This window comes from Lampris incognitus, chromosome 2 (assembly GCF_029633865.1).
Source record: "Lampris incognitus isolate fLamInc1 chromosome 2, fLamInc1.hap2, whole genome shotgun sequence".
NCBI lineage: Eukaryota > Metazoa > Chordata > Actinopteri > Lampriformes > Lampridae > Lampris > Lampris incognitus.
This window is the reverse complement of record NC_079212.1, coordinates 57,116,939-57,189,027: the sequence shown is the minus strand read 5'-3', so window position 1 is coordinate 57,189,027 and position 72,089 is coordinate 57,116,939.

The window sequence follows — 72,089 nt, the reverse complement described above, 5'->3', positions numbered from 1 at the left end:
GATGATGTGGACTCAGTGATGAGCGTGACAGATGATGTGGACTCGGTGATGAGTGTGACAGATCATGTGGACTCGGTGATGAGTGTGAGAGATGATGTGGACTCAGTGATGAGTGTGAGAGATGTGGACTCAGTGATGAGTGTGATAGATGATGTGGACTTGGTGATGAGTGTGACAAATGATGTGGACTCGGTGATGAGTGTGACAGATGATGTGGACTCGGTGATGAGCGGGACAGATGATGTGGACTCAGTGATGAGTGTGAGAGATGATGTGGACTCAGTGATGAGTGTGACAGATGATGTGGACTCAGTGATGAGCGTGACAGAATATGTGGACTCGGTGATGAGTGTGACAGATGATGTGGACTCAGTGATGAGTGTGAGAGGGGATGTGGACTCGGTGATGAGTGTGACAGATGATGTGGACTCAGTGATGTGTGTGATAGGGGATGTGGACTCGGTGATGAGTGTGACAGATGATGTGGACTCGGTGATGAGTGTGACAAATGATGTGGACTCGGTGATGAGTGTGACAGATGATGTGGACTCGGTGAGGAGCGTGACAGATGATGTGGACTCAGTGATGAGCGTGACAGATGATGGGGACTTGGTGATGAGTGTGACAGATGATATGGACTCAGTGATGAGTGTGAGAGGGGATGTGGACTCGGTGATGAGTGTGACAGATGATGTGGACTCGGTGATGAGTGTGACAGATGATGTGGACTCGGTGATGAGTGTGACAGATGATGTGGACTCGGTGATGAGTGTGACAGATGATGTGGACACAGTCATGAGTGTGAGAGATGATGGGGACTCAGTGATGAGTGTGATAGGGGATGTGGACTCGGTGATGAGCGTGACATGATGTGGAGTCAGTGATGAGTGTGGTAGATGATGTGGACTTGGTGATGAGTGTGAGAGATGATGTGGACTCAATGATGAGTGTGACAGATGATGTGGAATCGGTGATGAGTGTGACAGATGATGTGGACGCGGTGATGAGTGTGACAGATGATGTGGACCCGGTGATGAGTGTGAGAGATGATGTGAACCCAGTGATGAGTGTGAGAGATGTGGACTCAGTGATGCGTGTGATAGATGATGTGGACTTGGTGATGAGTGTGACAGATGGTTTGGACTCGGTGATGAAAGTGACATGATGTGGACTCGGTGATGAGTGTGATAGGGGATGTGGACTCGGTGATGAGCGTGACATGATGTGGACTCAGTGATGAGTGTGATAGATGATGTGGACTCAGTGATGTGTGTGAGAGATGATGCGGACTCAGTGATGAGTGTGAGAGATGATGTGGACTCAGTGATGAGCCTGATAGATGATGTGGACTCAGTGATGAGTGTGACAGATGATGTGGACTCGTTGATGAGTGTGACAGATTATGTGGACTCAGTGATGAGTGTGAGAGATGATGTGGACACATCACTGTGATAGGGGATGTGGACTCGGTGATGAGTGTGACAGATGATGTGGATACGGTGATGAGTGTGACAGATGATGTGGACTCAGTGATGAGTGTGAGAGGGGATGTGGACTCGGTGATGAGTGTGACAGATGATGTGGACTCATAGATGAGCGTGAAAGATGATGTGGACTCGGTGATGAGTGTGACAGATAATGTGGACTCGGTGATGAGTGTGACAGATTATGTGGACTCGGTGATGAGTGTGAGAGATGATGTGGACTCAGCGATGAGTGTGAGAGATGATGTGGACTCACTGATGAGTGTGAGAGATGATGTGGACTCGGTGATGAGTGTGATAGGGGATGTGGACTCGGTGATTAGTGTGACAGATGATGTGGACTCGGTGTTGAGCGTGACATGATGTGGACTCAGTGATGAGTGTGATAGATGATGTGGACTCGGTGATGAGTGTGACAGATGATGTGGACTCGGTGATGAGTGTGACAGATGATGTGGACACATTCATGAGTGTGAGAGATGATGGGGACTCAGTGATGAGTGTGATAGGGGATGTGGACTCGGTGATGAGCGTGACATGATGTGGAGTCAGTGATGAGTGTGGTAGATGATGTGGACTTGGTGATGAGTGTGAGAGATGATGTGTACACAATGATGAGTGTGACAGATGATGTGGACTCGGTGATGAGTGTGACAGATGATGTGGACTCGGTGATGAGTGTGACAGATGATGTGGACTCGGTGATGAGTGTGAGAGATGATGTGGACTTGGTGATGAGTGTGACAAATGATGTGGACTCGGAGATGAGTGTGACAGATGATGTGGACTCGGTGATGAGCGTGACAGATGATGTGGACTTGGTGATGAGTGTGACAGATGGTTTGGACTCGGTGATGAAAGTGACATGATGTGGACTCGGTGATGAGTGTGATAGGGGATGTGGACTCGGTGATGAGCGTGACATGATGTGGACTCAGTGATGAGTGTGATAGATGATGTGGACTCAGTGATGTGTGTGAGAGATGATGCGGACTCAGTGATGAGTGTGAGAGATGATGTGGACTCAGTGATGAGCCTGATAGATGATGTGGACTCAGTGATGAGTGTGACAGATGATGTGGACTCGTTGATGAGTGTGACAGATTATGTGGACTCAGTGATGAGTGTGAGAGATGATGTGGACACATCACTGTGATAGGGGATGTGGACTCGGTGATGAGTGTGACAGATGATGTGGATACGGTGATGAGTGTGACAGATGATGTGGACTCAGTGATGAGTGTGAGAGGGGATGTGGACTCGGTGATGAGTGTGACAGATGATGTGGACTCATAGATGAGCGTGAAAGATGATGTGGACTCGGTGATGAGTGTGACAGATAATGTGGACTCGGTGATGAGTGTGACAGATTATGTGGACTCGGTGATGAGTGTGAGAGATGATGTGGACTCAGCGATGAGTGTGAGAGATGATGTGGACTCACTGATGAGTGTGAGAGATGATGTGGACTCGGTGATGAGTGTGATAGGGGATGTGGACTCGGTGATTAGTGTGACAGATGATGTGGACTCGGTGTTGAGCGTGACATGATGTGGACTCAGTGATGAGTGTGATAGATGATGTGGACTCGGTGATGAGTGTGACAGATGATGTGGACTCGGTGATGAGTGTGACAGATGATGTGGACACATTCATGAGTGTGAGAGATGATGGGGACTCAGTGATGAGTGTGATAGGGGATGTGGACTCGGTGATGAGCGTGACATGATGTGGAGTCAGTGATGAGTGTGGTAGATGATGTGGACTTGGTGATGAGTGTGAGAGATGATGTGTACACAATGATGAGTGTGACAGATGATGTGGACTCGGTGATGAGTGTGACAGATGATGTGGACTCGGTGATGAGTGTGACAGATGATGTGGACTCGGTGATGAGTGTGAGAGATGATGTGGACTTGGTGATGAGTGTGACAAATGATGTGGACTCGGAGATGAGTGTGACAGATGATGTGGACTCGGTGATGAGCGTGACAGATGATGTGGACTCAGTGATGAGTGTGAGAGATGATATGGACTCAGTGATGAGTGTGACAGATGATGTGGACTCAGTGATGAGCGTGACAGATGATGTGGACTCGGTGATGAGTGTGACAGATGATGTGGACTCAGTGATGAGTGTGAGAGGGGATGTGGACTCGGTGATGAGTGTGACAGATGATGTGGACACAGTGATGTGTGTGATAGGGGATGTGGACTCGGTGATGAGTGTGACAGATGATGTGGACTCGGTGATGAGTGTGACAAATGATGTGGACTCGGTGATGAGTGTGACAGATGATGTGGACTCGGTGATGAGCGTGACAGATGATGTGGACTCAGTGATGAGTGTGAGAGATGATGTGGACTCATTGATGAGTGTGACAGATGATGTGGACTCAGTGATGAGCGTGACAGATGATGGGGACTCGGTGATGAGTGTGACAGATGATATGGACTCAGTGATGAGTTTGAGAGGGGATGTGGACTCGGTGATGAGTGTGACAGATGATGTGGACTCAGTGATGAGCGTGACAGATGATGTGGACTCGGTGATGAGTGTGACAGATGATGTGGACTCGGTGATGAGTGTGACAGATGATGTGGACTCGGTGATGAGTGTGAGAGATGATGTGGACTCAGTGATGAGTGTGAGAGATGATGTGGACTCGGTGATGAGTGTGATAGGGGATGTGGACTCGGTGATTAGTGTGACAGATGATGTGGACTCGGTGATGAGCGTGACATGATGTGGACTCAGTGATGTGTGTGATAGATGATGTGGACTCGGTGATGAGTGTGACAGATGATGTGGACTCGGTGATGAGTGTGACAGATGATGTGGACACAGTCATGAGTGTGAGAGATGATGGGGACTCAGTGATGAGTGTGATAGGGGATGTGGACTCGATGATGAGCGTGACATGATGTGGAGTCAGTGATGAGTGTGGTAGATGATGTGGACTTGGTGATGAGTGTGAGAGATGATGTGGACTCAATGATGAGTGTGACAGATGATGTGGACTTGGTGATGAGTGTGACAGATGATGTGGACTCGGTGATGAGTGTGACAGATGATGTGGACTCGGTGATGAGTGTGAGAGATGATGTGGACTCAGTGATGAGTGTGAGAGATGTGGACTCAGTGATGCGTGTGATAGATGATGTGGACTTGGTGATGAGTGTGACAGATGATGTGGACTCGGTGATGAGCGTGACATGATATGGACTCGGTGATGAGTGTGACAGGGGATGTGGATTCGGTGATGAGCGTGACATGATGTGGACTCAGTGATGAGTGTGATAGATGATGTGGACTCAGTGATGAGTGTGAGAGATGATGCGGACTCAGTGATGAGTGTGAGAGATTATGTGGACTCAGTGATGAGCCTGATAGATGATGTGGACTAAGTGATGACTGTGACAGATGATGTGTACTCGGTGATGAGTGTGAGAGATGATGTGGACTCATTGATGAGTGTGAGAGATGATGTGGACTCAGTGATGAGTGTGACAGATGATGTGGACTTGGTGATGAGTGTGACAGATGATGTGGAATCGGTGATGAACGTGACAGATGATGTGGACTCAGTGATGAGCGTGACAGATGATGTGGACGTGGTGATGAGTGTGATAGGGGATGTGGACTCGGTGATGAGTGTGAGAGATGATGTGGACTCGGTGATAAGTGTGATAGGGGATGTGGACTAAGTGATGAGTGTGAGAGATGTGGACTCGGTGATGAGTGTGATAGGGGATGTGGACTCGGTGATGAGTGTGACAGATGATGTGGACTTGGTGATGAGTGTGATAGGGAATGTGGACTCGGTGATGAGTGTGACAGATGATGTGGACTCAGTGATGAGTGTGACAGATGACGTGGACTCGTTGATGAGTGTGACAGATTATGTGGACTCAGTGATGAGTGTGAGAGATGATGTGGACTCATCACTGTGATAGGGGATGTGGACTAGGTGATGAGTGTGAAAGATGATGTGGATACGGTGATGAGTGTGACAGATCATGTGGACTCGGTGATGAGTGTGAGAGATGATGTGGACTCAGTGATGAGTGTGACAGATGATGTGGACTCAGTGATGTGTGTGATAGGGGATGTGGACTCGGTGATGAGTGTGACAGATGATGTGGACTCGGTGATGAGTGTGACAAATGATGTGGACTCGGTGATGAGTGTGACAGATGATGTGGACTCGGTGAGGAGCGTGACAGATGATGTGGACTCAGTGATGAGCGTGACAGATGATGTGGACTCAGTGATGAGTGTGAGAGGGGATGTGGACTCGGTGATGAGTGTGACAGATGATGTGGACACAGTGATGTGTGTGATAGGGGATGTGGACTCGGTGATGAGTGTGACAGATGATGTGGACTCGGTGATGAGTGTGACAAATGATGTGGACTCGGTGATGAGTGTGACAGATGATGTGGACTCGGTGATGAGCGTGACAGATGATGTGGACTCAGTGATGAGTGTGAGAGATGATGTGGACTCGGTGATGAGTGTGACAGATGATGTGGACTCAGTGATGAGTGTGAGAGGGGATGTGGACTCGGTGATGAGTGTGACAGATGATGTGGACACAGTGATGTGTGTGATAGGGGATGTGGACTCGGTGATGAGTGTGACAGATGATGTGGACTCGGTGATGAGTGTGACAAATGATGTGGACTCGGTGATGAGTGTGACAGATGATGTGGACTCGGTGATGAGCGTGACAGATGATGTGGACTCAGTGATGAGTGTGAGAGATGATGTGGACTCATTGATGAGTGTGACAGATGATGTGGACTCAGTGATGAGCGTGACAGATGATGGGGACTCGGTGATGAGTGTGACAGATGATATGGACTCAGTGATGAGTTTGAGAGGGGATGTGGACTCGGTGATGAGTGTGACAGATGATGTGGACTCAGTGATGAGCGTGACAGATGATGTGGACTCGGTGATGAGTGTGACAGATGATGTGGACTCGGTGATGAGTGTGACAGATGATGTGGACTCGGTGATGAGTGTGAGAGATGATGTGGACTCAGTGATGAGTGTGAGAGATGATGTGGACTCGGTGATGAGTGTGATAGGGGATGTGGACTCGGTGATTAGTGTGACAGATGATGTGGACTCGGTGATGAGCGTGACATGATGTGGACTCAGTGATGTGTGTGATAGATGATGTGGACTCGGTGATGAGTGTGACAGATGATGTGGACACAGTCATGAGTGTGAGAGATGATGGGGACTCAGTGATGAGTGTGATAGGGGATGTGGACTCGATGATGAGCGTGACATGATGTGGAGTCAGTGATGAGTGTGGTAGATGATGTGGACTTGGTGATGAGTGTTAGAGATGATGTGGACTCAATGATGAGTGTGACAGATGATGTGGACTTGGTGATGAGTGTGACAGATGATGTGGACTCGGTGATGAGTGTGACAGATGATGTGGACTCGGTGATGAGTGTGAGAGATGATGTGGACTCAGTGATGAGTGTGAGAGATGTGGACTCAGTGATGCGTGTGATAGATGATGTGGACTTGGTGATGAGTGTGACAGATGATGTGGACTCGGTGATGAGCGTGACATGATATGGACTCGGTGATGAGTGTGACAGGGGATGTGGATTCGGTGATGAGCGTGACATGATGTGGACTCAGTGATGAGTGTGATAGATGATGTGGACTCAGTGATGAGTGTGAGAGATGATGCGGACTCAGTGATGAGTGTGAGAGATTATGAGGACTCAGTGATGAGCCTGATAGATGATGTGGACTAAGTGATGACTGTGACAGATGATGTGTACTCGGTGATGAGTGTGAGAGATGATGTGGACTCATTGATGAGTGTGAGAGATGATGTGGACTCAGTGATGAGTGTGACAGATGATGTGGACTTGGTGATGAGTGTGACAGATGATGTGGAATCGGTGATGAACGTGACAGATGATTTGGACTCAGTGATGAGCGTGACAGATGATGTGGACGTGGTGATGAGTGTGATAGGGGATGTGGACTCGGTGATGAGTGTGAGAGATGATGTGGACTCGGTGATAAGTGTGATAGGGGATGTGGACTAAGTGATGAGTGTGAGAGATGTGGACTCGGTGATGAGTGTGATAGGGGATGTGGACTCGGTGATGAGCGTGACAGATGATGTGGATACGGTGATGAGTGTGACAGATGATGTGGACTCGTTGATGAGTGTGACAGATTATGTGGACTCAGTGATGAGTGTGAGAGATGATATGGACACATCACTGTGATAGGGGATGTGGACTCGGTGATGAGTGTGACAGATGATGTGGATACGGTGATGAGTGTGACAGATGATGTGGACTCAGTGATGAGTGTGAGAGGGGATGTGGACTCGGTGATGAGTGTGACAGATGATGTGGACTTGGTGATGAGTGTGATAGGGAATGTGGACTCGGTGATGAGTGTGACAGATGATGTGGACTCAGTGATGAGTGTGACAGATGACGTGGACTCGTTGATGAGTGTGACAGATTATGTGGACTCAGTGATGAGTGTGAGAGATGATGTGGACTCATCACTGTGATAGGGGATGTGGACTAGGTGATGAGTGTGACAGATGATGTGGACACAGTGATGTGTGTGATAGGGGATGTGGACTCGGTGATGAGTGTGACAGATGATGTGGACTCGGTGATGAGTGTGACAAATGATGTGGACTCGGTGATGAGTGTGACAGATGATGTGGACGTGGTGATGAGTGTGATAGGGGATGTGGACTCGGTGATGAGTGTGAGAGATGATGTGGACTCGGTGATAAGTGTGATAGGGGATGTGGACTAAGTGATGAGTGTGAGAGATGTGGACTCGGTGATGAGTGTGATAGGGGATGTGGACTCGGTGATGAGCGTGACAGATGATGTGGATACGGTGATGAGTGTGACAGATGATGTGGACTCGTTGATGAGTGTGACAGATTATGTGGACTCAGTGATGAGTGTGAGAGATGATGTGGACACATCACTGTGATAGGGGATGTGGACTCGGTGATGAGTGTGACAGATGATGTGGATACGGTGATGAGTGTGACAGATAATGTGGACTCGGTGATGAGTGTGACAGATTATGTGGACTCGGTGATGAGTGTGAGAGATGATGTGGACTCAGCGATGAGTGTGAGAGATGATGTGGACTCACTGATGAGTGTGAGAGATGATGTGGACTCGGTGATGAGTGTGATAGGGGATGTGGACTCGGTGATTAGTGTGACAGATGATGTGGACTCGGTGTTGAGCGTGACATGATGTGGACTCAGTGATGAGTGTGATAGATGATGTGGACTCGGTGATGAGTGTGACAGATGATGTGGACTCGGTGATGAGTGTGACAGATGATGTGGACACATTCATGAGTGTGAGAGATGATGGGGACTCAGTGATGAGTGTGATAGGGGATGTGGACTCGGTGATGAGCGTGACATGATGTGGAGTCAGTGATGAGTGTGGTAGATGATGTGGACTTGGTGATGAGTGTGAGAGATGATGTGTACACAATGATGAGTGTGACAGATGATGTGGACTCGGTGATGAGTGTGACAGATGATGTGGACTCGGTGATGAGTGTGACAGATGATGTGGACTCGGTGATGAGTGTGAGAGATGATGTGGACTTGGTGATGAGTGTGACAAATGATGTGGACTCGGAGATGAGTGTGACAGATGATGTGGACTCGGTGATGAGCGTGACAGATGATGTGGACTCAGTGATGAGTGTGAGAGATGATATGGACTCAGTGATGAGTGTGACAGATGATGTGGACTCAGTGATGAGCGTGACAGATGAAGTGGACTCGGTGATGAGTGTGACAGATGATGTGGACTCAGTGATGAGTGTGAGAGGGGATGTGGACTCGGTGATGAGTGTGACAGATGATGTGGACACAGTGATGTGTGTGATAGGGGATGTGGACTCGGTGATGAGTGTGACAGATGATGTGGACTCGGTGATGAGTGTGACAAATGATGTGGACTCGGTGATGAGTGTGACAGATGATGTGGACTCGGTGATGAGCGTGACAGATGATGTGGACTCAGTGATGAGTGTGAGAGATGATGTGGACTCATTGATGAGTGTGACAGATGATGTGGACTCAGTGATGAGCGTGACAGATGATGGGGACTCGGTGATGAGTGTGACAGATGATATGGACTCAGTGATGAGTTTGAGAGGGGATGTGGACTCGGTGATGAGTGTGACAGATGATGTGGACTCAGTGATGAGCGTGACAGATGATGTGGACTCGGTGATGAGTGTGACAGATGATGTGGACTCGGTGATGAGTGTGACAGATGATGTGGACTCGGTGATGAGTGTGAGAGATGATGTGGACTCAGTGATGAGTGTGAGAGATGATGTGGACTCGGTGATGAGTGTGATAGGGGATGTGGACTCGGTGATTAGTGTGACAGATGATGTGGACTCGGTGATGAGCGTGACATGATGTGGACTCAGTGATGTGTGTGATAGATGATGTGGACTCGGTGATGAGTGTGACAGATGATGTGGACTCGGTGATGAGTGTGACAGATGATGTGGACACAGTCATGAGTGTGAGAGATGATGGGGACTCAGTGATGAGTGTGATAGGGGATGTGGACTCGATGATGAGCGTGACATGATGTGGAGTCAGTGATGAGTGTGGTAGATGATGTGGACTTGGTGATGAGTGTGAGAGATGATGTGGACTCAATGATGAGTGTGACAGATGATGTGGACTTGGTGATGAGTGTGACAGATGATGTGGACTCGGTGATGAGTGTGACAGATGATGTGGACTCGGTGATGAGTGTGAGAGATGATGTGGACTCAGTGATGAGTGTGAGAGATGTGGACTCAGTGATGCGTGTGATAGATGATGTGGACTTGGTGATGAGTGTGACAGATGATGTGGACTCGGTGATGAGCGTGACATGATATGGACTCGGTGATGAGTGTGACAGGGGATGTGGATTCGGTGATGAGCGTGACATGATGTGGACTCAGTGATGAGTGTGATAGATGATGTGGACTCAGTGATGAGTGTGAGAGATGATGCGGACTCAGTGATGAGTGTGAGAGATTATGTGGACTCAGTGATGAGCCTGATAGATGATGTGGACTAAGTGATGACTGTGACAGATGATGTGTACTCGGTGATGAGTGTGAGAGATGATGTGGACTCATTGATGAGTGTGAGAGATGATGTGGACTCAGTGATGAGTGTGACAGATGATGTGGACTTGGTGATGAGTGTGACAGATGATGTGGAATCGGTGATGAACGTGACAGATGATGTGGACTCAGTGATGAGCGTGACAGATGATGTGGACGTGGTGATGAGTGTGATAGGGGATGTGGACTCGGTGATGAGTGTGAGAGATGATGTGAACTCGGTGATAAGTGTGATAGGGGATGTGGACTAAGTGATGAGTGTGAGAGATGTGGACTCGGTGATGAGTGTGATAGGGGATGTGGACTCGGTGATGAGCGTGACAGATGATGTGGATACGGTGATGAGTGTGACAGATGATGTGGACTCGTTGATGAGTGTGACAGATTATGTGGACTCAGTGATGAGTGTGAGAGATGATGTGGACACATCACTGTGATAGGGGATGTGGACTCGGTGATGAGTGTGACAGATGATGTGGATACGGTGATGAGTGTGACAGATGATGTGGACTCAGTGATGAGTGTGAGAGGGGATGTGGACTAGGTGATGAGTGTGACAGATGATGTGGACTTGGTGATGAGTGTGATAGGGAATGTGGACTCGGTGATGAGTGTGACAGATGATGTGGACTCAGTGATGAGTGTGACAGATGACGTGGACTCGTTGATGAGTGTGACAGATTATGTGGACTCAGTGATGAGTGTGAGAGATGATGTGGACTCATCACTGTGATAGGGGATGTGGACTAGGTGATGAGTGTGAAAGATGATGTGGATACGGTGATGAGTGTGACAGATCATGTGGACTCGGTGATGAGTGTGAGAGATGATGTGGACTCAGTGATGAGTGTGACAGATGATGTGGACTCAGTGATGTGTGTGATAGGGGATGTGGACTCGGTGATGAGTGTGACAGATGATGTGGACTCGGTGATGAGTGTGACAAATGATGTGGACTCGGTGATGAGTGTGACAGATGATGTGGACTCGGTGAGGAGCGTGACAGATGATGTGGACTCAGTGATGAGCGTGACAGATGATGTGGACTCAGTGATGAGTGTGAGAGGGGATGTGGACTCGGTGATGAGTGTGACAGATGATGTGGACACAGTGATGTGTGTGATAGGGGATGTGGACTCGGTGATGAGTGTGACAGATGATGTGGACTCGGTGATGAGTGTGACAAATGATGTGGACTCGGTGATGAGTGTGACAGATGATGTGGACTCGGTGATGAGCGTGACAGATGATGTGGACTCAGTGATGAGTGTGAGAGATGATGTGGACTCGGTGATGAGTGTGACAGATGATGTGGACTCAGTGATGAGTGTGAGAGGGGATGTGGACTCGGTGATGAGTGTGACAGATGATGTGGACACAGTGATGTGTGTGATAGGGGATGTGGACTCGGTGATGAGTGTGACAGATGATGTGGACTCGGTGATGAGTGTGACAAATGATGTGGACTCGGTGATGAGTGTGACAGATGATGTGGACTCGGTGATGAGCGTGACAGATGATGTGGACTCAGTGATGAGTGTGAGAGATGATGTGGACTCATTGATGAGTGTGACAGATGATGTGGACTCAGTGATGAGCGTGACAGATGATGGGGACTCGGTGATGAGTGTGACAGATGATATGGACTCAGTGATGAGTTTGAGAGGGGATGTGGACTCGGTGATGAGTGTGACAGATGATGTGGACTCAGTGATGAGCGTGACAGATGATGTGGACTCGGTGATGAGTGTGACAGATGATGTGGACTCGGTGATGAGTGTGACAGATGATGTGGACTCGGTGATGAGTGTGAGAGATGATGTGGACTCAGTGATGAGTGTGAGAGATGATGTGGACTCGGTGATGAGTGTGATAGGGGATGTGGACTCGGTGATTAGTGTGACAGATGATGTGGACTCGGTGATGAGCGTGACATGATGTGGACTCAGTGATGTGTGTGATAGATGATGTGGACTCGGTGATGAGTGTGACAGATGATGTGGACACAGTCATGAGTGTGAGAGATGATGGGGACTCAGTGATGAGTGTGATAGGGGATGTGGACTCGATGATGAGCGTGACATGATGTGGAGTCAGTGATGAGTGTGGTAGATGATGTGGACTTGGTGATGAGTGTTAGAGATGATGTGGACTCAATGATGAGTGTGACAGATGATGTGGACTTGGTGATGAGTGTGACAGATGATGTGGACTCGGTGATGAGTGTGACAGATGATGTGGACTCGGTGATGAGTGTGAGAGATGATGTGGACTCAGTGATGAGTGTGAGAGATGTGGACTCAGTGATGCGTGTGATAGATGATGTGGACTTGGTGATGAGTGTGACAGATGATGTGGACTCGGTGATGAGCGTGACATGATATGGACTCGGTGATGAGTGTGACAGGGGATGTGGATTCGGTGATGAGCGTGACATGATGTGGACTCAGTGATGAGTGTGATAGATGATGTGGACTCAGTGATGAGTGTGAGAGATGATGCGGACTCAGTGATGAGTGTGAGAGATTATGAGGACTCAGTGATGAGCCTGATAGATGATGTGGACTAAGTGATGACTGTGACAGATGATGTGTACTCGGTGATGAGTGTGAGAGATGATGTGGACTCATTGATGAGTGTGAGAGATGATGTGGACTCAGTGATGAGTGTGACAGATGATGTGGACTTGGTGATGAGTGTGACAGATGATGTGGAATCGGTGATGAACGTGACAGATGATTTGGACTCAGTGATGAGCGTGACAGATGATGTGGACGTGGTGATGAGTGTGATAGGGGATGTGGACTCGGTGATGAGTGTGAGAGATGATGTGGACTCGGTGATAAGTGTGATAGGGGATGTGGACTAAGTGATGAGTGTGAGAGATGTGGACTCGGTGATGAGTGTGATAGGGGATGTGGACTCGGTGATGAGCGTGACAGATGATGTGGATACGGTGATGAGTGTGACAGATGATGTGGACTCGTTGATGAGTGTGACAGATTATGTGGACTCAGTGATGAGTGTGAGAGATGATGTGGACACATCACTGTGATAGGGGATGTGGACTCGGTGATGAGTGTGACAGATGATGTGGATACGGTGATGAGTGTGACAGATGATGTGGACTCAGTGATGAGTGTGAGAGGGGATGTGGACTCGGTGATGAGTGTGACAGATGATGTGGACTTGCTGATGAGTGTGATAGGGAATGTGGACTCGGTGATGAGTGTGACAGATGATGTGGACTCAGTGATGAGTGTGACAGATGACGTGGACTCGTTGATGAGTGTGACAGATTATGTGGACTCAGTGATGAGTGTGAGAGATGATGTGGACTCATCACTGTGATAGGGGATGTGGACTAGGTGATGAGTGTGACAGATGATGTGGACACAGTGATGTGTGTGATAGGGGATGTGGACTCGGTGATGAGTGTGACAGATGATGTGGACTCGGTGATGAGTGTGACAAATGATGTGGACTCGGTGATGAGTGTGACAGATGATGTGGACGTGGTGATGAGTGTGATAGGGGATGTGGACTCGGTGATGAGTGTGAGAGATGATGTGGACTCGGTGATAAGTGTGATAGGGGATGTGGACTAAGTGATGAGTGTGAGAGATGTGGACTCGGTGATGAGTGTGATAGGGGATGTGGACTCGGTGATGAGCGTGACAGATGATGTGGATACGGTGATGAGTGTGACAGATGATGTGGACTCGTTGATGAGTGTGACAGATTATGTGGACTCAGTGATGAGTGTGAGAGATGATGTGGACACATCACTGTGATAGGGGATGTGGACTCGGTGATGAGTGTGACAGATGATGTGGATACGGTGATGAGTGTGACAGATGATGTGGACTCAGTGATGAGTGTGAGAGGGGATGTGGACTCGGTGATGAGTGTGACAGATGATGTGGACTTGGTGATGAGTGTGATAGGGAATGTGGACTCGGTGATGAGTGTGACAGATGATGTGGACTCAGTGATGAGTGTGACAGATGACGTGGACTCGTTGATGAGTGTGACAGATTATGTGGACTCAGTGATGAGTGTGAGAGATGATGTGGACTCATCACTGTGATAGGGGATGTGGACTAGGTGATGAGTGTGAAAGATGATGTGGATACGGTGATGAGTGTGACAGATCATGTGGACTCGGTGATGAGTGTGAGAGATGATGTGGACTCAGTGATGAGTGTGACAGATGATGTGGACTCAGTGATGTGTGTGATAGGGGATGTGGACTCGGTGATGAGTGTGACAGATGATGTGGACTCGGTGATGAGTGTGACAAATGATGTGGACTCGGTGATGAGTGTGACAGATGATGTGGACTCGGTGAGGAGCGTGACAGATGATGTGGACTCAGTGATGAGCGTGACAGATGATGGGGACTCGGTGATGAGTGTGACAGATGATATGGACTCAGTGATGAGTGTGAGAGGGGATGTGGACTCGGTGATGAGTGTGACAGATGATGTGGACTCGGTGATGAGTGTGACAGATGATGTGGACTCGGTGATGAGTGTGACAGATGATGTAGACTCGGTGATGAGTGTGACAGATGATGTGGACACAGTCATGAGTGTGAGAGATGATGGGGACTCAGTGATGAGTGTGATAGGGGATGTGGACTCGGTGATGAGCGTGACATGATGTGGAGTCAGTGATGAGTGTGGTAGATGATGTGGACTTGGTGATGAGTGTGAGAGATGATGTGGACTCAATGATGAGTGTGACAGATGATGTGGAATCGGTGATGAGTGTGACAGATGATGTGGACGCGGTGATGAGTGTGACAGATGATGTGGACCCGGTGATGAGTGTGAGAGATGATGTGAACCCAGTGATGAGTGTGAGAGATGTGGACTCAGTGATGCGTGTGATAGATGATGTGGACTTGGTGATGAGTGTGACAGATGATGTGGACTCGGTGATGAAAGTGACATGATGTGGACTCGGTGATGAGTGTGATAGGGGATGTGGACTCGGTGATGAGCGTGACATGATGTGGACTCAGTGATGAGTGTGATAGATGATGTGGACTCAGCGATGAGCCTGATAGATGATGTGGACTCAGTGATGAGTGTGACAGATGATGTGGACTCGTTGATGAGTGTGACAGATTATGTGGACTCAGTGATGAGTGTGAGAGATGATGTGGACACATCACTGTGATAGGGGATGTGGACTCGGTGATGAGTGTGACAGATGATGTGGATACGGTGATGAGTGTGACAGATGATGTGGACTCAGTGATGAGTGTGAGAGGGGATGTGGACTCGGTGATGAGTGTGACAGATGATGTGGACTCATAGATGAGCGTGACAGATGATGTGGACTCGGTGATGAGTGTGACAGATAATGTGGACTCGGTGATGAGTGTGACAGATTATGTGGACTCGGTGATGAGTGTGAGAGATGATGTGGACTCAGCGATGAGCGTGAGAGATGATCTGGACTCACTGATGAGTGTGAGAGATGATGTGGACTCGGTGATGAGTGTGATAGGGGATGTGGACTCGGTGATTAGTGTGACAGATGATGTGGACTCGGTGTTGAGCGTGACATGATGTGGACTCAGTGATGAGTGTGATAGGGGATGTGGACTCGGTGATGAGCGTGACATGATGTGGAGTCAGTGATGAGTGTGGTAGATGATGTGGACTTGGTGATGAGTGTGAGAGATGATGTGTACTCAATGATGAGTGTGACAGATGATGTGGACTCGGTGATGAGTGTGACAGATGATGTGGACTCGGTGATGAGTGTGACAGATGATGTGGACTCGGTGATGAGTGTGAGAGATGATGTGGACTTGGTGATGAGTGTGACAAATGATGTGGACTCGGAGATGAGTGTGACAGATGATGTGGACTCGGTGATGAGCGTGACAGATGATGTGGACTCAGTGATGAGTGTGAGAGATGATATGGACTCAGTGATGAGTGTGACAGATGATGTGGACTCAGTGATGAGCGTGACAGATGATGTGGACTCGGTGATGAGTGTGACAGATGATGTGGACTCAGTGATGAGTGTGAGAGGGGATGTGGACTCGGTGATGAGTGTGACAGATGATGTGGACACAGTGATGTGTGTGATAGGGGATGTGGACTCGGTGATGAGTGTGACAGATGATGTGGACTCGGTGATGAGTGTGACAAATGATGTGGACTCGGTGATGAGTGTGACAGATGATGTGGACTCGGTGATGAGCGTGACAGATGATGTGGACTCAGTGATGAGTGTGAGAGATGATGTGGACTCTGTGATGAGTGTGACAGATGATGTGGACTCAGTGATGAGTGTGAGAGGGGATGTGGACTCGGTGATGAGTGTGACAGATGATGTGGACACAGTGATGTGTGTGATAGGGGATGTGGACTCGGTGATGAGTGTGACAGATGATGTGGACTCGGTGATGAGTGTGACAAATGATGTGGACTCGGTGATGAGTGTGACAGATGATGTGGACTCGGTGATGAGCGTGACAGATGATGTGGACTCAGTGATGAGTGTGAGAGATGATGTGGACTCATTGATGAGTGTGACAGATGATGTGGACTCAGTGATGAGCGTGACAGATGATGGGGACTCGGTGATGAGTGTGACAGATGATATGGACTCAGTGATGAGTTTGAGAGGGGATGTGGACTCGGTGATGAGTGTGACAGATGATGTGGACTCAGTGATGAGCGTGACAGATGATGTGGACTCGGTGATGAGTGTGACAGATGATGTGGACTCGGTGATGAGTGTGACAGATGATGTGGACTCGGTGATGAGTGTGACAGATGATGTGGACTCGGTGATGAGTGTGAGAGATGATGTGGACTCAGTGATGAGTGTGAGAGATGATGTGGACTCGGTGATGAGTGTGATAGGGGATGTGGACTCGGTGATTAGTGTGACAGATGATGTGGACTCGGTGATGAGCGTGACATGATGTGGACTCAGTGATGTGTGTGATAGATGATGTGGACTCGGTGATGAGTGTGACAGATGATGTGGACTCGGTGATGAGTGTGACAGATGATGTGGACACAGTCATGAGTGTGAGAGATGATGGGGACTCAGTGATGAGTGTGATAGGGGATGTGGACTCGATGATGAGCGTGACATGATGTGGAGTCAGTGATGAGTGTGGTAGATGATGTGGACTTGGTGATGAGTGTTAGAGATGATGTGGACTCAATGATGAGTGTGACAGATGATGTGGACTTGGTGATGAGTGTGACAGATGATGTGGACTCGGTGATGAGTGTGACAGATGATGTGGACTCGGTGATGAGTGTGAGAGATGATGTGGACTCAGTGATGAGTGTGAGAGATGTGGACTCAGTGATGCGTGTGATAGATGATGTGGACTTGGTGATGAGTGTGACAGATGATGTGGACTCGGTGATGAGCGTGACATGATATGGACTCGGTGATGAGTGTGACAGGGGATGTGGATTCGGTGATGAGCGTGACATGATGTGGACTCAGTGATGAGTGTGATAGATGATGTGGACTCAGTGATGAGTGTGAGAGATGATGCGGACTCAGTGATGAGTGTGAGAGATTATGAGGACTCAGTGATGAGCCTGATAGATGATGTGGACTAAGTGATGACTGTGACAGATGATGTGTACTCGGTGATGAGTGTGAGAGATGATGTGGACTCATTGATGAGTGTGAGAGATGATGTGGACTCAGTGATGAGTGTGACAGATGATGTGGACTTGGTGATGAGTGTGACAGATGATGTGGAATCGGTGATGAACGTGACAGATGATTTGGACTCAGTGATGAGCGTGACAGATGATGTGGACGTGGTGATGAGTGTGATAGGGGATGTGGACTCGGTGATGAGTGTGAGAGATGATGTGGACTCGGTGATAAGTGTGATAGGGGATGTGGACTAAGTGATGAGTGTGAGAGATGTGGACTCGGTGATGAGTGTGATAGGGGATGTGGACTCGGTGATGAGCGTGACAGATGATGTGGATACGGTGATGAGTGTGACAGATGATGTGGACTCGTTGATGAGTGTGACAGATTATGTGGACTCAGTGATGAGTGTGAGAGATGATGTGGACACATCACTGTGATAGGGGATGTGGACTCGGTGATGAGTGTGACAGATGATGTGGATACGGTGATGAGTGTGACAGATGATGTGGACTCAGTGATGAGTGTGAGAGGGGATGTGGACTCGGTGATGAGTGTGACAGATGATGTGGACTTGGTGATGAGTGTGATAGGGAATGTGGACTCGGTGATGAGTGTGACAGATGATGTGGACTCAGTGATGAGTGTGACAGATGACGTGGACTCGTTGATGAGTGTGACAGATTATGTGGACTCAGTGATGAGTGTGAGAGATGATGTGGACTCATCACTGTGATAGGGGATGTGGACTAGGTGATGAGTGTGACAGATGATGTGGATACGGTGATGAGTGTGACAGATCATGTGGACTCGGTGATGAGTGTGAGAGATGATGTGGACTCAGTGATGAGTGTGACAGATGATGTGGACTCAGTGATGTGTGTGATAGGGGATGTGGACTCGGTGATGAGTGTGACAGATGATGTGGACTCGGTGATGAGTGTGACAAATGATGTGGACTCGGTGATGAGTGTGACAGATGATGTGGACTCGGTGAGGAGCGTGACAGATGATGTGGACTCAGTGATGAGCGTGACAGATGATGGGGACTCGGTGATGAGTGTGACAGATGATATGGACTCAGTGATGAGTGTGAGAGGGGATGTGGACTCGGTGATGAGTGTGACAGATGATGTGGACTCGGTGATGAGTGTGACAGATGATGTGGACTCGGTGATGAGTGTGACAGATGATGTGGACTCGGTGATGAGTGTGACAGATGATGTGGACACAGTCATGAGTGTGAGAGATGATGGGGACTCAGTGATGAGTGTGATAGGGGATGTGGACTCGGTGATGAGCGTGACATGATGTGGAGTCAGTGATGAGTGTGGTAGATGATGTGGACTTGGTGATGAGTGTGAGAGATGATGTGGACTCAATGATGAGTGTGACAGATGATGTGGAATCGGTGATGAGTGTGACAGATGATGTGGACGCGGTGATGAGTGTGACAGATGATGTGGACCCGGTGATGAGTGTGAGAGATGATGTGAACCCAGTGATGAGTGTGAGAGATGTGGACTCAGTGATGCGTGTGATAGATGATGTGGACTTGGTGATGAGTGTGACAAATGATGTGGACTCGGTGATGAAAGTGACATGATGTGGACTCGGTGATGAGTGTGATAGGGGATGTGGACTCGGTGATGAGCGTGACATGATGTGGACTCAGTGATGAGTGTGATAGATGATGTGGACTCAGTGATGTGTGTGAGAGATGATGCGGACTCAGTGATGAGTGTGAGAGATGATGTGGACTCAGTGATGAGCCTGATAGATGATGTGGACTCAGTGATGAGTGTGACAGATGATGTGGACTCGTTGATGAGTGTGACAGATTATGTGGACTCAGTGATGAGTGTGAGAGATGATGTGGACACATCACTGTGATAGGGGATGTGGACTCGGTGATGAGTGTGACAGATGATGTGGATACGGTGATGAGTGTGACAGATGATGTGGACTCAGTGATGAGTGTGAGAGGGGATGTGGACTCGGTGATGAGTGTGACAGATGATGTGGACTCATAGATGAGCGTGACAGATGATGTGGACTCGGTGATGAGTGTGACAGATAATGTGGACTCGGTGATGAGTGTGACAGATTATGTGGACTCGGTGATGAGTGTGAGAGATGATGTGGACTCAGCGATGAGCGTGAGAGATGATGTGGACTCACTGATGAGTGTGAGAGATGATGTGGACTCGGTGATGAGTGTGATAGGGGATGTGGACTCGGTGATTAGTGTGACAGATGATGTGGACTCGGTGTTGAGCGTGACATGATGTGGACTCAGTGATGAGTGTGATAGATGATGTGGACTCGGTGATGAGTGTGACAGATGATGTGGACTCGGTGATGAGTGTGACAGATGATGTGGACACATTCATGAGTGTGAGAGATGATGGGGACTCAGTGATGAGTGTGATAGGGGATGTGGACTCGGTGATGAGCGTGACATGATGTGGAGTCAGTGATGAGTGTGGTAGATGATGTGGACTTGGTGATGAGTGTGAGAGATGATGTGTACTCAATGATGAGTGTGACAGATGATGTGGACTCGGTGATGAGTGTGACAGATGATGTGGACTCGGTGATGAGTGTGACAGATGATGTGGACTCGGTGATGAGTGTGAGAGATGATGTGGACTTGGTGATGAGTGTGACAAATGATGTGGACTCGGAGATGAGTGTGACAGATGATGTGGACTCGGTGATGAGCGTGACAGATGATGTGGACTCAGTGATGAGTGTTAGAGATGATATGGACTCAGTGATGAGTGTGACAGATGATGTGGACTCAGTGATGAGCGTGACAGATGATGTGGACTCGGTGATGAGTGTGACAGATGATGTGGACTCAGTGATGAGTGTGAGAGGGGATGTGGACTCGGTGATGAGTGTGACAGATGATGTGGACACAGTGATGTGTGTGATAGGGGATGTGGACTCGGTGATGAGTGTGACAGATGATGTGGACTCGGTGATGAGTGTGACAAATGATGTGGACTCGGTGATGAGTGTGACAGATGATGTGGACTCGGTGATGAGCGTGACAGATGATGTGGACTCAGTGATGAGTGTGAGAGATGATGTGGACTCATTGATGAGTGTGACAGATGATGTGGACTCAGTGATGAGCGTGACAGATGATGTGGACGTGGTGATGAGTGTGATAGGGGATGTGGACTCGGTGATGAGTGTGAGAGATGATGTGGACTCGGTGATGAGTGTGATAGGGGATGTGGACTAAGTGATGAGTGTGAGAGATGTGGACTCGGTGATGAGTGTGATAGGGGATGTGGACTCGGTGATGAGCGTGACATGATGTGGACTCAGTGATGAGTGTGATAGATGATGTGGACTTGGTGATGAGTGTGAGAGATGATGTTTACTCGGTGATGAGTGTGAGAGATTATTTGGACTCAGTGATGAGCGTGACAGATGATGTGGACTCGGTGATGAGTGTGACAGCTGATGTGGACTCAGTGATGAGTGTGAGAGATGATGTGGACTCGGTGATGAGTGTGACAGATGATGTGGACTCGGTGACGAGTGTGACAGATGATGTGGACTCAGTGATGAGCGTGACAGATTATGTGGACTCAGTGATGTGTGTGATAGGGGATGTGGACTCGGTGATGAGCGTGACAGATGATTTGGACTCGGTGATGAGTGTGACAGATGATGTGGACTCGGTGATGAGTGTGACAGATGATGTGGACTCGGTGATGAGAGTGACAGATGATGTGGACTCAGTGATGAGTGTGACAGATGGTGTGGACTCGGTGATGAGTGTGATAGGGGATGTGGACTCGGTGATGAGTGTGATAGGGGTGTGGACTCGGTGATGAGTGTGACAGATGATGTGGATTCAGTCATGAGTGTGAGAGATGATGTGGACTCAGTGATGAGTGTGAGAGATGTGGAATCAGTGATGAGTGTGATAGGGGATGTGGACTCGGTGATGAGTGTGACAGATGATGTGGACTCAGTGATGAGCGTGACAGATGATGGGGACTCGGTGATGAGTGTGACAGATGATATGGACTCAGTGATGAGTTTGAGAGGGGATGTGGACTCGGTGATGAGTGTGACAGATGATGTGGACTCAGTGATGAGCGTGACAGATGATGTGGACTCGGTGATGAGTGTGACAGATGATGTGGACTCGGTGATGAGTGTGACAGATGATGTGGACCCGGTGATGAGTGTGAGAGATGATGTGGACTCAGTGATGAGTGTGAGAGATGATGTGGACTCGGTGATGAGTGTGATAGGGGATGTGGACTCGGTGATTAGTGTGACAGATGATGTGGACTCGGTGATGAGCGTGACATGATGTGGACTCAGTGATGAGTGTGATAGATGATGTGGACTCGGTGATGAGTGTGACAGATGATGTGGACTCGGTGATGAGTGTGACAGATGATGTGGACACAGTCATGAGTGTGAGAGATGATGGGGACTCAGTGATGAGTGTGATAGGGGATGTGGACTCGATGATGAGCGTGACATGATGTGGAGTCAGTGATGAGTGTGGTAGATGATGTGGACTTGGTGATGAGTGTGAGAGATGATGTAGACTCAATGATGAGTGTGACAGATGATGTGGACTCGGTGATGAGTGTGACAGATGATGTGGACTCGGTTATGAGTGTGACAGATGATGTGGACTCGGTGATGAGTGTGAGAGATGATGTGGACTCATTGATGAGTGTGAGAGATGTGGACTCAGTGATGCGTGTGATAGATGATGTGGACTTGGTGATGAGTGTGACAGATGATGTGGACTCGGTGATGAGCGTGACATGATGTGGACTCGGTGATGAGTGTGATAGGGGATGTGGACTCGGTGATGAGCGTGACATGATGTGGACTCAGTGATGAGTGTGATAGATGATGTGGACTCAGTGATGAGTGTGAGAGATGATGCGGACTCAGTGATGAGTGTGAGAGATGATGTGGACTCAGTGATGAGCCTGATAGATGATGTGGACTAAGTGATGACTGTGACAGATGATGTGGACTCGGTGATGAGTGTGAGAGATGATGTGGACTCATTGATGAGTGTGAGAGATGATGTGGACTCAGTGATGAGTGTGACAGATGATGTGGACTCGGTGATGAGTGTGACAGATGATGTGGAATCGGTGATGAACGTGACAGATGATGTGGACTCAGTGATGAGCGTGACAGATGATGTGGACTTGGTGATGAGTGTGATAGGGGATGTGGACTCGGTGATGAGTGTGACAGATGATGTGGATACGGTGATGAGTGTGACAGATGATGTGGACTCAGTCATGAGTGTGAGAGATTATGTGGACTCAGTGATGAGTGTGATAGGGGATGTGGACTAAGTGATGAGTGTGAGAGATGTGGACTCGGTGATGAATGTGATAGGGGATGTGGACTCGGTGATGAGCGTGACATGATGTGGACTCAGTGATGAGTGTGATAGATGATGTGGACTTGGTGATGAGTGTGAGAGATGATGTTTACTCGGTGATGAGTGTGAGAGATTATGTGGACTCAGTGATGAGCGTGACAGATGATGTGGACTCGGTGATGAGTGTGACAGCTGATGTGGACTCAGTGATGAGTGTGAGAGATGATGTGGACTCAGTGATGAGTGTGACAGATGATGTGGACTCGGTGACGAGTGTGACAGATGATGTGGACTCAGTGATGAGCGTGACAGATGATGTGGACTCAGTGATGTGTGTAATAGGGGATGTGGACTCGGTGATGAGCGTGACAGATGATTTGGACTCGGTGATGAGTGTGAGAGATGATGCGGACTCAGTGATGAGTGTGAGAGATGATGTGGACTCAGTGATGAGCCTGATAGATGATGTGGACTAAGTGATGACTGTGACAGATGATGTGGACTCGGTGATGAGTGTGAGAGATGATGTGGACTCATTGATGAGTGTGAGAGATGATGTGGACTCAGTGATGAGTGTGACAGATGATGTGGACTCGGTGATGAGTGTGACAGATGATGTGGAATCGGTGATGAACGTGACAGATGATGTGGACTCAGTGATGAGCGTGACAGATGATGTGGACTTGGTGATGAGTGTGATAGGGGATGTGGACTCGGTGATGAGTGTGACAGATGATGTGGATACGGTGATGAGTGTGACAGATGATCTGGACTCAGTCATGAGTGTGAGAGATTATGTGGACTCAGTGATGAGTGTGATAGGGGATGTGGACTAAGTGATGAGTGTGAGAGATGTGGACTCGGTGATGAGTGTGATAGGGGATGTGGACTCGGTGATGAGCGTGACAGATGATTTGGACTTGGTGATGAGTGTGAGAGATGATGTTTACTCGGTGATGAGTGTGAGAGATGATGTTTACTCGGTGATGAGTGTGAGAGATTATGTGGACTCAGTGATGAGTGTGAGAGATGATGTGGACTCAGTGATGAGTGTGACAGATGATGTGGACTCGGTGACGAGTGTGACAGATGATGTGGACTCAGTGATGAGCGTGACAGATGATGTGGACTCAGTGATGTGTGTAATAGGGGATGTGGACTCGGTGATGAGCGTGACAGATGATTTGGACTCGGTGATGAGTGTGACAGATGATGTGGACTCGGTGATGAGTGTGACAGATGATGTGGACTCGGTGATGAGAGTGACAGATGACGTGGACTCAGTGATGAGTGCGAGAGATGATGTGGACTCAGTGATGAGTGTGAAAGATGATGTGGACTCAGTGATGAGCGTGACTGTTGATGTGGACTTGGTGATGAGTGTGATAGGGTATGTGGACGCGGTGACGAGTGTGACAGATGATGTGGACTCGGTGATGAGAGTGACAGATGATGTGGACTCAGTGATGAGTGTGACAGATGGTGTGGACTCGGTGATGAGTGTGATAGGGGATGTGGACTCGGTGATGAGTGTGATAGGGGATGTGGACTCGGTGATGAGTGTGATAGGGGATGTGGACTCGGTGATGAGCGTGACATGATGTGGACTCAGTGATGAGTGTGATAGATGATGTTGACTTGCTGATGAGTGTGATAGATGATGTGGACTCGGTGATCAGTGTGAGAGATGATGTGGACTCAGTGATGAGCGTGACAGATGATGTGGACTCGGTGATTAGTGTGACAGATGATGTGGACTCGGTGTTGAGCGTGACATGATGTGGACTCAGTGATGAGTGTGATAGATGATGTGGACTCGGTGATGAGTGTGACAGATGATGTGGACTCGGTGATGAGTGTGACAGATGATGTGGACACAGTCATGAGTGTGAGAGATGATGGGGACTCAGTGATGAGTGTGATAGGGGATGTGGACTCGGTGATGAGCGTGACATGATGTGGAGTCAGTGATGAGTGTGGTAGATGATGTGGACTTGGTGATGAGTGTGAGAGATGATGTGTACTCAATGATGAGTGTGACAGATGATGTGGACTCGGTGATGAGTGTGACAGATGATGTGGACTCGGTGATGAGTGTGACAGATGATGTGGACTCGGTGATGAGTGTGAGAGATGATGTGGACTTGGTGATGAGTGTGACAAATGATGTGGACTCGGAGATGAGTGTGACAGATGATGTGGACTCGGTGATGAGCGTGACAGATGATGTGGACTCGGTGATGAGTGTGACAGATGATGTGGACTCAGTGATGAGTGTGAGAGGGGATGTGGACTCGGTGATGAGTGTGACAGATGATGTGGACACAGTGATGTGTGTGATAGGGGATGTGGACTCGGTGATGAGTGTGACAGATGATGTGGACTCGGTGATGAGTGTGACAAATGATGTGGACTCGGTGATGATTGTGACAGATGATGTGGACTCGGTGATGAGCGTGACAGATGATGTGGACTCAGTGATGAGTGTGAGAGATGATGTGGACTCATTGATGAGTGTGACAGATGATGTGGACTCAGTGATGAGCGTGACAGATGATGGGGACTCGGTGATGAGTGTGACAGATGATATGGACTCAGTGATGATTTTGAGAGGGGATGTGGACTCGGTGATGAGTGTGACAGATGATGTGGACTCAGTGATGAGCGTGACAGATGATGTGGACTCGGTGATGAGTGTGACAGATGATGTGGACTCGGTGATGAGTGTGACAGATGATGTGGACTCGGTGATGAGTGTGAGAGATGATGTGGACTCAGTGATGAGTGTGAGAGATGATGTGTACTCGGTGATGAGTGTGATAGGGGATGTGGACTCGGTGATTAGTGTGACAGATGATGTGGACTCGGTGATGAGCGTGACATGATGTGGACTCAGTGATGAGTGTGATAGATGATGGGGACTCAGTGATGAGTGTGATAGGGGATGTGGACTCGATGATGAGCGTGACATGATGTGGAGTCAGTGATGAGTGTGGTAGATGATGTGGACTTGGTGATGAGTGTGAGAGATGATGTGGACTCAATGATGAGTGTGACAGATGATGTGGACTCGGTGATGAGTGTGACAGATGATGTGGACTCGGTGATGAGTGTGACAGATGATGTGGACTCGGTGATGAGTGTGAGAGATGATGTGGACTCAGTGATGACTGTGAGAGATGTGGACTCAGTGATGCGTGTGATAGATGATGTGGACTTGGTGATGAGTGTGACAGATGATGTGGACTCGGTGATGAGCGTGACATGATGTGGACTCGGTGATGAGTGTGATAGGGGATGTGGACTCGGTGATGAGCGTGACATGATGTGGACTCAGTGATGAGTGTGATAGATGATGTGGACTCAGTGATGAGTGTGAGAGATGATGCGGACTCAGTGATGAGTGTGAGAGATGATGTGGACTCAGTGATGAGCCTGATAGATGATGTGGACTAAGTGATGACTGTGACAGATGATGTGGACTCGGTGATGAGTGTGAGAGATGATGTGGACTCATTGATGAGTGTGAGAGATGATGTGGACTCAGTGATGAGTGTGACAGATGATGTGGACTCGGTGATGAGTGTGACAGATGATGTGGAATCGGTGATGAGTGTGACAGATGTTGTGGATACGGTGATGAGTGTGACAGATGATGTGGACTCAGTCATGAGTGTGAGAGATTATGTGGACTCAGTGATGAGTGTGATAGGGGATGTGGACTAAGTGATGAGTGTGAGAGATGTGGACTCGGTGATGAGTGTGATAGGGGATGTGGACTCGGTGATGAGCGTGACATGATGAGGACTCAGTGATGAGTGTGATGGATGATGTGGACTTGGTGATGAGTGTCAGAGATGATGTTTACTCGGTGATGAGTGTGAGAGATTATGTGGACTCAGTGATGAGCATGACAGATGATGTGGACTCGGTGATGAGTGTGACAGCTGATGTGGACTCAGTGATGAGTGTGAGAGATGATGTGGACTCAGTGATGAGTGTGACAGATGATGTGGACTCGGTGACGAGTGTGACAGATGATGTGGACTCAGTGATGAGCGTGACAGATGATGTGGACTCAGTGATGTGTGTGATAGGGGATGTGGACTCGGTGATGAGCGTGACAGATGATTTGGACTCGGTGATGAGTGTGACAGATGATGTGGACTCGGTGATGAGTGTGACAGATGATGTGGACTCGGTGATGAGAGTGACAGATGACGTGGACTCAGTGATGAGTGCGAGAGATGATGTGGACTCAGTGATGAGTGTGAAAGATGATGTGGACTCAGTGATGAGCGTGACTGTTGATGTGGACTTGGTGATGAGTGTGATAGGGTATATGGATGCGGTGACGAGTGTGACAGATGATGTGGACTCGGTGATGAGAGTGACAGATGATGTGGACTCAGTGATGAGTGTGACAGATGGTGTGGACTCGGTGATGAGTGTGATAGGGGATGTGGACTCGGTGATGAGTGTGATAGGGGATATGGACTCGGTGATGAGTGTGACAGATGATGTGGATTCAGTCATGAGTGTGAGAGATGATGTGGACTCAGTGATGAGTGTGAGAGATGTGGACTCAGTGATGAGTGTGATAGGGGATGTGGACTCGGTGATGAGCGTGACATGATGTGGACTCAGTGATGAGTGTGATAGATGATGTGGACTTGGTGATGAGTGTGATAGATGATGTGGACTCGGTGATCAGTGTGAGAGATGATGTGGACTCAGTGATGAGCGTGACAGATGATGTGGACTCGGTGATGAGCGTGACAGATGATGTGGCCTCGGTGATGAGTGTGAGAGATGATGTGCACTCAGTGATGAGTGTGAGAGATGATGTGGACTCAGTGATGAGTGTGACAGATGATGTGGACTCGGTGATGAGTGTGACAGATGATGTGGAATCAGTGATGAGTGTGACAGATGATGTGGACTCTGTGATGAGCGTGACACATGATACGGACTTGGTGATGAGTGTGATAGGGTTTGTGGACTCGGTGATGAGTGTGACAGATGATGTGGACTCGGTGATGAGCGTGACAGATGATGTGGACTCGGTGATGAGTGTGACAGATGGTGTGGACTCGGTGATGAGTGTGATAGGGGATGTGGACTCGGTGATGAGTGTGATAGGGGATGTGGACTCGGTGATGAGTGTGACAGATGATGTGGACTCGGTGATGAGTGTGAGAGATGATGTGGACTCGGTGATGAGTGTGAGAGATGATGTGGACTCAGTGATGAGTGTGACAGATGATGTGGACTCGATGATGAGTGTGACAGATGATGTGGACTCAGTGATGAGCGTGACAGATGATGTGGACTCGGTGATGAGCGTGACAGATGATGTGGACTCAGTGATGAGTGTGACAGATGATGTGGACTCGGTGATGAGTGTGACAGATGATGTGGACTCAGTGATGAGTGTGACAGATGATGTGGACTCGGTGATGAGTTTGACAGATGATGTGGACTCAGTGATGAGCGTGACAGATGATATTGACTTGGTGATGAGTGTGATAGGGGATGTGGACTCGGTGATGAGTGTGACAGATGATGTGGACTCAGTGATGAGTGTGACAGATGATGTGGACTCGGTGATGAGCGTGACAGATGATGTGGACTCGGTGATGAGTGTGACAGATGATGTGGACTCAGTGATGAGTGTGACAGAAGATGTGGACTCAGTGTTGAGTATGAGAGATGATGTGGACTCAGTGATGAGTGTGAGAGATGATGTGGACTCAGTGATGGGCGTGACAGATGATGTGGACTTGGTGATGATTGTGATAGGGGATGTGGACTCGGTGATGAGTGTGACATGATGTGGATACGGTGATGAGTGTGACAGATGATGTGGACTCAGTCATGAGTGTGAGAGAAGATGTGGACTCAGTGATGAGTGTGAGAGATGATGTGGACTCAGTGATGAGTGTGATAGGGGATATGGACTCGGTGATGAGTGTGACAGATGATGTGGATTCAGTCATGAGTGTGAGAGATGATGTGGACTCAGTGATGAGTGTGAGAGATGTGGACTCAGTGATGAGTGTGATAGGGGATGTGGACTCGGTGATGAGCGTGACATGATGTGGACTCAGTGATGAGTGTGATAGATGATGTGGACTTGGTGATGAGTGTGATAGATGATGTGGACTCGGTGATCAGTGTGAGAGATGATGTGGACTCAGTGATGAGCGTGACAGATGATGTGGACTCGGTGATGAGCGTGACAGATGATGTGGCCTCGGTGATGAGTGTGAGAGAGGATGTGCACTCAGTGATGAGTGTGAGAGATGATGTGGACTCAGTGATGAGTGTGACAGATGATGTGGACTCGGTGATGAGTGTGACAGATGATGTGGAATCAGTGATGAGTGTGACAGATGATGTGGACTCTGTGATGAGCGTGACACATTATACGGACTTGGTGATGAGTGTGATAGGGTTTGTGGACTCGGTGATGAGTGTGACAGATGATGTGGACTCGGTGATGAGCGTGACAGATGATGTGGACTCGGTGATGAGTGTGACAGATGGTGTGGACTCGGTGATGAGTGTGATAGGGGATGTGGACTCGGTGATGAGTGTGATAGGGGATGTGGACTCGGTGATGAGTGTGACAGATGATGTGGACTCGGTGATGAGTGTGAGAGATGATGTGGACTCGGTGATGAGTGTGAGAGATGATGTGGACTCAGTGATGAGTGTGACAGATGATGTGGACTCGATGATGAGTGTGACAGATGATGTGGACTCAGTGATGAGCGTGACAGATGACGTGGACTCGGTGATGAGCGTGACAGATGATGTGGACTCAGTGATGAGTGTGACAGATGATGTGGACTCGGTGATGAGTGTGACAGATGATGTGGACTCAGTGATGAGTGTGACAGATGATGTGGACTCGGTGATGAGTTTGACAGATGATGTGGACTCAGTGATGAGCGTGACAGATGATATTGACTTGGTGATGAGTGTGATAGGGGATGTGGACTCGGTGATGAGTGTGACAGATGATGTGGACTCAGTGATGAGTGTGACAGATGATGTGGACTCGGTGATGAGCGTGACAGATGATGTGGACTCGGTGATGAGTGTGACAGATGATGTGGACTCAGTGATGAGTGTGACAGAAGATGTGGACTCAGTGTTGAGTATGAGAGATGATGTGGACTCAGTGATGAGTGTGAGAGATGATGTGGACTCAGTGATGAGTGTGACAGATGATGTGGACTCGGTGATGATTGTGACAGATGATATGGACTCGGTGATGTGTTTGACAGATGATGTGGACTCAGTGATGGGCGTGACAGATGATGTGGACTTGGTGATGATTGTGATAGGGGATGTGGACTCGGTGATGAGTGTGACATGATGTGGATACGGTGATGAGTGTGACAGATGATGTGGACTCAGTCATGAGTGTGAGAGAAGATGTGGACTCAGTGATGAGTGTGAGAGATGATGTGGACTCAGTGATGAGCATGACAGATGATGTGGACTCAGTGATGAGTGATAGAGATGTGGACTCAGTGATGAGTGTGATAGGGGATGTGGACTCGGTGATGAGCGTGACATGATGTGGACTCGGTGATGAGTGTGACAGATGTTATGGACTCAGTGATGAGTGTGAGAGGGGATGTGGACTCGGTGATGAGTGTGTCAGATGATGTGGACTCAGTGATGAGCGTGACAGATGATGTGGACTCGGTGATGAGTGTGACAGATGATGTGGACTCGGTGATGAGTGTGACAGATGATGTGGACTCGGTGATGAGTGTGAGAGATGATGTGGACTCAGTGATGAGTGTGAGAGATGTGGACTCAGTGATGAGTGTGATAGATGATGTGGACTCGCTGATGAGCTTGACATGATGTGGACTCGGTGATGAGTGTGATAGGGGATGTGGACTCGGTGATGAGCGTGACATGATGTGGACTCAGTGATGAGTGTGATAGATGATGTGGACTCAGTGATGAGTGTGAGAGATGATGCGGACTCAGTGATGAGTGTGAGAGATGATGTGGACTCAGTGATGAGCCTGATAGATGATGTGGACTAAGTGATGACTGTGACAGATGATGTGGACTCGGTGATGAGTGTGAGAGATGATGTGGACTCATTGATGAGTGTGAGAGATGATGTGGACTCAGTGATGAGTGTGACAGATGATGTGGACTCGGTGATGAGTGTGACAGATGATCTGGACTCGGTGATGAGCGTGACAGATGATGTGGACTCAGTGATGAGCGTGACAGATGATGTGGACTTGGTGATGAGTGTGATAGGGGATATGGACTCGGTGATGAGTGTGACAGATGATGTGGATACGGTGATGAGTGTGACAGATGATGTGGACTCAGTCATGAGTGTGAGAGATGATGTGGACTCAGTGATGAGTGTGATAGGGGATGTGGACTCAATGATGAGAGTGAGAGATGTGGACTCAGTGATGAGTGTGATAGGGGATGTGGACTCGGTGATGAGCATGACATGATGTGGACTCAGTGATGAGTGTGATAGATGATGTGGACTTGGTGATGAGTGTGAGAGATGATGTGTACTCGGTGATGAGTGTGAGAGATTATGTGGACTCAGTGATGAGCGTGACAGATGATGTGGACTCAGTCATGAGTGTGAGAGATGATGTGGACTCAGTGATGTGTGTGACAGATGATGTGGACTCGGTGACGAGTGTGACAGATGTTGCGGACTCAGTGATGAGCGTGACAGATGATGTGGACTCAGTGATGTGTGTGATAGGGGATGTGGACTCGGTGATGAGCGTGACAGATGATTTGGACTCGGTGATGAGTGTGACAGATGATGTGGACTCGGTGATGAGTGTGACAGATGATGTGGAATCGGTGATGAGAGTGACAGATGATGTGGACTCAGTGATGAGTGTGAGAGATGATGTGGACTCAGTGATGAGTTTGACAAATGATGTGGACTCAGTGATTAGCGTGACTGATGATGTGGACTTGGTGATGAGTGTGATAAGGTATGTGGACGCGGTGACGAGTTTGACAGATGATGTGGACTCGTTGATGAGAGTGACAGATGATGTGGACTCAGTGATGAGTGTGACAGATGGTGTGGACTCGGTGATGAGTGTGATAGGGGATGTGGACTCGGTGATGAGTGTGATAGGAGATGTGGACTCGGTGATGAGCGTGACATGATGTGGACTCAGTGATGAGTGTGATAGATGATGTGGACTTGGTGATGAGTGTGAGAGATGATGTGGACTCGGTGATGAGCTTGACATGATGTGGACTCGGTGATGAGTGTGATAGGGGATGTGGACTCGGTGATGAGCGTGACATGATGTGGACTCAGTGATGAGTGTGATAGATGATGTGGACTCAGTGATGAGTGTGAGAGATGATGCGGACTCAGTGATGAGTGTGAGAGATGATGTGGACTCAGTGATGAGCCTGATAGATGATGTGGACTAAGTGATGACTGTGACAGATGATGTGGACTCGGTGATGAGTGTGAGAGATGATGTGGACTCATCGATGATTGTGAGAGATGATGTGGACTCAGTGATGAGTGTGACAGATGATGTGGACTCGGTGATGAGTGTGACAGATGATCTGGACTCGGTGATGAGCGTGACAGATGATGTGGACTCAGTGATGAGCGTGACAGATGATGTGGACTTGGTGATGAGTGTGATAGGGGATATGGACTCGGTGATGAGTGTGACAGATGATGTGGATACGGTGATGAGTGTGACAGATGATGTGGACTCAGTCATGAGTGTGAGAGATGATGTGGACTCAGTGATGAGTGTGATAGGGGATGTGGACTCAGTGATGAGTGTGAGAGATGTGGACTCAGTGATGAGTGTGATAGGGGATGTGGACTCGGTGATGAGCATGACATGATGTGGACTCAGTGATGAGTGTGATAGATGATGTGGACTTGGTGATGAGTGTGAGAGATGATGTGTACTCGGTGATGAGTGTGAGAGATTATGTGGACTCAGTGATGAGCGTGACAGATGATGTGGACTCAGTCATGAGTGTGAGAGATGATGTGGACTCAGTGATGAGTGTGAGAGATGATGTGGACTCGGTGACGAGTGTGACAGATGTTGCGGACTCAGTGATGAGCGTGACAGATGATGTGGACTCAGTGATGTGTGTGATAGGGGATGTGGACTCGGTGATGAGCGTGAAAGATGATTTGGACTCGGTGATGAGTGTGACAGATGATGTGGACTCGGTGATGAGTGTGACAGATGATGTGGATTCGGTGATGAGAGTGAGAGATGATGTGGACTCAGTGATGAGCGTGAGAGATGATGTGGACTCAGTGATGAGTTTGACAGATGATGTGGACTCAGTGATTAGCGTGACTGATGATGTGGACTTGGTGATGAGTGTGATAAGGTATGTGGACGCGGTGACGAGTTTGACAGATGATGTGGACTCGTTGATGAGAGTGACAGATGATGTGGACTCAGTGATGAGTGTGACAGATGATGTGGACTCAGTGATGAGTGTGAGAGATGATGTGGACTCAGTGATGAGTGTGACAGATGATGTGGACTCGGTGATGAGTGTGACAGATGATGTGGAATCAGTGATGAGTGTGACAGATGATGTGGACTCTGTGATGAGCGTGACACATGATACGGACTTGGTGATGAGTGTGATAGGGTTTGTGGACTCGGTGATGAGTGTGACAGATGATGTGGACTCGGTGATGAGCGTGACAGATGATGTGGACTCGGTGATGAGTGTGACAGATGGTGTGGACTCGGTGATGAGTGTGATAGGGGATGTGGACTCGGTGATGAGTGTGATAGGGGATGTGGACTCGGTGATGAGTGTGACAGATGATGTGGACTCGGTGATGAGTGTGAGAGATGATGTGGACGCGGTGATGAGTGTGAGAGATGATGTGGACTCAGTGATGAGTGTGACAGATGATGTGGACTCGATGATGAGTGTGACAGATGATGTGGACTCAGTGATGAGCGTGACAGATGACGTGGACTCGGTGATGAGCGTGACAGATGATGTGGACTCAGTGATGAGTGTGACAGATGATGTGGACTCGGTGATGAGTGTGACAGATGATGTGGACTCAGTGATGAGTGTGACAGATGATGTGGACTCGGTGATGAGTTTGACAGATGATGTGGACTCAGTGATGAGCGTGACAGATGATATTGACTTGGTGATGAGTGTGATTGGGGATGTGGACTCGGTGATGAGTGTGACAGATGATGTGGACTCAGTGATGAGTGTGACAGATGATGTGGACTCGGTGATGAGCGTGACAGATGATGTGGACTCGGTGATGAGTGTGACAGATGATGTGGACTCAGTGATGAGTGTGACAGAAGATGTGGACTCAGTGTTGAGTATGAGAGATGATGTGGACTCAGTGATGAGTGTGAGAGATGATGTGGACTCAGTGATGAGTGTGACAGATGATGTGGACTCGGTGATGATTGTGACAGATGATGTGGACTCGGTGATGTGTTTGACAGATGATGTGGACTCAGTGATGGGCGTGACAGATGATGTGGACTTGGTGATGATTGTGATAGGGGATGTGGACTCGGTGATGAGTGTGACATGATGTGGATACGGTGATGAGTGTGACAGATGATGTGGACTCAGTCATGAGTGTGAGAGAAGATGTGGACTCAGTGATGAGTGTGAGAGATGATGTGGACTCAGTGATGAGCATGACAGATGATGTGGACTCAGTGATGAGTGATAGAGATGTGGACTCAGTGATGAGTGTGATAGGGGATGTGGACTCGGTGATGAGCGTGACATGATGTGGACTCGGTGATGAGTGTGACAGATGTTATGGACTCAGTGATGAGTGTGAGAGGGGATGTGGACTCGGTGATGAGTGTGTCAGATGATGTGGACTCAGTGATGGGCGTGACAGATGATGTGGACTCGGTGATGAGTGTGACAGATGATGTGGACTCGGTGATGAGTGTGACAGATGATGTGGACTCGGTGATGAGTGTGAGAGATGATGTGGACTCAGTGATGAGTGTGAGAGATGTGGACTCAGTGATGAGTGTGATAGATGATGTGGACTCGGTGATGAGCTTGACATGATGTGGACTCGGTGATGAGTGTGATAGGGGATGTAGACTCGGTGATGAGCGTGACATGATGTGGACTCAGTGATGAGTGTGATAGATGATGTGGACTCAGTGATGAGTGTGAGAGATGATGCGGACTCAGTGATGAGTGTGAGAGATGATGTGGACTCAGTGATGAGCCTGATAGATGATGTGGACTAAGTGATGACTGTGACAGATGATGTGGACTCGGTGATGAGTGTGAGAGATGATGTGGACTCATTGATGAGTGTGAGAGATGATGTGGACTCAGTGATGAGTGTGACAGATGATGTGGACTCGGTGATGAGTGTGACAGATGATCTGGACTCGGTGATGAGTGTGAGAGATGATGTGGACTCAGTGATGAGTGTGACAGATGATGTGGACTCGGTGATGAGTGTGACAGATGATGTGGAATCAGTGATGAGTGTGACAGATGATGTGGACTCTGTGATGAGCGTGACACATGATACGGACTTGGTGATGAGTGTGATAGGGTTTGTGGACTCGTTGATGAGTGTGACAGATGATGTGGACTCGGTGATGAGCGTGACAGATGATCTGGACTCGGTGATGAGTGTGAGAGATGATGTGGACTCAGTGATGAGTGTGACAGATGATGTGGACTCGGTGATGAGTGTGACAGATGATGTGGAATCAGTGATGAGTGTGACAGATGATGTGGACTCTGTGATGAGCGTGACACATGATACGGACTTGGTGATGAGTGTGATAGGGTTTGTGGACTCGGTGATGAGTGTGACAGATGATGTGGACTCGGTGATGAGCGTGACAGATGATGTGGACTCGGTGATGAGTGTGACAGATGGTGTGGACTCGGTGATGAGTGTGATAGGGGATGTGGACTCGGTGATGAGTGTGATAGGGGATGTGGACTCGGTGATGAGTGTGACAGATGATGTGGACTCGGTGATGAGTGTGAGAGATGATGTGGACTCGGTGATGAGTGTGAGAGATGATGTGGACTCAGTGATGAGTGTGACAGATGATGTGGACTCGGTGATGAGTGTGACAGATGGTGTGGACTCGGTGATGAGTGTGATAGGGGATGTGGACTCGGTGATGAGTGTGATAGGGGATGTGGACTCGGTGATGAGTGTGACAGATGATGTGGACTCGGTGATGAGTGTGAGAGATGATGTGGACTCGGTGATGAGTGTGAGAGATGATGTGGACTCAGTGATGAGTGTGACAGATGATGTGGACTCGATGATGAGTGTGACAGATGATGTGGACTCAGTGATGAGCGTGACAGATGACGTGGACTCGGTGATGAGCGTGACAGATGATGTGGACTCAGTGATGAGTGTGACAGATGATGTGGACTCGGTGATGAGTGTGACAGATGATGTGGACTCAGTGATGAGTGTGACAGATGATGTGGACTCGGTGATGAGTTTGACAGATAATGTGGACTCAGTGATGAGCGTGACAGATGATATTGACTTGGTGATGAGTGTGATAGGGGATGTGGACTCGGTGATGATTGTGACAGATGATGTGGACTCGGTGATGTGTTTGACAGATGATGTGGACTCAGTGATGGGCGTGACAGATGATGTGGACTTGGTGATGATTGTGATAGGGGATGTGGACTCGGTGATGAGTGTGACATGATGTGGATACGGTGATGAGTGTGACAGATGATGTGGACTCAGTCATGAGTGTGAGAGAAGATGTGGACTCAGTGATGAGTGTGAGAGATGATGTGGACTCAGTGATGAGCATGACAGATGATGTGGACTCAGTGATGAGTGATAGAGATGTGGACTCAGTGATGAGTGTGATAGGGGATGTGGACTCGGTGATGAGCGTGACATGATGTGGACTCGGTGATGAGTGTGACAGATGTTATGGACTCAGTGATGAGTGTGAGAGGGGATGTGGACTCGGTGATGAGTGTGTCAGATGATGTGGACTCAGTGATGAGCGTGACAGATGATGTGGACTCGGTGATGAGTGTGACAGATGATGTGGACTCGGTGATGAGTGTGACAGATGATGTGGACTCGGTGATGAGTGTGAGAGATGATGTGGACTCAGTGATGAGTGTGAGAGATGTGGACTCAGTGATGAGTGTGATAGATGATGTGGACTCGGTGATGAGCTTGACATGATGTGGACTCGGTGATGAGTGTGATAGGGGATGTAGACTCGGTGATGAGCGTGACATGATGTGGACTCAGTGATGAGTGTGATAGATGATGTGGACTCAGTGATGAGTGTGAGAGATGATGCGGACTCAGTGATGAGTGTGAGAGATGATGTGGACTCAGTGATGAGCCTGATAGATGATGTGGACTAAGTGATGACTGTGACAGATGATGTGGACTCGGTGATGAGTGTGAGAGATGATGTGGACTCATTGATGAGTGTGAGAGATGATGTGGACTCAGTGATGAGTGTGACAGATGATGTGGACTCGGTGATGAGTGTGACAGATGATCTGGACTCGGTGATGAGCGTGACAGATGATGTGGACTCAGTGATGAGCGTGACAGATGATGTGGACTTGGTGATGAGTGTGATAGGGGATATGGACTCGGTGATGAGTGTGACAGATGATGTGGATACGGTGATGAGTGTGACAGATGATGTGGACTCAGTCATGAGTGTGAGAGATGATGTGGACTCAGTGATGAGTGTGATAGGGGATGTGGACTCAATGATGAGAGTGAGAGATGTGAACTCAGTGATGAGTTTGATAGGGGATGTGGACTCGGTGATGAGCATGACATGATGTGGACTCAGTGTTGAGTATGAGAGATGATGTGGACTCAGTGATGAGTGTGAGAGATGATGTGGACTCAGTGATGAGTGTGACAGATGATGTGGACTCGGTGATGATTGTGACAGATGATGTGGACTCGGTGATGTGTTTGACAGATGATGTGGACTCAGTGATGGGCGTGACAGATGATGTGGACTTGGTGATGATTGTGATAGGGGATGTGGACTCGGTGATGAGTGTGACATGATGTGGATACGGTGATGAGTGTGACAGATGATGTGGACTCAGTCATGAGTGTGAGAGAAGATGTGGACTCAGTGATGAGTGTGAGAGATGATGTGGACTCAGTGATGAGCATGACAGATGATGTGGACTCAGTGATGAGTGATAGAGATGTGGACTCAGTGATGAGTGTGATAGGGGATGTGGACTCGGTGATGAGCGTGACATGATGTGGACTCGGTGATGAGTGTGACAGATGTTATGGACTCAGTGATGAGTGTGAGAGGGGATGTGGACTCGGTGATGAGTGTGTCAGATGATGTGGACTCAGTGATGAGCGTGACAGATGATGTGGACTCGGTGATGAGTGTGACAGATGATGTGGGCTCGGTGATGAGTGTGACAGATGATGTGGACTCGGTGATGAGTGTGAGAGATGATGTGGACTCAGTGATGAGTGTGAGAGATGTGGACTCAGTGATGAGTGTGATAGATGATGTGGACTCGGTGATGAGCTTGACATGATGTGGACTCGGTGATGAGTGTGATAGGGGATGTAGACTCGGTGATGAGCGTGACATGATGTGGACTCAGTGATGAGTGTGATAGATGATGTGGACTCAGTGATGAGTGTGAGAGATGATGCGGACTCAGTGATGAGTGTGAGAGATGATGTGGACTCAGTGATGAGCCTGATAGATGATGTGGACTAAGTGATGACTGTGACAGATGATGTGGACTCGGTGATGAGTGTGAGAGATGATGTGGACTCATTGATGAGTGTGAGAGATGATGTGGACTCAGTGATGAGTGTGACAGATGATGTGGACTCGGTGATGAGTGTGACAGATGATCTGGACTCGGTGATGAGCGTGACAGATGATGTGGACTCAGTGATGAGCGTGACAGATGATGTGGACTTGGTGATGAGTGTGATAGGGGATATGGACTCGGTGATGAGTGTGACAGATGATGTGGATACGGTGATGAGTGTGACAGATGATGTGGACTCAGTCATGAGTGTGAGAGATGATGTGGACTCAGTGATGAGTGTGATAGGGGATGTGGACTCAATGATGAGAGTGAGAGATGTGAACTCAGTGATGAGTGTGATAGATGATGTGGACTTGGTGATGAGTGTGAGAGATGATGTGTACTCGGTGATGAGTGTGAGAGATTATGTGGACTCAGTGATGAGCGTGACAGATGATGTGGACTCAGTCATGAGTGTGAGAGATGATGTGGACTCAGTGATGTGTGTGACAGATGATGTGGACTCGGTGACGAGTGTGACAGATGTTGCGGACTCAGTGATGTGTGTGATAGGGGATGTGGACTCGGTGATGAGCGTGACAGATGATTTGGACTCGGTGATGAGTGTGACAGATGATGTGGACTCGGTGATGAGTGTGACAGATGATGTGGAATCGGTGATGAGAGTGACAGATGATGTGGACTCAGTGATGAGTGTGAGAGATGATGTGTACTCGGTGATGAGTGTGAGAGATTATGTGGACTCAGTGATGAGCGTGACAGATGATGTGGACTCAGTCATGAGTGTGAGAGATGATGTGGACTCAGTGATGTGTGTGACAGATGATGTGGACTCGGTGACGAGTGTGACAGATGATGTGGACTCAGTGATGTGTGTGATAGGGGATGTGGACTCGGTGATGAGCGTGACAGATGATTTGGACTCGGTGATGAGTGTGACAGATGATGTGGACTCGGTGATGAGTGTGACAGATGATGTGGAATCGGTGATGAGAGTGACAGATGATGTGGACTCAGTGATGAGTGTGAGAGATGATGTGGACTCAGTGATGAGTTTGACAGATGATGTGGACTCAGTGATTAGCGTGACTGATGATGTGGACTTGGTGATGAGTGTGATAAGGTATGTGGACGCGGTGACGAGTTTGACAGATGATGTGGACTCGTTGATGAGAGTGACAGATGATGTGGACTCAGTGATGAGTGTGACAGATGGTGTGGACTCGGTGATGAGTGTGATAGGGGATGTGGACTCGGTGATGAGTGTGATAGGGGATGTGGACTCGTTGATGAGTGTGACAGATGATGTGGATTCAGTCATGAGTGTGAGAGATGATGTGGACTCAGAGATGAGTGTGAGAGATGTGGACTCAGTGATGAGTGTGATAGGAGATGTGGACTCGGTGATGAGCGTGACATAATGTGGACTCAGTGATGAGTGTGATAGATGATGTGGACTTGGTGATGAGTGTGAGAGATGATGTGGACTCGGTGATGAGCTTGACATGATGTGGACTCGGTGATGAGTGTGATAGGGGATGTGGACTCGGTGATGAGCGTGACATGATGTGGACTCAGTGATGAGTGTGATAGATGATGTGGACTCAGTGATGAGTGTGAGAGATGATGCGGACTCAGTGATGAGTGTGAGAGATGATGTGGACTCAGTGATGAGCCTGATAGATGATGTGGACTAAGTGATGACTGTGACAGATGATGTGGACTCGGTGATGAGTGTGAGAGATGATGTGGACTCATTGATGAGTGTGAGAGATGATGTGGACTCAGTGATGAGTGTGACAGATGATGTGGACTCGGTGATGAGTGTGACAGATGATCTGGACTCGGTGATGAGCGTGACAGATGATGTGGACTCAGTGATGAGCGTGACAGATGATGTGGACTTGGTGATGAGTTTGATAGGGGATATGGACTCGGTGATGAGTGTGACAGATGATGTGGATACGGTGATGAGTGTGACAGATGATGTGGACTCAGTCATGAGTGTGAGAGATGATGTGGACTCAGTGATGAGTGTGATAGGGGATGTGGACTCAGTGATGAGTGTGAGAGATGTGGACTCAGTGATGAGTGTGATAGGGGATGTGGACTCGGTGATGAGCATGACATGATGTGGACTCAGTGATGAGTGTGATAGATGATGTGGACTTGGTGATGAGTGTGAGAGATGATGTGGATTCGGTGATGAGAGTGACAGATGATGTGGACTCAGTGATGAGTGTGAGAGATGATGTGGACTCAGTGATGAGTTTGACAGATGATGTGGACTCAGTGATTAGCGTGACTGATGATGTGGACTTGGTGATGAGTGTGATAAGGTATGTGGACGGGGTGACGAGTTTGACAGATGATGTGGACTCGTTGATGAGAGTGACAGATGATGTGGACTCAGTGATGAGTGTGACAGATGGTGTGGACTCGGTGATGAGTGTGATAGGGGATGTGGACTCGGTGATGAGTGTGATAGGGGATGTGGACTCGTTGATGAGTGTGACAGATGATGTGGACTCGGTGATGAGTGTGAGAGATGATGTGGACTCAGTGATGAGTGTGAGAGATGATGTGTACTCGGTGATGAGTGTGATAGGGGATGTGGACTCGGTGATTAGTGTGACAGATGATGTGGACTCGGTGATGAGCGTGACATGATGTGGACTCAGTGATGAGTGTGATAGATGATGTGGACTCGGTGATGAGTGTGACAGATGATGTGGACTCGGTGATGAGTGTGACAGATGATGTGGACACAGTCATGAGTGTGAGAGATGATGGGGACTCAGTGATGAGTGTGATAGGGGATGTGGACTCGATGATGAGCGTGACATGATGTGGAGTCAGTGATGAGTGTGGTAGATGATGTGGACTTGGTGATGAGTGTGAGAGATGATGTGGACTCAATGATGAGTGTGACAGATGATGTGGACTCGGTGATGAGTGTGACAGATGATGTGGACTCGGTGATGAGTGTGACAGATGATGTGGACTCGGTGATGAGTGTGAGAGATGATGTGGACTCAGTGATGACTGTGAGAGATGTGGACTCAGTGATGCGTGTGATAGATGATGTGGACTTGGTGATGAGTGTGACAGATGATGTGGACTCGGTGATGAGCGTGACATGATGTGGACTCGGTGATGAGTGTGATAGGGGATGTGGACTCGGTGATGAGCGTGACATGATGTGGACTCAGTGATGAGTGTGATAGATGATGTGGACTCAGTGATGAGTGTGAGAGATGATGCGGACTCAGTGATGAGTGTGAGAGATGATGTGGACTCAGTGATGAGCCTGATAGATGATGTGGACTAAGTGATGACTGTGACAGATGATGTGGACTCGGTGATGAGTGTGAGAGATGATGTGGACTCATTGATGAGTGTGAGAGATGATGTGGACTCAGTGATGAGTGTGACAGATGATGTGGACTCGGTGATGAGTGTGACAGATGATGTGGAATCGGTGATGAGTGTGACAGATGATGTGGATACGGTGATGAGTGTGACAGATGATGTGGACTCAGTCATGAGTGTGAGAGATTATGTGGACTCAGTGATGAGTGTGATAGGGGATGTGGACTAAGTGATGAGTGTGAGAGATGTGGACTCGGTGATGATTGTGATAGGGGATGTGGACTCGGTGATGAGCGTGACATGATGAGGACTCAGTGATGAGTGTGATGGATGATGTGGACTTGGTGATGAGTGTGAGAGATGATGTTTACTCGGTGATGAGTGTGAGAGATTATGTGGACTCAGTGATGAGCATGACAGATGATGTGGACTCGGTGATGAGTGTGACAGCTGATGTGGACTTGGTGATGAGTGTGATAGGGTTTGTGGACTCGGTGATGAGTGTGACAGATGATGTGGACCCGGTGATGAGCGTGACAGATGATCTGGACTCGGTGATGAGTGTGAGAGATGATGTGGACTCAGTGATGAGTGTGACAGATGATGTGGACTCGGTGATGAGTGTGACAGATGATGTGGAATCAGTGATGAGTGTGACAGATGATGTGGACTCTGTGATGAGCGTGACACATGATACGGACTTGGTGATGAGTGTGATAGGGTTTGTGGACTCGGTGATGAGTGTGACAGATGATGTGGACTCGGTGATGAGCGTGACAGATGATGTGGACTCGGTGATGAGTGTGACAGATGGTGTGGACTCGGTGATGAGTGTGATAGGGGATGTGGACTCGGTGATGAGTGTGATAGGGGATGTGGACTCGGTGATGAGTGTGACAGATGATGTGGACTCGGTGATGAGTGTGAGAGATGATGTGGACTCGGTGATGAGTGTGAGAGATGATGTGGACTCAGTGATGAGTGTGACAGATGATGTGGACTCGATGATGAGTGTGACAGATGATGTGGACTCAGTGATGAGCGTGACAGATGACGTGGACTCGGTGATGAGCGTGACAGATGATGTGGACTCAGTGATGAGTGTGACAGATGATGTGGACTCGGTGATGAGTGTGACAGATGATGTGGACTCAGTGATGAGTGTGACAGATGATGTGGACTCGGTGATGAGTTTGACAGATGATGTGGACTCAGTGATGAGCGTGACAGATGATATTGACTTGGTGATGAGTGTGATAGGGGATGTGGACTCGGTGATGAGTGTGACAGATGATTTGGACTCAGTGATGAGTGTGACAGATGATGTGGACTCGGTGATGAGCGTGACAGATGATGTGGACTCGGTGATGAGTGTGACAGATGATGTGGACTCAGTGATGAGTGTGACAGAAGATATGGACTCAGTGTTGAGTATGAGAGATGATGTGGACTCAGTGATGAGTGTGAGAGAGAATGTGGACTCAGTGATGAGTGTGACAGATGATGTGGACTCGGTGATGAGCGTGACAGATGATGTGGACTCGGTGATGAGTGTGACAGATGGTGTGGACTCGGTGATGAGTGTGATAGGGGATGTGGACTCGGTGATGAGTGTGATAGGGGATGTGGACTCGGTGATGAGTGTGACAGATGATGTGGACTCGGTGATGAGTGTGAGAGATGATGTGGACTCGGTGATGAGTGTGAGAGATGATGTGGACTCAGTGATGAGTGTGACAGATGATGTGGACTCGATGATGAGTGTGACAGATGATGTGGACTCAGTGATGAGCGTGACAGATGACGTGGACTCGGTGATGAGCGTGACAGATGATGTGGACTCAGTGATGAGTGTGACAGATGATGTGGACTCGGTGATGAGTGTGACAGATGATGTGGACTCAGTGATGAGTGTGACAGATGATGTGGACTCGGTGATGAGTTTGACAGATAATGTGGACTCAGTGATGAGCGTGACAGATGATATTGACTTGGTGATGAGTGTGATAGGGGATGTGGACTCGGTGATGATTGTGACAGATGATGTGGACTCGGTGATGTGTTTGACAGATGATGTGGACTCAGTGATGGGCGTGACAGATGATGTGGACTTGGTGATGATTGTGATAGGGGATGTGGACTCGGTGATGAGTGTGACATGATGTGGATACGGTGATGAGTGTGACAGATGATGTGGACTCAGTCATGAGTGTGAGAGAAGATGTGGACTCAGTGATGAGTGTGAGAGATGATGTGGACTCAGTGATGAGCATGACAGATGATGTGGACTCAGTGATGAGTGATAGAGATGTGGACTCAGTGATGAGTGTGATAGGGGATGTGGACTCGGTGATGAGCGTGACATGATGTGGACTCGGTGATGAGTGTGACAGATGTTATGGACTCAGTGATGAGTGTGAGAGGGGATGTGGACTCGGTGATGAGTGTGTCAGATGATGTGGACTCAGTGATGAGCGTGACAGATGATGTGGACTCGGTGATGAGTGTGACAGATGATGTGGACTCGGTGATGAGTGTGACAGATGATGTGGACTCGGTGATGAGTGTGAGAGATGATGTGGACTCAGTGATGAGTGTGAGAGATGTGGACTCAGTGATGAGTGTGATAGATGATGTGGACTCGGTGATGAGCTTGACATGATGTGGACTCGGTGATGAGTGTGATAGGGGATGTAGACTCGGTGATGAGCGTGACATGATGTGGACTCAGTGATGAGTGTGATAGATGATGTGGACTCAGTGATGAGTGTGAGAGATGATGCGGACTCAGTGATGAGTGTGAGAGATGATGTGGACTCAGTGATGAGCCTGATAGATGATGTGGACTAAGTGATGACTGTGACAGATGATGTGGACTCGGTGATGAGTGTGAGAGATGATGTGGACTCATTGATGAGTGTGAGAGATGATGTGGACTCAGTGATGAGTGTGACAGATGATGTGGACTCGGTGATGAGTGTGACAGATGATCTGGACTCGGTGATGAGCGTGACAGATGATGTGGACTCAGTGATGAGCGTGACAGATGATGTGGACTTGGTGATGAGTGTGATAGGGGATATGGACTCGGTGATGAGTGTGACAGATGATGTGGATACGGTGATGAGTGTGACAGATGATGTGGACTCAGTCATGAGTGTGAGAGATGATGTGGACTCAGTGATGAGTGTGATAGGGGATGTGGACTCAATGATGAGAGTGAGAGATGTGAACTCAGTGATGAGTTTGATAGGGGATGTGGACTCGGTGATGAGCATGACATGATGTGGACTCAGTGTTGAGTATGAGAGATGATGTGGACTCAGTGATGAGTGTGAGAGATGATGTGGACTCAGTGATGAGTGTGACAGATGATGTGGACTCGGTGATGATTGTGACAGATGATGTGGACTCGGTGATGTGTTTGACAGATGATGTGGACTCAGTGATGGGCGTGACAGATGATGTGGACTTGGTGATGATTGTGATAGGGGATGTGGACTCGGTGATGAGTGTGACATGATGTGGATACGGTGATGAGTGTGACAGATGATGTGGACTCAGTCATGAGTGTGAGAGAAGATGTGGACTCAGTGATGAGTGTGAGAGATGATGTGGACTCAGTGATGAGCATGACAGATGATGTGGACTCAGTGATGAGTGATAGAGATGTGGACTCAGTGATGAGTGTGATAGGGGATGTGGACTCGGTGATGAGCGTGACATGATGTGGACTCGGTGATGAGTGTGACAGATGTTATGGACTCAGTGATGAGTGTGAGAGGGGATGTGGACTCGGTGATGAGTGTGTCAGATGATGTGGACTCAGTGATGAGCGTGACAGATGATGTGGACTCGGTGATGAGTGTGACAGATGATGTGGACTCGGTGATGAGTGTGACAGATGATGTGGACTCGGTGATGAGTGTGAGAGATGATGTGGACTCAGTGATGAGTGTGAGAGATGTGGACTCAGTGATGAGTGTGATAGATGATGTGGACTCGGTGATGAGCTTGACATGATGTGGACTCGGTGATGAGTGTGATAGGGGATGTAGACTCGGTGATGAGCGTGACATGATGTGGACTCAGTGATGAGTGTGATAGATGATGTGGACTCAGTGATGAGTGTGAGAGATGATGCGGACTCAGTGATGAGTGTGAGAGATGATGTGGACTCAGTGATGAGCCTGATAGATGATGTGGACTAAGTGATGACTGTGACAGATGATGTGGACTCGGTGATGAGTGTGAGAGATGATGTGGACTCATTGATGAGTGTGAGAGATGATGTGGACTCAGTGATGAGTGTGACAGATGATGTGGACTCGGTGATGAGTGTGACAGATGATCTGGACTCGGTGATGAGCGTGACAGATGATGTGGACTCAGTGATGAGCGTGACAGATGATGTGGACTTGGTGATGAGTGTGATAGGGGATATGGACTCGGTGATGAGTGTGACAGATGATGTGGATACGGTGATGAGTGTGACAGATGATGTGGACTCAGTCATGAGTGTGAGAGATGATGTGGACTCAGTGATGAGTGTGATAGGGGATGTGGACTCAATGATGAGAGTGAGAGATGTGAACTCAGTGATGAGTGTGATAGATGATGTGGACTTGGTGATGAGTGTGAGAGATGATGTGTACTCGGTGATGAGTGTGAGAGATAATGTGGACTCAGTGATGAGCGTGACAGATGATGTGGACTCAGTCATGAGTGTGAGAGATGATGTGGACTCAGTGATGTGTGTGACAGATGATGTGGACTCGGTGACGAGTGTGACAGATGTTGCGGACTCAGTGATGTGTGTGATAGGGGATGTGGACTCGGTGATGAGCGTGACAGATGATTTGGACTCGGTGATGAGTGTGACCGATGATGTGGACTCGGTGATGAGTGTGACAGATGATGTGGAATCGGTGATGAGAGTGACAGATGATGTGGACTCAGTGATGAGTGTGAGAGATGATGTGTACTCGGTGATGAGTGTGAGAGATTATGTGGACTCAGTGATGAGCGTGACAGATGATGTGGACTCAGTCATGAGTGTGAGAGATGATGTGGACTCAGTGATGTGTGTGACAGATGATGTGGACTCGGTGACGAGTGTGACAGATGATGTGGACTCAGTGATGTGTGTGATAGGGGATGTGGACTCGGTGATGAGCGTGACAGATGATTTGGACTCGGTGATGAGTGTGACAGATGATGTGGACTCGGTGATGAGTGTGACAGATGATGTGGAATCGGTGATGAGAGTGACAGATGATGTGGACTCAGTGATGAGTGTGAGAGATGATGTGGACTCAGTGATGAGTTTGACAGATGATGTGGACTCAGTGATTAGCGTGACTGATGATGTGGACTTGGTGATGAGTGTGATAAGGTATGTGGACGCGGTGACGAGTTTGACAGATGATGTGGACTCGTTGATGAGAGTGACAGATGATGTGGACTCAGTGATGAGTGTGACAGATGGTGTGGACTCGGTGATGAGTGTGATAGGGGATGTGGACTCGGTGATGAGTGTGATAGGGGATGTGGACTCGTTGATGAGTGTGACAGATGATGTGGATTCAGTCATGAGTGTGAGAGATGATGTGGACTCAGAGATGAGTGTGAGAGATGTGGACTCAGTGATGAGTGTGATAGGAGATGTGGACTCGGTGATGAGCGTGACATAATGTGGACTCAGTGATGAGTGTGATAGATGATGTGGACTTGGTGATGAGTGTGAGAGATGATGTGGACTCGGTGATGAGCTTGACATGATGTGGACTCGGTGATGAGTGTGATAGGGGATGTGGACTCGGTGATGAGCGTGACATGATGTGGACTCAGTGATGAGTGTGATAGATGATGTGGACTCAGTGATGAGTGTGAGAGATGATGCGGACTCAGTGATGAGTGTGAGAGATGATGTGGACTCAGTGATGAGCCTGATAGATGATGTGGACTAAGTGATGACTGTGACAGATGATTAGGACTCGGTGATGAGTGTGAGAGATGATGTGGACTCATTGATGAGTGTGAGAGATGATGTGGACTCAGTGATGAGTGTGACAGATGATGTGGACTCGGTGATGAGTGTGACAGATGATCTGGACTCGGTGATGAGCGTGACAGATGATGTGGACTCAGTGATGAGCGTGACAGATGATGTGGACTTGGTGATGAGTGTGATAGGGGATATGGACTCGGTGATGAGTGTGACAGATGATGTGGATACGGTGATGAGTGTGACAGATGATGTGGACTCAGTCATGAGTGTGAGAGATGATGTGGACTCAGTGATGAGTGTGATAGGGGATGTGGACTCAGTGATGAGTGTGAGAGATGTGGACTCAGTGATGAGTGTGATAGGGGATGTGGACTCGGTGATGAGCATGACATGATGTGGACTCAGTGATGAGTGTGATAGATGATGTGGACTTGGTGATGAGTGTGAGAGATGATGTGGATTCGGTGATGAGAGTGACAGATGATGTGGACTCAGTGATGAGTGTGAGAGATGATGTGGACTCAGTGATGAGTTTGACAGATGATGTGGACTCAGTGATTAGCGTGACTGATGATGTGGACTTGGTGATGAGTGTGATAAGGTATGTGGACGGGGTGACGAGTTTGACAGATGATGTGGACTCGTTGATGAGAGTGACAGATGATGTGGACTCAGTGATGAGTGTGACAGATGGTGTGGACTCGGTGATGAGTGTGATAGGGGATGTGGACTCGGTGATGAGTGTGATAGGGGATGTGGACTCGTTGATGAGTGTGACAGATGATGTGGACTCGGTGATGAGTGTGAGAGATGATGTGGACTCAGTGATGAGTGTGAGAGATGATGTGTACTCGGTGATGAGTGTGATAGGGGATGTGGACTCGGTGATTAGTGTGACAGATGATGTGGACTCGGTGATGAGCGTGACATGATGTGGACTCAGTGATGAGTGTGATAGATGATGTGGACTCGGTGATGAGTGTGACAGATGATGTGGACTCGGTGATGAGTGTGACAGATGATGTGGACACAGTCATGAGTGTGAGAGATGATGGGGACTCAGTGATGAGTGTGATAGGGGATGTGGACTCGATGATGAGCGTGACATGATGTGGAGTCAGTGATGAGTGTGGTAGATGATGTGGACTTGGTGATGAGTGTGAGAGATGATGTGGACTCAATGATGAGTGTGACAGATGATGTGGACTCGGTGATGAGTGTGACAGATGATGTGGACTCGGTGATGAGTGTGACAGATGATGTGGACTCGGTGATGAGTGTGAGAGATGATGTGGACTCAGTGATGACTGTGAGAGATGTGGACTCAGTGATGCGTGTGATAGATGATGTGGACTTGGTGATGAGTGTGACAGATGATGTGGACTCGGTGATGAGCGTGACATGATGTGGACTCGGTGATGAGTGTGATAGGGGATGTGGACTCGGTGATGAGCGTGACACGATGTGGACTCAGTGATGAGTGTGATAGATGATGTGGACTCAGTGATGAGTGTGAGAGATGATGCGGACTCAGTGATGAGTGTGAGAGATGATGTGGACTCAGTGATGAGCCTGATAGATGATGTGGACTAAGTGATGACTGTGACAGATGATGTGGACTCGGTGATGAGTGTGAGAGATGATGTGGACTCATTGATGAGTGTGAGAGATGATGTGGACTCAGTGATGAGTGTGACAGATGATGTGGACTCGGTGATGAGTGTGACAGATGATGTGGAATCGGTGATGAGTGTGACATATGATGTGGATACGGTGATGAGTGTGACAGATGATGTGGACTCAGTCATGAGTGTGAGAGATTATGTGGACTCAGTGATGAGTGTGATAGGGGATGTGGACTAAGTGATGAGTGTGAGAGATGTGGACTCGGTGATGAGTGTGATAGGGGATGTGGACTCGGTGATGAGCGTGACATGATGAGGACTCAGTGATGAGTGTGATGGATGATGTGGACTTGGTGATGAGTGTGAGAGATGATGTTTACTCGGTGATGAGTGTGAGAGATTATGTGGACTCAGTGATGAGCATGACAGATGATGTGGACTCGGTGATGAGTGTGACAGCTGATGTGGACTTGGTGATGAGTGTGATAGGGTTTGTGGACTCGGTGATGAGTGTGACAGATGATGTGGACCCGGTGATGAGCGTGACAGATGATCTGGACTCGGTGATGAGTGTGAGAGATGATGTGGACTCAGTGATGAGTGTGACAGATGATGTGGACTCGGTGATGAGTGTGACAGATGATGTGGAATCAGTGATGAGTGTGACAGATGATGTGGACTCTGTGATGAGCGTGACACATGATACGGACTTGGTGATGAGTGTGATAGGGTTTGTGGACTCGGTGATGAGTGTGACAGATGATGTGGACTCGGTGATGAGCGTGACAGATGATGTGGACTCGGTGATGAGTGTGACAGATGGTGTGGACTCGGTGATGAGTGTGATAGGGGATGTGGACTCGGTGATGAGTGTGATAGGGGATGTGGACTCGGTGATGAGTGTGACAGATGATGTGGACTCGGTGATGAGTGTGAGAGATGATGTGGACTCGGTGATGAGTGTGAGAGATGATGTGGACTCAGTGATGAGTGTGACAGATGATGTGGACTCGATGATGAGTGTGACAGATGATGTGGACTCAGTGATGAGCGTGACAGATGACGTGGACTCGGTGATGAGCGTGACAGATGATGTGGACTCAGTGATGAGTGTGACAGATGATGTGGACTCGGTGATGAGTGTGACAGATGATGTGGACTCAGTGATGAGTGTGACAGATGATGTGGACTCGGTGATGAGTTTGACAGATGATGTGGACTCAGTGATGAGCGTGACAGATGATATTGACTTGGTGATGAGTGTGATAGGGGATGTGGACTCGGTGATGAGTGTGACAGATGATGTGGACTCAGTGATGAGTGTGACAGATGATGTGGACTCGGTGATGAGCGTGACAGATGATGTGGACTCGGTGATGAGTGTGACAGATGATGTGGACTCAGTGATGAGTGTGACAGAAGATGTAGACTCAGTGTTGAGTATGAGAGATGATGTGGACTCAGTGATGAGTGTGAGAGAGAATGTGGACTCAGTGATGAGTGTGACAGATGATGTGGACTCGGTGATGATTGTGACAGATGATGTGGACTCGGTGATGTGTTTGACAGATGATGTGGACTCAGTGATGGGCGTGACAGATGATGTGGACTTGGTGATGATTGTGATAGGGGATGTGGACTCGGTGATGAGTGTGACATGATTTGGATACGGTGATGAGTGTGACAGATGATGTGGACTCAGTCATGAGTGTGAGAGAAGATGTGGACTCAGTGATGAGTGTGAGAGATGATGTGGACTCAGTGATGAGCATGACAGATGATGTGGACTCAGTGATGAGTGATAGAGATGTGGACTCAGTGATGAGTGTGATAGGGGATGTGGACTCGGTGATGAGCGTGACATGATGTGGACTCGGTGATGAGTGACAGATGTTATGGACTCAGTGATGAGTGTGAGAGGGGATGTGGACTCGGTGATGAGTGTGTCAGATGATGTGGACTCAGTGATGAGCGTGACAGATGATGTGGACTCGGTGATGAGTGTGACAGATGATGTGGACTCGGTGATGAGTGTGACAGATGATGTGGACTCGGTGATGAGTGTGAGAGATGATGTGGACTCAGTGATGAGTGTGAGAGATGTGGACTCAGTGATGAGTGTGATAGATGATGTGGACTCGGTGATGAGCTTGACATGATGTGGACTCGGTGATGAGTGTGATAGGGGATGTAGACTCGGTGATGAGCGTGACATGATGTGGACTCAGTGATGAGTGTGATAGATGATGTGGACTCAGTGATGAGTGTGAGAGATGATGCGGACTCAGTGATGAGTGTGAGAGATGATGTGGACTCAGTGATGAGCCTGATAGATGATGTGGACTAAGTGATGACTGTGACAGATGATGTGGACTCGGTGATGAGTGTGAGAGATGATGTGGACTCATTGATGAGTGTGAGAGATGATGTGGACTCAGTGATGAGTGTGACAGATGATGTGGACTCGGTGATGAGTGTGACAGATGATCTGGACTCGGTGATGAGCGTGACAGATGATGTGGACTCAGTGATGAGCGTGACAGATGATGTGGACTTGGTGATGAGTGTGATAGGGGATATGGACTCGGTGATGAGTGTGACAGATGATGTGGATACGGTGATGAGTGTGACAGATGATGTGGACTCAGTCATGAGTGTGAGAGATGATGTGGACTCAGTGATGAGTGTGATAGGGGATGTGGACTCAATGATGAGAGTGAGAGATGTGGACTCAGTGATGAGTGTGATAGGGGATGTGGACTCGGTGATGAGCATGACATGATGTGGACTCAGTGATGAGTGTGATAGATGATGTGGACTTGGTGATGAGTGTGAGAGATGATGTGTACTCGGTGATGAGTATGAGAGATTATGTGGACTCAGTGATGAGCGTGACAGATGATGTGGACTCAGTCATGAGTGTGAGAGATGATGTGGACTCAGTGATGTGTGTGACAGATGATGTGGACTCGGTGACGAGTGTGACAGATGTTGCGGACTCAGTGATGAGCGTGACAGATGATGTGGACTCAGTGATGTGTGTGATAGGGGATGTGGACTCGGTGATGAGCGTGACAGATGATTTGGACTCGGTGATGAGTGTGACAGATGATGTGGACTCGGTGATGAGTGTGACAGATGATGTGGAATCGGTGATGAGAGTGACAGATGATGTGGACTCAGTGATGAGTGTGAGAGATGATGTGGACTCAGTGATGAGTTTGACAGATGATGTGGACTCAGTGATTAGCGTGACTGATGTTGTGGACTTGGTGATGAGTGTGATAAGGTATGTGGACGCGGTGACGAGTTTGACAGATGATGTGGACTCGTTGATGAGAGTGACAAATGATGTGGACTCAGTGATGAGTGTGACAGATGGTGTGGACTCGGTGATGAGTGTGATAGGGGATGTGGACTCGGTGATGAGTGTGATAGGCGATGTGGACTCGTTGATGAGTGTGACAGATGATGTGGATTCAGTCATGAGTGTGAGAGATGATGTGGCCTCAGAGATGAGTGTGAGAGATGTGGACTCAGTGATGAGTGTGATAGGAGATGTGGACTCGGTGATGAGCGTGACATGATGTGGACTCAGTGATGAGTGTGATAGATGATGTGGACTTGGTGATGAGTGTGAGAGATGATGTGGACTCGGTGATGAGCTTGACATGATGTGGACTCGGTGATGAGTGTGATAGGGGATGTGGACTCGGTGATGAGCGTGACATGATGTGGACTCAGTGATGAGCGTGACAGATGATGTGGACTTGGTGATGAGTGTGATAGGGGATATGGACTCGGTGATGAGTGTGACAGATGATGTGGATACGGTGATGAGTGTGACAGATGATGTGGACTCAGTCATGAGTGTGAGAGATGATGTGGACTCAGTGATGAGTGTGATAGGGGATGTGGACTCAGTGATGAGTGTGAGAGATGTGGACTCAGTGATGAGTGTGATAGGGGATGTGGACTCGGTGATGAGCATGACATGATGTGGACTCAGTGATGAGTGTGATAGATGATGTGGACTTGGTGATGAGTGTGAGAGATGATGTCGATTCGGTGATGAGAGTGACAGATGATGTGGACTCAGTGATGAGTGTGAGAGATGATGTGGACTCAGTGATGAGTTTGACAGATGATGTGGACTCAGTGATTAGCGTGAGTGATGATGTGGACTTGGTGATGAGTGTGATAAGGTATGTGGACGGGGTGACGAGTTTGACAGATGATGTGGACTCGTTGATGAGAGTGACAGATGATGTGGACTCAGTGATGAGTGTGACAGATGGTGTGGACTCGGTGATGAGTGTGATAGGGGATGTGGACTCGGTGATGAGTGTGATAGGGGATGTGGACTCGTTGATGAGTGTGACAGATGATGTGGACTCGGTGATGAGTGTGAGAGATGATGTGGACTCAGTGATGAGTGTGAGAGATGATGTGTACTCGGTGATGAGTGTGATAGGGGATGTGGACTCGGTGATTAGTGTGACAGATGATGTGGACTCGGTGATGAGCGTGACATGATGTGGACTCAGTGATGAGTGTGATAGATGATGTGGACTCGGTGATGAGTGTGACAGATGATGTGGACTCGGTGATGAGTGTGACAGATGATGTGGACACAGTCATGAGTGTGAGAGATGATGGGGACTCAGTGATGAGTGTGATAGGGGATGTGAACTCGATGATGAGCTTGACATGATGTGGAGTCAGTGATGAGTGTGGTAGATGATGTGGACTTGGTGATGAGTGTGAGAGATGATGTGGACTCAATGATGAGTGTGACAGATGATGTGGACTCGGTGATGAGTGTGACAGATGATGTGGACTCGGTGATGAGTGTGACAGATGATGTGGACTCGGTGATGAGTGTGAGAGATGATGTGGACTCAGTGATGACTGTGAGAGATGTGGACTCAGTGATGCGTGTGATAGATGATGTGGACTTGGTGATGAGTGTGACAGATGATGTCGACTCGGTGATGAGCGTGACATGATGTGGACTCGGTGATGAGTGTGATAGGGGATGTGGACTCAGTGATGAGTGTGAGAGATGATGCGGACTCAGTGATGAGTGTGAGAGATGATGTGGACTCAGTGATGAGCCTGATAGATGATGTGGACTAAGTGATGACTGTGACAGATGATGTGGACTCGGTGATGAGTGTGAGAGATGATGTGGACTCATTGATGAGTGTGAGAGATGATGTGGACTCAGTGATGAGTGTGACAGATGATGTGGACTCGGTGATGAGTGTGACAGATGATGTGGAATCGGTGATGAGTGTGACAGATGATGTGGATACGGTGATGAGTGTGACAGATGATGTGGACTCAGTCATGAGTGTGAGTGATTATGTGGACTCAGTGATGAGTGTGATAGGGGATGTGGACTAAGTGATGAGTGTGAGAGATGTGGACTCGGTGATGAGTGTGATAGGGGATGTGGACTCGGTGATGAGCGTGACATGATGAGGACTCAGTGATGAGTGTGATGGATGATGTAGACTTGGTGATGAGTGTGAGAGATGATGTTTACTCGGTGATGAGTGTGAGAGATTATGTGGACTCAGTGATGAGCATGACAGATGATGTGGACTCGGTGATGAGTGTGACAGCTGATGTGGACTCAGTGATGAGTGTGAGAGATGATGTGGACTCAGTGATGAGTGTGACAGATGATGTGGACTCGGTGACGAGTGTGACAGATGATGTGGACTCAGTGATGAGCGTGACAGATGATGTGGACTCAGTGATGTGTGTGATAGGGGATGTGGACTCGGTGATGAGCGTGATAGGGGATGTGGACTCGGTGATGAGTGTGATAGGGGATGTGGACTCGTTGATGAGTGTGACAGATGATGTGGACTCGGTGATGAGTGTGAGAGATGATGTGGACTCAGTGATGAGTGTGAGAGATGATGTGTACTCGGTGATGAGTGTGATAGGGGATGTGGACTCGGTGATTAGTGTGACAGATGATGTGGACTCGGTGATGAGCGTGACATGATGTGGACTCAGTGATGAGTGTGATAGATGATGTGGACTCGGTGATGAGTGTGACAGATGATGTGGACTCGGTGATGAGTGTGACAGATGATGTGGACACAGTCATGAGTGTGAGAGATGATGGGGACTCAGTGATGAGTGTGATAGGGGATGTGAACTCGATGATGAGCGTGACATGATGTGGAGTCAGTGATGAGTGTGGTAGATGATGTGGACTTGGTGATGAGTGTGAGAGATGATGTGGACTCAATGATGAGTGTGACAGATGATGTGGACTCGGTGATGAGTGTGACAGATGATGTGGACTCGGTGATGAGTGTGACAGATGATGTGGACTCGGTGATGAGTGTGAGAGATGATGTGGACTCAGTGATGACTGTGAGAGATGTGGACTCAGTGATGCGTGTGATAGATGATGTGGACTTGGTGATGAGTGTGACAGATGATGTCGACTCGGTGATGAGCGTGACATGATGTGGACTCGGTGATGAGTGTGATAGGGGATGTGGACTCAGTGATGAGTGTGAGAGATGATGCGGACTCAGTGATGAGTGTGAGAGATGATGTGGACTCAGTGATGAGCCTGATAGATGATGTGGACTAAGTGATGACTGTGACAGATGATGTGGACTCGGTGATGAGTGTGAGAGATGATGTGGACTCATTGATGAGTGTGAGAGATGATGTGGACTCAGTGATGAGTGTGACAGATGATGTGGACTCGGTGATGAGTGTGACAGATGATGTGGAATCGGTGATGAGTGTGACAGATGATGTGGATACGGTGATGAGTGTGACAGATGATGTGGACTCAGTCATGAGTGTGAGTGATTATGTGGACTCAGTGATGAGTGTGATAGGGGATGTGGACTAAGTGATGAGTGTGAGAGATGTGGACTCGGTGATGAGTGTGATAGGGGATGTGGACTCGGTGATGAGCGTGACATGATGAGGACTCAGTGATGAGTGTGATGGATGATGTAGACTTGGTGATGAGTGTGAGAGATGATGTTTACTCGGTGATGAGTGTGAGAGATTATGTGGACTCAGTGATGAGCATGACAGATGATGTGGACTCGGTGATGAGTGTGACAGCTGATGTGGACTCAGTGATGAGTGTGAGAGATGATGTGGACTCAGTGATGAGTGTGACAGATGATGTGGACTCGGTGACGAGTGTGACAGATGATGTGGACTCAGTGATGAGCGTGACAGATGATGTGGACTCAGTGATGTGTGTGATAGGGGATGTGGACTCGGTGATGAGCGTGACAGATGATTTGGACTCGGTGATGAGTGTGACAGATGATGTGGACTCGGTGATGAGTGTGACAGATGATGTGGACTCGGTGATGAGAGTGACAGATGACGTGGACTCAGTGATGAGTGCGAGAGATGATGTGGACTCAGTGATGAGTGTGAAAGATGATGTGGACTCAGTGATGAGCGTGACTGTTGATGTGGACTTGGTGATGAGTGTGATAGGGTGTATGGACGCGGTGACGAGTGTGACAGATGATGTGGACTCGGTGATGAGAGTGACAGATGATGTGGACTCAGTGATGAGTGTGACAGATGGTGTGGACTCGGTGATGAGTGTGATAGGGGATGTGGACTCGGTGATGAGTGTGATAGGGGATATGGACTCGGTGATGAGTGTGACAGATGATGTGGATTCAGTCATGACTGTGAGAGATGATGTGGACTCAGTGATGAGTGTGAGAGATGTGGACTCAGTGATGAGTGTGATAGGGGATGTGGACTCGGTGATGAGCGTGACATGATGTGGACTCAGTGATGAGTGTGATAGATGATGTGGACTTGGTGATGAGTGTGATAGATGATGTGGACTCGGTGATCAGTGTGAGAGATGATGTGGACTCAGTGATGAGCGTGACAGATGATGTGGACTCGGTGATGAGCGTGACAGATGATGTGGCCTCGGTGATGAGTGTGAGAGATGATGTGCACTCAGTGATGAGTGTGAGAGATGATGTGGACTCAGTGATGAGTGTGACAGATGATGTGGACTCGGTGATGAGTGTGACAGATGATGTGGAATCAGTGATGAGTGTGACAGATGATGTGGACTCTGTGATGAGCGTGACACATGATACGGACTTGGTGATGAGTGTGATAGGGTTTGTGGACTCGGTGATGAGTGTGACAGATGATGTGGACTCGGTGATGAGCGTGACAGATGATGTGGACTCGGTGATGAGTGTGACAGATGGTGTGGACTCGGTGATGAGTGTGATAGGGGATATGGACTCGGTGATGAGTGTGATAGGGGATGTGGACTCGGTGATGAGTGTGACAGATGATGTGGACTCGGTGATGAGTGTGAGAGATGATGTGGACTCGGTGATGAGTGTGAGAGATGATGTGGACTCAGTGATGAGTGTGACAGATGATGTGGACTCGATGATGAGTGTGACAGATGATGTGGACTCAGTGATGAGCGTGACAGATGACGTGGACTCGGTGATGAGCGTGACAGATGATGTGGACTCAGTGATGAGTGTGACAGATGATGTGGACTCGGTGATGAGTGTGACAGATGATGTGGACTCAGTGATGAGTGTGACAGATGATGTGGACTCGGTGATGAGTTTGACAGATGATGTGGACTCAGTGATGAGCGTGACAGATGATATTGACTTGGTGATGAGTGTGATAGGGGATGTGGACTCGGTGATGAGTGTGACAGATGATGTGGACTCAGTGATGAGTGTGACAGATGATGTGGACTCGGTGATGAGCGTGACAGATGATGTGGACTCGGTGATGAGTGTGACAGATGATGTGGACTTGGTGATGAGTGTGAGAGATGATGTGGACTCAATGATGAGTGTGACAGATGATGTGGACTCGGTGATGAGTGTGACAGATGATGTGGACTCGGTGATGAGTGTGACAGATGATGTGGACTCGGTGATGAGTGTGAGAGATGATGTGGACTCAGTGATGACTGTGAGAGATGTGGACTCAGTGATGCGTGTGATAGATGATGTGGACTTGGTGATGAGTTTGACAGATGATGTGGACTCGGTGATGAGCGTGACATGATGTGGACTCGGTGATGAGGGTGATAGGGGATGTGGACTCGGTGATGAGCGTGACATGATGTGGACTCAGTGATGAGTGTGATAGATGATGTGGACTCAGTGATGAGTGTGAGAGATGATGCGGACTCAGTGATGAGTGTGAGAGATGATGTGGACTCAGTGATGAGCCTGATAGATGATGTGGACTAAGTGATGACTGTGACAGATGATGTGGACTCGGTGATGAGTGTGAGAGATGATGTGGACTCATTGATGAGTGTGAGAGATGATGTGGACTCAGTGATGAGTGTGACAGATGATGTGGACTCGGTGATGAGTGTGACAGATGATGTGGAATCGGTGATGAGTGTGACAGATGATGTGGATACGGTGATGAGTGTGACAGATGATGTGGACTCAGTCATGAGTGTGAGAGATTATGTGGACTCAGTGATGAGTGTGATAGGGGATGTGGACTAAGTGATGAGTGTGAGAGATGTGGACTCGGTGATGAGTGTGATAGGGGATGTGGACTCGGTGATGAGCGTGACATGATGAGGACTCAGTGATGAGTGTGATGGATGATGTGGACTTGGTGATGAGTGTGAGAGATGATGTTTACTCGGTGATGAGTGTGAGAGATTATGTGGACTCAGTGATGAGCATGACAGATGATGTGGACTCGGTGATGAGTGTGACAGCTGATGTGGACTCAGTGATGAGTGTGAGAGATGATGTGGACTCAGTGATGAGTGTGACAGATGATGTGGACTCGGTGACGAGTGTGACAGATGATGTGGACTCAGTGATGAGCGTGACAGATGATGTGGACTCAGTGATGTGTGTGATAGGGGATGTGGACTCGGTGATGAGCGTGACAGATGATTTGGACTCGGTGATGAGTGTGACAGATGATGTGGACTCGGTGATGAGTGTGACAGATGATGTGGACTCGGTGATGAGAGTGACAGATGACGTGGACTCAGTGATGAGTGCGAGAGATGATGTGGACTCAGTGATGAGTGTGAAAGATGATGTGGACTCAGTGATGAGCGTGACTGTTGATGTGGACTTGGTGATGAGTGTGATAGGGTATATGGACGCGGTGACGAGTGTGACAGATGATGTGGACTCGGTGATGAGAGTGACAGATGATGTGGACTCAGTGATGAGTGTGACAGATGGTGTGGACTCGGTGATGAGTGTGATAGGGGATGTGGACTCGGTGATGAGTGTGATAGGGGATATGGACTCGGTGATGAGTGTGACAGATGATGTGGATTCAGTCATGAGTGTGAGAGATGATGTGGACTCAGTGATGAGTGTGAGAGATGTGGACTCAGTGATGAGTGTGATAGGGGATGTGGACTCGGTGATGAGCGTGACATGATGTGGACTCAGTGATGAGTGTGATAGATGATGTGGACTTGGTGATGAGTGTGATAGATGATGTGGACTCGGTGATCAGTGTGAGAGATGATGTGGACTCAGTGATGAGCGTGACAGATGATGTGGACTCGGTGATGAGCGTGACAGATGATCTGGCCTCGGTGATGAGTGTGAGAGATGATGTGCACTCAGTGATGAGTGTGATAGGGGATGTGGACTCAGTGATGAGTGTGACAGATGATGTGGACTCGGTGATGAGTGTGACAGATGATGTGGACTCGGTGATGAGTGTGATAGGGGATGTGGACTCGGTGATGAGTGTGATAGGGGATATGGACTCGGTGATGAGTGTGACAGATGATGTGGATTCAGTCATGAGTGTGAGAGATGATGTGGACTCAGTGATGAGTGTGAGAGATGTGGACTCAGTGATGAGTGTGATAGGGGATGTGGACTCGGTGATGAGCGTGACATGATGTGGACTCAGTGATGAGTGTGATAGATGATGTGGACTTGGTGATGAGTGTGATAGATGATGTGGACTCGGTGATCAGTGTGAGAGATGATGTGGACTCAGTGATGAGCGTGACAGATGATGTGGACTCGGTGATGAGCGTGACAGATGATGTGGCCTCGGTGATGAGTGTGAGAGATGATGTGCACTCAGTGATGAGTGTGAGAGATGATGTGGACTCAGTGATGAATTTGACAGATGATGTGGACTCGGTGATGAGTGTGACAGATGATGTGGAATCAGTGATGAGTGTGACAGATGATGTGGACTCTGTGATGAGCGTGACACATGATACGGACTTGGTGATGAGTGTGATAGGGTTTGTGGACTCGGTGATGAGTGTGACAGATGATGTGGACTCGGTGATGAGCGTGACAGATGATGTGGACTCGGTGATGAGTGTGACAGATGGTGTGGACTCGGTGATGAGTGTGATAGGGGATGTGGACTCGGTGATGAGTGTGATAGGGGATGTGGACTCGGTGATGAGTGTGACAGATGATGTGGACTCGTTGATGAGTGTGAGAGATGATGTGGACTCGGTTATGAGTGTGAGAGATGATGTGGACTCAGTGATGAGTGTGACAGATGATGTGGACTCGATGATGAGTGTGACAGATGATGTGGACTCAGTGATGAGCGTGACAGATGACGTGGACTCGGTGATGAGCGTGACAGATGATGTGGACTCAGTGATGAGTGTGACAGATGATGTGGACTCGGTGATGAGTGTGACAGATGATGTGGACTCAGTGATGAGTGTGACAGATGATGTGGACTCGGTGATGAGTTTGACAGATGATGTGGACTCAGTGATGAGCGTGACAGATGATATTGACTTGGTGATGAGTGTGATAGGGGATGTGGACTCGGTGATGAGTGTGACAGATGATGTGGACTCAGTGATGAGTGTGACAGATGATGTGGACTCGGTGATGAGCGTGACAGATGATGTGGACTCGGTGATGAGTGTGACAGATGATGTGGACTTGGTGATGAGTGTGAGAGATGATGTGGACTCAATGATGAGTGTGACAGATGATGTGGACTCGGTGATGAGTGTGACAGATGATGTGGACTCGGTGATGAGTGTGACAGATGATGTGGACTCGGTGATGAGTGTGAGAGATGATGTGGACTCAGTGATGACTGTGAGAGATGTGGACTCAGTGATGCGTGTGATAGATGATGTGGACTTGGTGATGAGTGTGACAGATGATGTGGACTCGGTGATGAGCGTGACATGATGTGGACTCGGTGATGAGTGTGATAGGGGATGTGGACTCGGTGATGAGCGTGACATGATGTGGACTCAGTGATGAGTGTGATAGATGATGTGGACTCAGTGATGAGTTTGAGAGATGATGCGGACTCAGTGATGAGTGTGAGAGATGATGTGGACTCAGTGATGAGCCTGATAGATGATGTGGACTAAGTGATGACTGTGACAGATGATGTGGACTCGGTGATGAGTGTGAGAGATGATGTGGACTCATTGATGAGTGTGAGAGATGATGTGGACTCAGTGATGAGTGTGACAGATGATGTGGACTCGGTGATGAGTGTGACAGATGATGTGGAATCGGTGATGAGTGTGACAGATGATGTGGATACGGTGATGAGTGTGACAGATGATGTGGACTCAGTCATGAGTGTGAGAGATTATGTGGACTCAGTGATGAGTGTGATAGGGGATGTGGACTAAGTGATGAGTGTGAGAGATGTGGACTCGGTGATGAGTGTGATAGGGGATGTGGACTCGGTGATGAGCGTGACATGATGAGGACTCAGTGATGAGTGTGATGGATGATGTGGACTTGGTGATGAGTGTGAGAGATGATGTTTACTCGGTGATGAGTGTGAGAGATTATGTGGACTCAGTGATGAGCATGACAGATGATGTGGACTCGGTGATGAGTGTGACAGCTGATGTGGACTCAGTGATGAGTGTGAGAGATGATGTGGACTCAGTGATGAGTGTGACAGATGATGTGGACTCGGTGACGAGTGTGACAGATGATGTGGACTCAGTGATGAGCGTGACAGATGATGTGGACTCAGTGATGTGTGTGATAGGGGATGTGGACTCGGTGATGAGCGTGACAGATGATTTGGACTCGGTGATGAGTGTGACAGATGATGTGGACTCGGTGATGAGTGTGACAGATGATGTGGACTCGGTGATGAGAGTGACAGATGACGTGGACTCAGTGATGAGTGCGAGAGATGATGTGGACTCAGTGATGAGTGTGAAAGATGATGTGGACTCAGTGATGAGCGTGACTGTTGATGTGGACTTGGTGATGAGTGTGATAGGGTATATGGACGCGGTGACGAGTGTGACAGATGATGTGGACTCGGTGATGAGAGTGACAGATGATGTGGACTCAGTGATGAGTGTGACAGATGGTGTGGACTCGGTGATGAGTGTGATAGGGGATGTGGACTCGGTGATGAGTGTGATAGGGGATATGGACTCGGTGATGAGTGTGACAGATGATATGGATTCAGTCATGAGTGTGAGAGATGATGTGGACTCAGTGATGAGTGTGAGAGATGTGGACTCAGTGATGAGTGTGATAGGGGATGTGGACTCGGTGATGAGCGTGACATGATGTGGACTCAGTGATGAGTGTGATAGATGATGTGGACTTGGTGATGAGTGTGATAGATGATGTGGACTCGGTGATCAGTGTGAGAGATGATGTGGACTCAGTGATGAGCGTGACAGATGATGTGGACTCGGTGATGAGCGTGACAGATGATGTGGCCTCGGTGATGAGTGTGAGAGATGATGTGCACTCAGTGATGAGTGTGAGAGATGATGTGGACTCAGTGATGAGTGTGACAGATGATGTGGACTCGGTGATGAGTGTGACAGATGATGTGGAATCAGTGATGAGTGTGACAGATGATGTGGACTCTGTGATGAGCGTGACACATGATACGGACTTGGTGATGAGTGTGATAGGGTTTGTGGACTCGGTGATGAGTGTGACAGATGATGTGGACTCGGTGATGAGCGTGACAGATGATGTGGACTCGGTGATGAGTGTGACAGATGGTGTGGACTCGGTGATGAGTGTGATAGGGGATGTGGACTCGGTGATGAGTGTGATAGGGGATGTGGACTCGGTGATGAGTGTGACAGATGATGTGGACTCGGTGATGAGTGTGAGAGATGATGTGGACTCGGTGATGAGTGTGAGAGATGATGTGGACTCAGTGATGAGTGTGACAGATGATGTGGACTCGATGATGAGTGTGACAGATGATGTGGACTCAGTGATGAGCGTGACAGATGACGTGGACTCGGTGATGAGCGTGACAGATGATGTGGACTCAGTGATGAGTGTGACAGATGATGTGGACTCGGTGATGAGTGTGACAGATGATGTGGACTCAGTGATGAGTGTGACAGATGATGTGGACTCGGTGATGAGTTTGACAGATGATGTGGACTCAGTGATGAGCGTGACAAATGATATTGACTTGGTGATGAGTGTGATAGGGGATGTGGACTCGGTGATGAGTGTGACAGATGATGTGGACTCAGTGATGAGTGTGAAAGATGATGTGGACTCGGTGATGAGCGTGACAGATGATGGGGACTCGGTGATGAGTGTGACAGATGATGTGGACTCAGTGATGAGTGTGACAGAAGATGTGGACTCAGTGTTGAGTATGAGAGATGATGTGGACTCAGTGATGAGTGTGAGAGATGATGTGGACTCAGTGATGAGTGTGACAGATGATGTGGACTCGGTGATGATTGTGACAGATGATATGGACTCGGTGATGTGTTTGACAGATGATGTGGACTCAGTGATGGGCGTGACAGATGATGTGGACTTGGTGATGATTGTGATAGGGGATGTGGACTCGGTGATGAGTGTGAACTGATGTGGATACGGTGATGAGTGTGACAGATGATGTGGACTCAGTCATGAGTGTGAGAGAAGATGTGGACTCAGTGATGAGTGTGAGAGATGATGTGGACTCAGTGATGAGCATGACAGATGATGTGGACTCAGTGATGAGTGATAGAGATGTGGACTCAGTGATGAGTGTGATAGGGGATGTGGACTCGGTGATGAGCGTGACATGATGTGGACTCGGTGATGAGTGTGACAGATGTTATGGACTCAGTGATGAGTGTGAGAGGAGATGTGGACTCGGTGATGAGTGTGTCAGATGATGTGGACTCAGTGATGAGCGTGACAGATGATGTGGACTCGGTGATGAGTGTGACAGATGATGTGGACTCGGTGATGAGTGTGACAGATGATGTGGACTCGGTGATGAGTGTGAGAGATGATGTGGACTCAGTGATGAGTGTGAGAGATGTGGACTCAGTGATGAGTGTGATAGATGATGTGGACTCGGTGATGAGCTTGACATGATGTGGACTCGGTGATGAGTGTGATAGGGGATGTGGACTCGGTGATGAGCGTGACATGATGTGGACTCAGTGATGAGTGTGATAGATGATGTGGACTCAGTGATGAGTGTGAGAGATGATGCGGACTCAGTGATGAGTGTGAGAGATGATGTGGACTCAGTGATGAGCCTGATAGATGATGTGGACTAAGTGATGACTGTGACAGATGATGTGGACTCGGTGATGAGTGTGAGAGATGATGTGGACTCATTGATGAGTGTGAGAGATGATGTGGACTCAGTGATGAGTGTGACAGATGATGTGGACTCGGTGATGAGTGTGACAGATGATCTGGACTCGGTGATGAGCGTGACAGATGATGTGGACTCAGTGATGAGCGTGACAGATGATGTGGACTTGGTGATGAGTGTGATAGGGGATATGGACTCGGTGATGAGTGTGACAGATGATGTGGATACGGTGATGAGTGTGACAGATGATGTGGACTCAGTCATGAGTGTGAGAGATGATGTGGACTCAGTGATGAGTGTGATAGGGGATGTGGACTCAATGATGAGAGTGAGAGATGTGGACTCAGTGATGAGTGTGATAGGGGATGTGGACTCGGTGATGAGCATGACATGATGTGGACTCAGTGATGAGTGTGATAGATGATGTGGACTTGGTGATGAGTGTGAGAGATGATGTGTACTCGGTGATGAGTGTGAGAGATTATGTGGACTCAGTGATGAGCGTGACAGATGATGTGGACTCAGTCATGAGTGTGAGAGATGATGTGGACTCAGTGATGTGTGTGACAGATGATGTGGACTCGGTGACGAGTGTGACAGATGTTGCGGACTCAGTGATGAGCGTGACAGATGATGTGGACTCAGTGATGTGTGTGATAGGGGATGTGGACTCGGTGATGAGCGTGACAGATGATTTGGACTCGGTGATGAGTGTGACAGATGATGTGGACTCGGTGATGAGTGTGACAGATGATATGGAATCGGTGATGAGAGTGACAGATGATGTGGACTCAGTGATGAGTGTGAGAGATGATGTGGACTCAGTGATGAGTTTGACAGATGATGTGGACTCAGTGATTAGCGTGACTGATGATGTGGACTTGGTGATGAGTGTGATAAGGTATGTGGACGCAGTGACGAGTTTGACAGATGATGTGGACTCGTTGATGAGAGTGACAGATGATGTGGACTCAGTGATGAGTGTGACAGATGGTGTGGACTCGGTGATGAGTGTGATAGGGGATGTGGACTCGGTGATGAGTGTGATAGGAGATGTGGACTCGGTGATGAGCGTGACATGATGTGGACTCAGTGATGAGTGTGATAGATGATGTGGACTTGGTGATGAGTGTGAGAGATGATGTGGACTCGGTGATGAGCTTGACATGATGTGGACTCGGTGATGAGTGTGATAGGGGATGTGGACTCGGTGATGAGCGTGACATGATGTGGACTCAGTGATGAGTGTGATAGATGATGTGGACTCAGTGATGAGTGTGAGAGATGATGCGGACTCAGTGATGAGTGTGAGAGATGATGTGGACTCAGTGATGAGCCTGATAGATGATGTGGACTAAGTGATGACTGTGACAGATGATGTGGACTCGGTGATGAGTGTGAGAGATGATGTGGACTCATTGATGAGTGTGAGAGATGATGTGGACTCAGTGATGAGTGTGACAGATGATGTGGACTCGGTGATGAGTGTGACAGATGATCTGGACTCGGTGATGAGCGTGACAGATGATGTGGACTCAGTGATGAGCGTGACAGATGATGTGGACTTGGTGATGAGTGTGATAGGGGATATGGACTCGGTGATGAGTGTGACAGATGATGTGGATACGGTGATGAGTGTGACAGATGATGTGGACTCAGTCATGAGTGTGAGAGATGATGTGGACTCAGTGATGAGTGTGATAGGGGATGTGGACTCAGTGATGAGTGTGAGAGATGTGGACTCAGTGATGAGTGTGATAGGGGATGTGGACTCGGTGATGAGCATGACATGATGTGGACTCAGTGATGAGTGTGATAGATGATGTGGACTTGGTGATGAGTGTGAGAGATGATGTGTACTCGGTGATGAGTGTGAGAGATTATGTGGACTCAGTGATGAGCGTGACAGATGATGTGGACTCAGTCATGAGTGTGAGAGATGATGTGGACTCAGTGATGAGTGTGACAGATGATGTGGACTAGGTGACGAGTGTGACAGATGTTGCGGACTCAGTGATGAGCGTGACAGATGATGTGGACTCAGTGATGTGTGTGATAGGGGATGTGGACTCGGTGATGAGCGTGAAAGATGATTTGGACTCGGTGATGAGTGTGACAGATGATGTGGACTCGGTGATGAGTGTGACAGATGATGTGGATTCGGTGATGAGAGTGACAGATGATGTGGACTCAGTGATGAGTGTGAGAGATGATGTGGACTCAGTGATGAGTTTGACAGATGATGTGGACTCAGTGATTAGCGTGACTGATGATGTGGACTTGGTGATGAGTGTGATAAGGTATGTGGACGCGGTGACGAGTTTGACAGATGATGTGGACTCGTTGATGAGAGTGACAGATGATGTGGACTCAGTGATGAGTGTGACAGATGATGTGGACTCAGTGATGAGTGTGAGAGATGATGTGGACTCAGTGATGAGTGTGACAGATGATGTGGACTCGGTGATGAGTGTGACAGATGATGTGGAATCAGTGATGAGTGTGACAGATGATGTGGACTCTGTGATGAGCGTGACACATGATACGGACTTGGTGATGAGTGTGATAGGGTTTATGGACTCGGTGATGAGTGTGACAGATGATGTGGACTCGGTGATGAGCGTGACAGATGATGTGGACTCGGTGATGAGTGTGACAGATGGTGTGGACTCGGTGATGAGTGTGATAGGGGATGTGGACTCGGTGATGAGTGTGATAGGGGATGTGGACTCGGTGATGAGTGTGACAGATGATGTGGACTCGGTGATGAGTGTGAGAGATGATGTGGACTCGGTGATGAGTGTGAGAGATGATGTGGACTCAGTGATGAGTGTGACAGATGATGTGGACTCGATGATGAGTGTGACAGATGATGTGGACTCAGTGATGAGCGTGACAGATGACGTGGACTCGGTGATGAGCGTGACAGATGATGTGGACTCAGTGATGAGTGTGACAGATGATGTGGACTCGGTGATGAGTGTGACAGATGATGTGGACTCAGTGATGAGTGTGATAGGGGATGTGGACTCAGTGATGAGTGTGAGAGATGTGGACTCAGTGATGAGTGTGACAGATGATGTGGACTCAGTGATGAGCGTGACAGATGACGTGGACTCGGTGATGAGCGTGACAGATGATGTGGACTCAGTGATGAGTGTGACAGATGATGTGGACTCGGTGATGAGCGTGACAGATGATGTGGACTTGGTGATGAGTGTGATAGGGGATATGGACTCGGTGATGAGTGTGACAGATGATGTGGATACGGTGATGAGTGTGACAGATGATGTGGACTCAGTCATGAGTGTGAGAGATGATGTGGACTCAGTGATGAGTGTGATAGGGGATGTGGACTCAGTGATGAGTGTGAGAGATGTGGACTCAGTGATGAGTGTGATAGGGGATGTGGACTCGGTGATGAGCATGACATGATGTGGACTCAGTGATGAGTGTGATAGATGATGTGGACTTGGTGATGAGTGTGAGAGATGATGTGTACTCGGTGATGAGTGTGAGAGATTATGTGGACTCAGTGATGAGCGTGACAGATGATGTGGACTCAGTCATGAGTGTGAGAGATGATGTGGACTCAGTGATGAGTGTGACAGATGATGTGGACTCGGTGACGAGTGTGACAGATGTTGCGGACTCAGTGATGAGCGTGACAGATGATGTGGACTCAGTGATGTGTGTGATAGGGGATGTGGACTCGGTGATGAGCGTGAAAGATGATTTGGACTCGGTGATGAGTGTGACAGATGATGTGGACTCGGTGATGAGTGTGACAGATGATGTGGATTCGGTGATGAGAGTGACAGATGATGTGGACTCAGTGATGAGTGTGAGAGATGATGTGGACTCAGTGATGAGTTTGACAGATGATGTGGACTCAGTGATTAGCGTGACTGATGATGTGGACTTGGTGATGAGTGTGATAAGGTATGTGGACGCGGTGACGAGTTTGACAGATGATGTGGACTCGTTGATGAGAGTCACAGATGATGTGGACTCAGTGATGAGTGTGACAGATGATGTGGACTCAGTGATGAGTGTGAGAGATGATGTGGACTCAGTGATGAGTGTGACAGATGATGTGGACTCGGTGATGAGTGTGACAGATGATGTGGAATCAGTGATGAGTGTGACAGATGATGTGGACTCTGTGATGAGCGTGACACATGATACGGACTTGGTGATGAGTGTGATAGGGTTTATGGACTCGGTGATGAGTGTGACAGATGATGTGGACTCGGTGATGAGCGTGACAGATGATGTGGACTCGGTGATGAGTGTGACAGATGGTGTGGACTCGGTGATGAGTGTGATAGGGGATGTGGACTCGGTGATGAGTGTGATAGGGGATGTGGACTCGGTGATGAGTGTGACAGATGATGTGGACTCGGTGATGAGTGTGAGAGATGATGTGGACTCGGTGATGAGTGTGAGAGATGATGTGGACTCAGTGATGAGTGTGACAGATGATGTGGACTCGATGATGAGTGTGACAGATGATGTGGACTCAGTGATGAGCGTGACAGATGACGTGGACTCGGTGATGAGCGTGACAGATGATGTGGACTCAGTGATGAGTGTGACAGATGATGTGGACTCGGTGATGAGTGTGACAGATGATGTGGACTCAGTGATGAGTGTGATAGGGGATGTGGACTCAGTGATGAGTGTGAGAGATGTGGACTCAGTGATGAGTGTGACAGATGATGTGGACTCAGTGATGAGCGTGACAGATGACGTGGACTCGGTGATGAGCGTGACAGATGATGTGGACTCAGTGATGAGTGTGACAGATGATGTGGACTCGGTGATGAGCGTGACAGATGATGTGGACTTGGTGATGAGTGTGATAGGGGATATGGACTCGGTGATGAGTGTGACAGATGATGTGGATACGGTGATGAGTGTGACAGATGATGTGGACTCAGTCATGAGTGTGAGAGATGATGTGGACTCAGTGATGAGTGTGATAGGGGATGTGGACTCAGTGATGAGTGTGAGAGATGTGGACTCAGTGATGAGTGTGATAGGGGATGTGGACTCGGTGATGAGCATGACATGATGTGGACTCAGTGATGAGTGTGATAGATGATGTGGACTTGGTGATGAGTGTGAGAGATGATGTGTACTCGGTGATGAGTGTGAGAGATTATGTGGACTCAGTGATGAGCGTGACAGATGATGTGGACTCAGTCATGAGTGTGAGAGATGATGTGGACTCAGTGATGAGTGTGACAGATGATGTGGACTCGGTGACGAGTGTGACAGATGTTGCGGACTCAGTGATGAGCGTGACAGATGATGTGGACTCAGTGATGTGTGTGATAGGGGATGTGGACTCGGTGATGAGCGTGAAAGATGATTTGGACTCGGTGATGAGTGTGACAGATGATGTGGACTCGGTGATGAGTGTGACAGATGATGTGGATTCGGTGATGAGAGTGACAGATGATGTGGACTCAGTGATGAGTGTGAGAGATGATGTGGACTCAGTGATGAGTTTGACAGATGATGTGGACTCAGTGATTAGCGTGACTGATGATGTGGACTTGGTGATGAGTGTGATAAGGTATGTGGACGCGGTGACGAGTTTGACAGATGATGTGGACTCGTTGATGAGAGTGACAGATGATGTGGACTCAGTGATGAGTGTGACAGATGATGTGGACTCAGTGATGAGTGTGAGAGATGATGTGGACTCAGTGATGAGTGTGACAGATGATGTGGACTCGGTGATGAGTGTGACAGATGATGTGGAATCAGTGATGAGTGTGACAGATGATGTGGACTCTGTGATGAGCGTGACACATGATACGGACTTGGTGATGAGTGTGATAGGGTTTGTGGACTC